We start from the raw sequence: 72,089 nt of genomic DNA, 5'->3' as shown, positions 1-72,089 counted from the left end.
AAACAAAAATAATATAATAACGTGGAATTTATTGGAGCCTGCTAGCTTTTATGCCTTCTGGAGCTTCAAAATTGAAGATGAGGCTCGTTTCAAAAACTTGATGTTCTCAAAACTAAAAAGAACAACACAAAAATACAGGGAGGCTCGAGTGACATGAAAGAACCTATTTCATTTTTCGCGTTTTGATTACATCTAGAACGTTAAAAAAAAAATGATGGAAGCACGATCTTTGGGATGTTGTACAAAAAGTCGGACATTCGTTGCGTGCTATACCAACTCAGAATGAAGAAAAAAAGAAAAAAAAAAGAAGAAAGGGTTGAGGAATTGGTGTTGCTGTCTGGAGTCACTAACATCTTAGGAAACGCAAGATAGAGACTGTTATGTTCACGCGTCTCTTGATTTCTGATTGGTTCTTCGGCGCTCTTATCGGCCAATGCCGGAATCTGATTGGTTGTGCGGCGTTCCTTAAAATGTCGCCACACCCTGCGTTCCTTAAAATGTCAGTGACTATATGGTCGATGTTTTAGAGCGCAGCTGTTAGGCGCCTGTTTCCGGGTTGAGCGGCGTCGGCGTCGGCGTCGGCGTAACCGCGCTCGTTGTATTATGGGACGTTTCCCCGCAAAAGTTAGTGGGGAAATTTCGCCCTCTAAATTCAGCTAGAAAATTTTCCCGCTATCTTTAGCGGGTTACCGACCTCTCCGTACCCTCTCCTCCTCCTTCTCAAGAGCTGCGCTCTAATTTTGCATTAGATATTTGTAAACGTATTTCATTTTTTTAAAGTATAAAAATATATATATATATATAAACAAGATATAGGGAGGGACCGCCTCTGCAGGAGCCACTGTGAGCCGCTATTTCTGGCGGAGTCGTAATTTATTTTTGTCTGCCGGGCGCGATGCGCGTTTTCACGGAGGCACGAATGTGATGACGTTTGCACATGTTTTGTTTACTCCGTACGTCGTTGCATTTTCGCTTCTTGTAAACTGCTTTTGGCTGAGCGTATCGTTTTTTTTTGTTTTTTTTTTTTATATTGCGATTTGGAAGGGCGTTTTGTTGACGACGGGCTGCTTTCCAGCCGGCCGTGCTATGCGCCGTAACTTAGCCAGAGTCATTTCTCTCTCGAAATAGACGCGGGGACGGGGGGTGCCCTCTTAGCCTTTTGACAGCCTCAGCGGCGGCAGCGGCGATCATTTGAAGCCCGCCCCATATCTCTCGGTTGCGCGTTTGAGCTGTATATTGATCATAACGTGAACCACAGGCGGGCCGTCGGTAAAGTTTTATGGGCTACAGGTCGAACGGGGGGTGATCCGAGCCTCGACCATAAATTGAAGTTATCCCCCTGTCGTCTCGTGTTAAATTTTCTTCTTTTTAATATCTTTTTGTTTTCTGGAATTCGCTATCTCACAAGATTGACGCGTATTGCACCGTGTGACAGAGTCATAATGATGCTGTATCCCTAAAACTGACTTGGACTCTCTGTCTTCCTATCGTATTTGCTAGCCCTTTCGCCGTTTGTGAGGAAAAAACAAACCGCCCTGCTAGCACTCTAAAGCCGCCATCACACTGGTCGCAAATCGTATGGAAGACACAGTGTTCGGTCCAGACACGATTGCATTGTTACACGCGCACACTCCTTCAGCATGTCGCCCCCTGTGCACCGTAGTCGGGCAACTGGGCTGTGGAGCCGCCAGGGTGCCCACAATATATATATATATATATATATATTCTTAAGACTAATCAAAACCGGGCAAAGGAACTTGATTCAATGAATCTATCTCTACGAAACCACTAAAAGACTAAATATTTGGCGGAGCCATGTTAGGAACTTTGGGCCTTCCAATGTCCGGTCGGGTGCGCTGACCATTACACCACTCCGCCACCTTCTGTTCATCGCGTTTCCTATCATTCTTATTAATGCGTAAGAAATTATATGTATCCAATCAGATGTATTATGGAAGCACACGCAGCCGTGTGGAACGCGGTACGACGCTTGCTGGCACGTCGTGCGTGCTCGTGGTGCTCCAGGATTCCTCTCATCACGCTTTGTCGAGTCAAGTGTACGAGTATTATTTTTGTGTAAAGGGCTTTAGAGACACTGTATCATCATTTGAGAGAATCAAGAGCTACGTTTTGAATAAATCGCGGAAACGTTCAGTATCGTACGTGGTCTCCAAAGAGGAAATAATCGAAAATGTGCGAATGAACGAACCGCGATCGAATGAATCGAAGTAACCGCCGAAATACAAAATAACTCACGCCCTGCGCCTCTTAAGCTACGTTTTAACATTGGTAGCAAACAATCTCACGAGATAGAGAATCACTTCTGTGAAGCATATGGGGAAAAAAGTTCCTGGCATGCCGCCGCCATCAAGAAATCTGTGATGGCGTCCAGTCCTCCCTCAGGGCAGCTTTCTGGTTGTCCCGTGCAACTTCGTGGCTCCATACCGTGACGTCGACGCCATATTCCGTTGTGCTCTGTAGTTGGACCTTGTGGAGTCTCAAGAGCAGCAGCGCCATAACGCACTTGAATAGAAAGAAAGAAAAAGAGCTGGCTAGAGCTTGTGATACTCCAATGTTGTTCTCGTTGGAGGCCAGAACAATAGATTTCTCGGCCGTCATAAACGAAAAGACGAAAATCGAGGATCGTAGTGTGCCTACATATGTCTCTTTGGCTAGGGGTGGGGTGCAACCAAGACATCGTTGGTTGCCCTGAGAGGGCAAGTGCGTGACACGATGGCGCACTTAGTGCGTGACTTGGGCTTTAATGACTTCTGCGGCAAAATGGAGTCTAAGCATTAGCCGAGGCTACGCGCACGAGCTGAGTCACATCGGATTGCGCGAACTGGAGAAATACATTAAGAAAAACGATTGGGCAGAAAACTTATTGAGCTGTCACCAATGATGCAAAAGCTCGTGTTTGTAAGAAGATGCTCAGAGGATCTTTGCACCTATAGCGACTATAGTGCCGTTCTCCGAAAAAAGAATTCGTCGCCGCAAAATGCTTTAAAGAAAATAGATGAACCGTGGTTTGAAATAAGGCCGCTGCCGTAGCAAAATGGCGCTAAGCGCCTAGGCGTTCCGTTTTTTGCTCTCTTGTCTCGGTCTTGGTGACCCTTCTTGTCCCTCTGTGAGGTCACTCTGGTGGGAGGCTATATGCATCTCTGGTCTACACTATATCTGCCATTTTGTAAAGCCGCAGTGCAACACTAGATGGATTCGCGCCGGAACCCACTGCAGCGTCTCGTTAGAAATTTATTCGCATCTTCCGCTGTGTTTGAGCCTTCTGCGCTCGTCACCAATTTTTAAGTACCACACGAAGAGGTAAAAAAAAAAGTCACGGAAAGGGAGAAAAAAAAACCGAGACAGATAAAATAATATTTTAAGAAAAAAGGTCTGGCACGACTCTGTCGGATTTCTTCATATCTTGGACCAACAAACACCCACTCCCGATGCGAAGTGCGGCAGCAGGGTGGCGAGGATGTATTTCCAGCGGGCCAAATGAGCGACCCTGCAGCCTCCTGTGGGGTCCCCGTTCCATCTCGACTTTGAAGAGGGTCGGAAACGTGCCCGCCGAGTTCTGACGGGATCTCAAAATAGTGCGTCGTGCACGTGGAGTGCCCTCACTTGAAGCTTTCGTTTTATGTTTTTACCTCCACATATTTCGTCCCCAAAGATCAAAGCACGGTCCCTATGGTCGACCCCAGCAAAAAGCGTCTTACTCTAAGAGTGTCGTTCGGTGTGTGTTCTCTATAAGCTCCTTGGGTGGTTGCCCTGCCCTACCTGAGCTAATCTGCTCTCTTCGCACCTGGCGGGTCGGCGGTACCCATGCACTGGTGGTGAGTAAAGCACGTGATCGGAGTGGAATAACGGTTTTCTTCGCTCGTTAAACCTTACGTGTTCCTCGCACATCGACGGCATCGCACCATGCTGGTGGTCATGGCGTCTTGTTCGGAAGAAACGAATAGGTAGGTGCGAAATTGATCCTGAAGAAGGTACACGCTCTGCAGCAAGACGATTACAATGGCGTCTGATATGACGTCAGTGGGACTCGTGTATTCGCGACTCCAGCGACCTATATGCCGGAAAACTGAGGGAGAGGAGGACACGAGTGCTCGCTCTAAGGTCAGAACGCCGAGCTGTGGTTGGAACGATTAGTGGGTAGACCTAAAGCTAGCTGCCTTTGTGTCCACTGCACTCGTCAAACGCTCGGGTTTCGGCAGGCAAGCATTAGGCTCAAAATGGTTTGCTCCGATTTTTGTTGACAAGGTTTGGAACCTGCGGCTTTCTGTTCTGATAAGCGAGCTTTCCAGAGACTTTACATTCATCGGGGAAGCGATAAAAGGACTGCTGCGGTTACCGATGAACGTTGATAGTCGCGCAAAGTCTGGTTCACGCGGTAGAGTAGGTTGCGTTCAGAGCGATCAGGAGAACACTCCAATGCGGAGCGTATACAAGTTCGTCTGCTTCTGGAAGAGGGGTTGTGATGACGTCACAACGCCAAGCTGTTATTGGCTGATTGAATAAACAAAAGAGTGGGCAGACCTCAAGGCATCTAGCGTTGACATTTACCCACTATACTTTCAATGAAAGCCAATCAGAGCTCGACGTCGTTGTGACGTCACCACCAACCCTGCGCAACAAGCAGACGACTTGCTCTCCGCATAGGACAGTGACAGCAGAGTCACCGGAACATCTGTTCCATCGCGCTTACCCGCGACAACATGTAATCACGGAACCCACGATGGAACCGCAGAAATCGTGAATGGAACTGTTCCATTCAGTTCAATGCTTTCCCCGCTAGCTGCCGTCCCTTCTGCTGGAGTCACGAGTACAGCAGCAGACGGAAAAGCCTGAGGTTAATGGGTGGATGGATGCAGACGGCTGATCCCTTCTAATCGGGCGGCGGTTCGCGCCACCTGTGAGCAGTTAACGAGCACCATCAGGTGTTGTTGGTTTTCTCGCCACGCCCAGTGGTTCTTATGTTGTCTGCGACTATGGCCAGTAGTGCCGGTTGCCCTAGCATGTCTTCCAGTTTCCTTTGTATGTGGCTATATATATGCGTCTGCACGAACGTCTTCCGGGCGTTGTCACTTCGGTGTTGGCGTCGGCTCGGAGTTCGACGTAGTACACTTTCGAAGATGGATTGGTTGTCAGATGTCAGCCGCCGGGAACGCGACGGATCGTCCAAGGTTGTGCCTCTTCTTCCGGCACGCGGTGCGGCTTTTCTTTACGCACGCGTGTCGATGGCTGTTTTTGACGTCGAGTCTTTAGCGTCCGCCATTTTAATTTCGCTCGCTTCTTTGCGGCGTAGCGGGTGACGCGTAGATTGAAGTTCTCCAAAGAGAGGGGGGATTTCGCTATTGTGGTTTCTTGTCTTCAAGGCTCAGTGCGCGGGTGGTATCGTGTGTTTCGACATGATATCAATCCACTTGTTGTTAGCTATTAACGGAATGTCACCTATCGGCCCCCAGCTGTCTCTCTCTCTCTCTTAAAACGTTGTTATTTACATGGAAGAAGACGCGCTCTTTCAGCACTAAAGTTGGGTGGATGGATGAATAGATGCGTAGTGGCTGTCCCCTTTGAAGCGGACGGTGACTTGCGCCACCTAGCCAAATGTCAAATGGTTGTGTGTGTGTGTGTATGTGTTTGTGCGTGTGCGTGCCTGTGTTTACATCAGATTAAATACTTTTTGAAGCAAATTTAATTATATTTAACATCTATACGTCCCTTAAATTTAATCACCATCCCTCTAATGTGCAAATATATATTTATGTATATATATATATATATATATATATATATATATATATATATATATATATATATATATATATATATATATATATATATATATATATATATATATATATATATATATGTGTGTGTGTGTGTGTGTGTGTGTGTGTGTGTGTGTGTGTGTGTGTGTGCCACATATCTTGCCCCAAACTTTACTAAAAAAAACGGAGCGCTCTGCAAAAGTGAAACCAACTGCATGTTGTTAAGAACGTTTTGGGGATGGACATGGTTTTTTCAGTGTGCTAGTTAAATAAGTAATTTAGACTAATTAGCTATTTTTTAATTATGCTTTTAAGAACAGAGGTGGGAATTGGAAAGTTGTAGAGCGCATTCAGAAACAACCAATTAAGGTATTCCCCATATGATACACTTTGGGCGCTTTTTTAAATCCTAAAAAAAACAGCAAAAAAAAAAAAGAAAAACACTTGACAGCGCGCCCGCTCGTCGCGCTTGCAGCGCCCTTAAACGTGCTCTGAAGGAACGAAGTCCACCTAATCGCTGGCGCACTGTCCGAGACCGGGCATTGCGGCATCAGGTGCTCGTGCTTATTTCCGGGGCCCACCCCAATACGAAGCCCTGTCTCGGACAGCGCACCAGATAAGAGGTGGGCTTCGTTCCTTCAGGGCACGACTGAGAGCGCTGCAAACGGGACGCGCGTGCGTTGCCACGTGGTCTTTTTTTATTTTATTTCGCGGGCTTTCTTTTTGGGCTAATAAAATGAAGCACGCAAAGTGTATCACGTGGAAGACATCTTAACTGGGTGTTTCGCAACGCGCCCTACAACTTTCTCATTCACACCTCGGTTGTTAAACAAATAACGAAAAAATGAGCTAATTAGTCGTAATTACCTAAACAACTAGGCCGACAAAAATTGTGCACTTTCCCACAACGCCTATTAACAACATACAGTTCGTTTCAGTCTCACAGAACGTTCCGTTTATTTGTAAAGTGTGGTGCAAGGCACACTATATATATATATATATATATATATATATATATATATATATATATATCTTTATTTATTTATTTTTACTGGGTTTTATTTTAGCATTATGTTGCGCCGTTCTGCGGCAGTGTGGCAACTAACCTAAGTGTGCAAAAATATACCGACAGACGGTTCTGCCAGGCAAAGGACATCAGAGCTGGCAGAGCCACAAGTGGAAGTTTACGATGCGAGTAGCGTTTTCGGGTGTTAGTTTTTTTACTCAAGTGCGAGAAAAAAAAAGAGCACAGTGGAAAGTGGTAGCATGCAACCAATGGCGGCTTTGCCCGGTTAATGCTAGAGGCCCAGTGTCTCCCGGGAACGACGACTTTTATGGCGCGAGGGAATACATTTTTGCGCGCCTGCGAACTAGTTTCTGACTCCATTTCTATCTGACCCGCGCGACGTTGGCGTTTTGCACAGCACGAATTCTTGTTTCGTGGTCAGCGAATTGCCGCATTTGTTTTTAACGAACTCCGCACTAATGTCGATTTCTTTTTAAATGTCCGACAGAGGACGCCGAAGAGGGATTTGGATTCTAGCGCTTACAGAATGGGTTTGGTGCCTTCAAACCCGGATGACGTACGGTCCGTCCTCATTGATGGCCGCTTGCATAGTCTGGAAAAGACACCAATGATCGGCAGACAACAGCACAGCGTTTCTTTTAAATCCGCGGTTTCACTGCTAATGCATCAACAAGAGACAGTCTGCAGACAGTGTGAAGTGTCTCTCTTCCTCCTATGACAACCCCTGTCACATCGGTCATACAAACAAATGGCTGCAGAGATGTTCGAATCATAGATATGGTAACAGGTAAGCGTACCTGAAACATTCCCGAGGCGGGTTCGCAGACAGCTCTTCTTATCATGTCCTCAAAGGAAACCATGTTTTTTTTTCTACGACGTAACAGCAATTTCATTGCGGTTTAAACATACTCACGGTCTCGAAACGGCGGAGAGAAGATCTCGTCCGTGGTCAAGATTGCGTCGGTACCACGGGACGGTAGCGCCTTCGTTCGGCGACCGTTTCTCGCTGACGGTCTTTGCTGAAAGGAGACCCAATGGAAAGAAGTCGGGCAAGAAACAAAAACAAAAACAAAAAAAAAACAAAAAACCAAGCGGCCACAAAATGGAGTACGACGACGAGTTCGCGAAGGTCCGCGCGTGTCCGATCGGTCGTCGGGAGCTGCCCCAACTAAAACGTTTGGCTCGTAAAAAAAAACATAAAAAAAAGGAAACGCTTTTTATTAAGATTAGTTTTACGAGCACTGTCTCGATATTTGTTTGATTTTCTTCTTTATTTTTTTTTTTTATTTTAGTGTCCGGGTATTGGTAACCTTCGTTCGCCATTGGATAGATGGTATCGTGCCGTTTTCGTTTTAGATCCTCTGCTCGGCGCACATTCATTTCCTTCTTGAAATGATTCCTTCTTGGTGTGTATGCATTCGGATTCTTTCTTTGGAGGGGGCAGGGAGGGGTGGACGGGTGGAGCCGTACCTTTTTGACCATCGGACTCGCGATGCTGGAATCTGCGGTTGGGAGTCCTATCGATCCGCTTCTGCAATTGGCTCGCTTGGCGTCCGCCGGCTTCGGATGGTGCGGCGGGTCTCGTATTCCGACCGCCTTTTACCCGATGGCCAGGTTGCTTCAGAGAGAACCATGAAACTCCGCCTTTTTGTGACACTACGGTTATTGCAAAAGCTTGACGCGGAACGTGTTGCTACTATAAGTGAAATTGTAGTGCTGCCTGCTTAACTCCCCCTACCCTAAAAAAAGAAAAGAAATAAATAAAAGCGTTTTTATCTTGACATTCATGGTTTCCACTATTCAAAGGACAACTCCGGTCAAAAATGAAACCAAAATAAATACTGGTATTGCTTTACTGGCACGAAATATGATCACAGCCGAAATATTGCGTCAAAGTGCAGCCGGGTACTCCACTAAAACCGATTTTAAAGAAGTGACCAGCTGCTTTTTAGTAGGTGGCAAGCTTCTTTTTTTTTTTCAGGAAACACTGGCGCAGCATTACCGTGACGTCACGTCGCGGCGTACGGCTGATGACCAGTGTTGCCATCATCTCTAGCATTTAGTTTCGGTTTTGCCGTAGACGCCCTAAGTCAAACGTTGAGCCGTGATATTTAAAAGAATATACACATTGTCGAGAAAAAATATTTATACCCCGTAATTCAGAAACACCACCTAAGCTAAAAACAATCGTAATCTATGTATATATATTGACCGGAGTCGGTGTTTTGGGGATGTGAAGAGTAACATATTATTTGTTCATTGCCCCGCTTAATTCAGCGGGGAAGCTAACGTCCCTGCACCTGACGTCACGCTTCATCACGAGATCACATGACGCCAGGACTTCACAGCGGGACGTCACAATATCACGTGACCTGCAGACGTCGTGGTGTGAAGTGGCGTCACGTGGTACCTTGACGTCGCTTGACGTCGATTTTCCCGCTCAATCTAGCGCAGAAATTGAAGACGTGGTGTCAAGTCGGGCTGTCACGTGACACGACGTCACATGACATCGATTTGAGATTGTGGTGTCGCGTCGTAATGCCAAAACGTCACCTGGCGTGGTCGCGTGATGTGACGTCAATTTCCTCGCTAAATGTAGCGGAGAAACTTTTGTCACAGTTTCGAGTCTTGGTTTCACGTGACATGCGATGTCGCGGGACGCCGGTTTTCCCGCTGAATTCAGCGGAGAAACAGACGTCCCATTTTTAAGCCGTGGTGTCACGTTATATTCAAACACCACTTTTTTCCGCTAAATTGAGCGGGGAAACGCGCGGACGGACGAACGGGTGGATAGACAAATTTATGGGCTAATGGAGTTCTGCTTTAAAAACATTCATAACAGAATGAATAAAAACAAAATAAAAACAACGACGGAGGGAGAGTTTTATCATCTAAACTCTGAGACGAGGAGAAATAAAATAACGGACAAGACGACACAAAATATTTTGGGTAGTTTGCGCGCTCGCATCTGGCACGCTACAGTTACGATGCTAAGGCAGGCCGCGTTTGACAAGATGCAGCGGTTGGAAGACTTTCGTAAGTCATTTGGTTAGTTGGAGAGGTGCGTTAATGTCTGCGAGGGTTCGTAGCAGCGTGGCGTTTAAGTTCTACTTTATGACAATTCGATTTGGATGAACCCAGGACGCTATATTTAGCGTAGTTGGAACAGAGGTCACATGACTCTCGACGTCTGGATATTTTTTTATCGTTAAGCGAGGCTGACACACGCTGGCGCTCGGAAAAATGCAGCTGTTCGGGCGCGAGCTGTGAGCGACTCGGTCATAAACATTGGATTAAAGAGCGTTCACTTTGAGAGCCCTAGCTTACTCCAGTGTAAGCAAGTTCTCTAAAAAAAGAAAAAAAGACTAATTTGTACGTTTTGCGTTGATGCATTTCGATAAAAAGATTCACTCGGTTATTGACGCTAAAGTGTAATTTATTTTTGCAGCAACGAAATGTTTTTTAGTGCTGCTGCTATTATTACAGAAAACAACTTTCTTTGTGCGCATTTTTTTTTTTGTTTATGATATTTGATATCTTTTGGGCTAGTTTATTATTGATGACATTGCTGGTATGAACAACATAATGTTGTCTAAGAAAATGTAAAAAAACAAATCCGGCAAACGGTTCAGAAACTCCGGCCATACTCCGTTTGGCATTACGAAGGACCGTGGCGGTGGCTACAAGCGATCTAAGCCAATGGGATGCCATGCCTGTGTCACGTGACCTTTCGCTGGGGCGAGGCGACGCGCGGGACGCGTCGTCACGTGATATTTTCGCAGTGTTGGATCGGTTGGGATGCCTCGTGGCGTCTTCCGCGCCTCACCGTAACGCGAAACAGAGCACGGTGGCGTCGTGTTTTACGCTGCGGTAGTAAAATTTGATCGTCGGTTTTATGGCCTGTCTCGCAGGAGCCCCCGTAAACCCGCGTGTCGATGCGCGCACGACCCGTATGTGTCGCGGGGGCTCGCGTCTAAATACGTTGTCTGGACGTTCACAGGGGCCCTTGTTTGTCTTTCTCCGTCATCGTTTGCACATATGTCTCCAGTCGTTGTCTTAGTCCTTTTTTTTCGCGGTGTTGCAGCCTGCTAGCGCCGAGACGTTTCGTTAAGAGGGCGCAGCCGAAACATCTCAGTGCTAACAGGCTGCAACAATGCAAAAAAAAAAAAAGAAAAAAGGGGGGGACTAAGGGCTACCTCATATTGTCCGTCAACGAGGTTGATGGATGCTGGGAATCTACCGACAAGTTCTTTTTTCTCGTCTTGACATGCGCAGTCACACGGGCTATACATCTCGAACTGGTGGATGTACTGCATTTGCTAAATTGCTTATCTTCAGCTGAGACACTTGGAGGGCTATGTTGCACGTTTTGGACTCCCAGGTGACTAGGGAGAGGGAAGTGACTTCAACAACGCTCTTTGGATGTTGATTGGTGGAGTCGCGATGACGCGTTGCGTGGTGCTGCTAAGATACGTTCATTCACAGCTACGTCACTTCCTTCTTCCTAGTCTCCTGGGAGTCCAGAACGTGCAACATAGCCCTCAAAATGGTGGATACTTGGGCTAGTTGGTGGTTGCTATACATAATTAAACAGCGCACAAGGAGAGGGATATATGTTCATGTGTGTAGTTTTCTTCCTTCTCCTTTTCATAGTAAATCGTCAGTTGCGAGTCAGCGCTTGCCTGTTCTGTCTTCCTTTTCTGTCCCTCTCCTTGTGCGCTGTTTAATTATGTATGTACAACATAGCCCCCCAGGCTCCCACTGAGGCTGACTAACTTCCGGCTGTATAAACATACACACAGCAATTCGCCTTGTTTTTGGTGACCGACATGTCTACTTCCAACTTCCTGATGGGCCTCGGCAGATTTGTGTCAAGAAGATGGGTGTGTCGAGTCATCTTTGCTGACTATGCGAAAACGTTTCAGCGAGCCTCAATGGATCTGGAGAAACCGTGGACGACATTATGCGGAGAAGAGGTGCGAAACTGCTTCGCCGATCATCAGATCCCGTGAAAGTTCATCATCGAGAGTGCCGCACGGCGGGGTGGGATCTGGGAGAGAGGATGGTGCGATCGGTGATGCCATTGCTCAAGAAAGTTTTGGGACACGGCTACTGTAACTTCGAAGAGCTGACGACAGTATTCACTGAAATAGAGGCTGTCATCAACTCTCGACCTCTAACCTACGTAGCGAAGCCACCGAAAAGGAACCACTCACTCTTTCACATTTTCTAGTGGGAAAGCGTCTAACATCCCATCCATCGAGCTCCAGCTCGAAGCATCTGCCTCCCTCGCAAGGTGAACTTAACCGTTGGTGGCGTTACCGTCAAAGGACGGCAGATCAATTTTGGCGTAGATGGACGAAGGAACATTTGACCAGCCTACGATAAGCCCACTCTACTGTACCGACTTCCTCCAGTGCCCTGAAGAAAGGAACCCTTGTGTTTGTATACCATCACCTCCTGTCACGACACCTTTGGAAAATAGGGGAAGTCGTCGAGGTATTGACAGGGCGAGACGGCCATATTGAAGCTTGCGTGGTGCGTCTTTCCAATGGAACGGTCATCAGGAAACCAGTTCAACGTTTGTACCCGATGGAATTCATCTACCAATGACCGGAAGGTTATTCCGGGGGAGTATGACGAAACTCCAAACTTCATCTCCTTTTGTGCCACACAGAAACATTGTGCTGTCTACTACTCGAAATGGCAGCACCATGTAAATAAACATCTTTACGTCTCGCTTTTGTTCCAACAACAATGGTGTCATCGCACCAGGCCACGTGGCCTGGTGCCTATTTTATGCCTCCAACGGTAATTGTACCCACGCCACCCCACGCGCTGTGTTTGGCAAAGTAGAAAACACGTGCTGAGTTGCAGGCATTGCTAGACTCTGGAAATTCTCATCACCACAGTGGTTGGACACGAGCCACTACCCGAGTGTCCACGGAAGCAATGACTGCAGTGTTGCGGAGTCGCCACTCTGGAGTTGGAATGATTCCGGAATCATTCCGCGCCTCCACGACCCCGGAATAGAGTAGGGATGGAATGGGCCCACTTTTTATGCGAGCTGTGTCGATTTTCATCCAGGGCCTTCGGGCTGAGGTCCCAATTCGCTATCGCGTTGTATATGACTCTTGAAACAGCATCACTGCACTGGAGGTGACTGACGGATTCATCGTCTCACTGTCCTGTGCTCCTTCGAGGATAAAAAAGCGCGCCCTCGATGAGTCAACCAAACGAAAGACAGACAAGGTCTCGTTTCCTGACGCCCCGAGACGCGACAAAGAGGCTGTTGTTATCATGCGCGATGAGCATGCAGCTCTTAACTAAGGTGTCAAACCGAACCCGAACCGAACACCGGACCAAAACCGTTATTTTTAACTGAACCGGAACAAACCTGTAAACGTAATAAAACATTCGCCATTGAACCCGAACCGGAACAAAACCGTAATCTTATGTGGCGGTTACGAGTTTATTGGAAACGTTTCGGCGTAATAAAATGTGAGCCGCACCTTCTTGCGGATGGCGGCGCGAAGTAAAATAAATATTCGCGATGGGTGGCTTCAGAGGCGCAGTTTTCACTAAACAGAGGGCTACGACTACGTGGAGATAGCTCAGTAATAATGAAACAAGTAAGTATACTTCTTCACGTATATGTGCAACACGAATTGGCGTCAGCGAGTCGGTGTGGAGGCGTACACCTCTATAGTTTGTTTCAGCTCACGTTGGTTTACCATCTCTTCGGAGGGTAGTAAGCTTTCAGTTTACCACCCTTCGGCTTACGGGGTATTCACACGAGGGAGAAATCCCGGGTATTTCTCCCCGGCAGGCGCGCATCACGAGATGAAAACGCGAGGCTTTTGCACATCGCAAAGCCAGACGTTTTGGTCGTGAAATGCACGTGCCGGGGAGAAATCCCCATGAGTGCTTTGAGGATGCTTTTGCATACTTTTGCTGTCGTCTCCGGGTTGTATAACGTTAACAGCTTTATGTTGCTTTTTTTTTTTTCAGTAGCACAATATGGTTGTCAATGGCAATTTTTTTTTTTTTTTTTGGAATGTTCAAGTTTAGCCATTTCGGAAGTGGTAGTGGGCCCAGTTTTTCCATCCCTAGAAGTTCAAAGCAATATGGAATTGTCCGGAACACTCAGTCCTCCCAATGGAATTGGAATGAAAGGGCGGGGGGGGGGGGGGGGGGGGGGATTCCGCAACCATGACTGATTATTACGAACCAAAGTCGAGTGACCACGCAGTTCTCGTGCCTTAGCTATAAACCGCGTCCGACAAAAAAAAAAAGACAACTTTGTTGTTAGTTGTTTATAGAGCAGGACAATGTCTGCCAGAACATGGCGACATTGTTACCCACCGTAGATGAGAAATCTAGCCAATGCAGTACAACCGCTAGCATGGGGTCTTTAACGTGCACCACGGAGTAGTCGTACACATCCGCACGCCGGTACAATGTGCATCCAGATCGAAACGGGCAGGGGCGGGGATGGAACCCAGGATCCTGGGTTCTGCAGCGCTAGCTTTCGCTCCACCTGCTCCAAGCTTATATCTTAACAAACGATGCCTCTGCGTACGGGTCCGGCCGCGTATCACCGATTGCACTGGACGAGCGCGCTGGTGTTGGTACAGGTGTTTTTACTCGCTCCGCTGCTTCATCTCGGAAGTGTATGTTGTGCGAATTCTGGTTTCGAATCGAATAGCGCTGCGTCATTGATAGCATTTACGGTACAAGGGAAAGCCAAGACGTCCGGTTCTTCCAACAGTGTAGCAGCTTGGGATGACGATGCGCTATGCGATTCGAACCACCATTCGCGCACCTTTACTCGAAAGTTATAACATGTGAAGCTGTCCTTTACATGTTAGAGCTCAGAGACATGCCAGAGTGCACCCGGTAAATGTGTGCAGTGTTTTATCTTCTTTTTTTCCCAGCGCAAAAACGGGCCATGCATAACTGAATTCTCAGTATTTGCCGAAACTTAGCACAAAGTGGTCACGAGGAGACAGGAAAATTTTAGAACTAGCGTTTATCTTATTCAAAAAGTGCGAGTGATTTCGGGGAAATTTCGATGGAAAAATGATGGCCGACGAAGCCCACGGATTCTTTCTCGGTTGCTTCCACGGAAGCAACCAAGAAAAAAAAAAAGAAAAAGAAAATAAAAACATTTTCCCCCGCAAAGCAAAACAAAAACAAAAACAACGCATAACTTTTAAACTAGACAACATCAATCTCTGAACATTTTCTCTCTGATCCGCACCCTTATCGCCACGTTTTAGCAGGCACTGAGCGTCCTGCGACGCAGAAATATATTTTGCAGCAATAAAAAAAAAAAAAAAAATACTGTACACATTGTTTTTATGACGTTTTTTCAGGCCAGACTGACTTATCGCGTAATAGATATTTGGTCAACAAGTCTGCAACTTACTGCATAAAGTGGGATGATCACAATAGTGGAGGGTGTTTTACATAATTTACTTTAAGAAAAGTATGGAAAAAAAAGGCAAGGCAGACAGCCATGATGCGAAGTCTCCGACACTGGTGCACTTAGGAAACTACATAAATGCACCGACGTCCCAAGACATCTATGTGTTTTGTGCATTCTTGAATTCAGCCAAAACCGGGCTGAGGGATGCGTGTTTATGACGGAGCACCCTTCACTTCCTTCAATCGTTGCTTCGGGTATGTTCGATGTATTTGATTGCGGATAAACCCTAGCGAGCAGATACGTCTAGGCAGACAACTAGGAGAGAGAAAGTTAGATGCGATCTGCTCAGACAAGGAGAGATTGATACGTCTTAGAGGTCTAGCAACACTGGTTCGCGCCGTAAGTGAGCGATTCAGTGAGTAACTACAACTGTGCAGTAAATTTCTGGAAATAAAGATTTCATTTCATGCCAATTATACTGCTAGCCTCAAATCCGTCGAACATCACGCAGAAGAGATCCCACAGAATGCATGCGGGCACGACGCTCATCGGATTCGAAACGAAAATTGGCCGAGATTTTTACTTCGATACACCCTCTGTGTTTTGGTTTTCTAGCGACACTGATTGACGTCACAAACAACGTCACGACGTGGCTTTCTGCCGATCAATTCGTCAGTCGACCTCGCTTCCGGTTCTTAGAATGCATCCTCTCCGCTGCGCAGCGAACCTTAAAACTTCAAGTCGAGTTTAGCGTCGAGTTCGTGATCGAGGAACAAGGGGGTAAGAAAATAAAAAAAGAACGCCGCGAACACGATCCCACCTAAAATACGAAACTAAATGTGATAAAATTGAGGCGGGGGAGTTGTCAAGAAAGAACGCCACGAACACGATCCTACCTACGTTTTTTTTTTTTCTTTTTCTTTTTGCTATTTAAGGAAAGGTCGGTAGGGAGGTTCACATATATTACACTTTGAGGCGTGCGCTTTGTACATTCTTGCTTCGTGTGCTTTATTGCCACTGACTTTTTTTTTTCTAATACCGACGATGAAAGGGATCCGAGACAGGGAAAGAATGTGGGAAGAGGGATGGTGGAAAGGGGAAAGTGGACGGGGTAGGAAAGGGATGGGTAATGTGGGAAGGGAAAGTAGTGGTAATAATCTTTTTCTTTTTTTTTTATCTGTCCACAAACAGCATTAAGATTTAAAAATGGTGCACGTGGACAGAGGAAAGAAGACAGTGGGAAAAAGAGGAGAGGGATGTGGTGGGAAGGGAAGAGGAGAGTGGTTGGGGAAGGGAAGGTGTTGGAATGGGGGTCGGGACGCCGTGAGCGCCATCACTCTTTATTGCTTCCGTTTTGTCGCGGCGCTTGTTTGTGGCTCGCGAGGGCGCCACGGTCGGCCCTGCTCTGCGAGAAGATTCTTCCTTCCTTTTTAACTGCTTTTACCCTCGTGCATGTTGCTTCTCTAATTCTTCCTGTTTTTTTTTTTTTGTTTGTTTTTTTCAGCGTGCGTACGGTGCTTTTGTGCGGTACTAGAATACGTGCTGTCTGTTTCTTTATGGCGCGCCGGGTGCAAGGAATTGCCGTGGTCGCGCTTGTGATTGTGAGTTTTCTGAAGAGAGGATTTGCTATTTGTGTTGGGTTGCCTCTAATTTGCATCTTGCTTGGCACGAATGTTTTTTTTTAGCTTTTTTTTTCTTTTGCACACTTAAGTTTGTGGGGATTTTGTTTGCTTCCGTTTTTCCTCTTTTTTTATTACGAATCGATTCTTCAGGGATTATTGCAAGCTCGCATTGAGATCTTATGATATTTTCTCTTACTTGCTTGAAAGATAGTTTATATATAAATCTCTTGTTTCCAATTACAATTTGTGTGTGTGTGTGTGTGTTTGGGCATTGAAGTTTTGTGGTTCCGAGTGTCGTTACTTTGTCGGGAACAAAACGCAATTTCGTGGGATCGTTACACTCGTGAAAGAAAGGGGTATTGGGAAATAAGCATGCAATTAAAGATTCGCGTGCGTGTGACCTCCACTTCTTTTTCTATATTTTGTACTTTTTTATTTTCAGCTTTTTGCTGTGTTATTTTTCTTTCCTTCTTCTTTAGTATATGGGGCGATTGCGCTGCTGGGGGTTTGAATAACAAAAATTGCGTTTTTGGTTGCCCAGTTTGTTTTGCTTGACGGTAGGTGTGGTATAGCAAGCTGACACATATTTGGGTTAAGAGGGGGCGCACCTCAAAGCCCCATAGAGAATACATGAGGTTTTTCACCAAATTAAAAAAATTCTCACATAATAACGGCTGCACGGATCTTCTTGAAAATTTCGGCTTTAAAGACATTGAGTCATTATCGAGACACTAAACGCAACAAATGTTTCATCCTAAATTTAATTATATTCTTTAAAAAATCATGAAAATGGTCGAAATCGGCTAATTCGGCACTCTTGCGTTCGGAGCGAATTTACAAAATTATCTAAATTCAAACATAAGAAGTATTGCGATTAATGTCTTCTAAATTTATTACGGAATCGAATAATATTCAAATTGTTCATGTAAGTCGATTTGTTTCCTAACTACAGCAAATATAAAGAACCAAGGTGTCGGTGCATGTTTTCGTCGTTTTTAAGGTACCCCTTTCTCCCGTGCGGTGGCGCTCGCTGTCCACGAAATGCGAAATCGTCCGTTCGGAGATCGGCCGGATCGGCACTGTGCGAGGTGTTCTTCCGCGGCCGTATTCCGCGCCCGCATCCTGTTTCATTCTGCACGCCGAGGCGTCAGTGTGCGTGTCTTGCTTTCCTGGTTCTCGCTGGGTAGGTCTCCGTGTTTTCGCAAGTGGCAAATTCACCTTGGAGCTTTGGGTCGAAGACAACCGTCCTGTGGCAAGCGGACCGCGAGGTGGTCCACAACCTCGCGGTCCGTCAACGCGTTGTGCTTGTTTCTACTTTTTTTTTTTCTTTTAGAAACGGGCTTCTTTTTTTTTTTTTTAGAAACGGGCTTTTTTTTTTTTACGCAAAGTTTTATTTTATCGTTATCCTTGACACAAACGTCCTTTGGCCTTGGGGTCGTGGAAATCGGGGATGAAGCGTGCACAGAGTAGATTATTGTTTGCCTCCTTTTTATTTTTCACGGACGTCCTGTGACCTCCGTACGGTTCGTGGTCACCGCAATCTAACGCGGGGAAAAACGGGTCGCCTGCTCTGTAGTCAGGGTACTCCTAGGGGAGGGTGATAACTCGCTGTTCTTCTGGAAATTCACATATCACCCAAAAAGGTGACATGGGTAATGATTACGGTATGTTTTTTCCGGTGTTTATTTTTGAGCGAAAATCGGTGCATGTTTTTCGGTGCTTATTTTTTAATCACCAGGGTTGAACGTCTTGTGATGACGCTAAAAAGCGCTGATAACCAAAGAAAAATGCGATTGGACAAGAACATTTCAAATTTCCAATTCTATTCACATATCCATTACGCTCTTCTCGTAGGAGCATCTATCCTGGCGAAAAATGCCTAAGCCATTGAGCTGTGAACGCATACTCAGTGTACAATCTTTCGGCCTAGAGAGGTATTGCGCACGCTCGAACGCGCTTCACAGCCCAGTAGACGAAGTTGGTGGCACCCAGAAGGCGAGTTTTTGAATGGTCTGTAGTAGGCAAAAGAAACAAATAACAATCAACGCATATCAGCTCTTCAAGCGAAGAGGCGCGTTTCTAAGGTCAATGGTTCCGGACGGCACTAATGTTGTTGGCGTTGTCGTAAGATGACGTCAGTTCATACGAACTGACGTCATCTTACGTGATCACGTGACACAAACACGTCATCTTACATGATCTCGTTACACGAAATGACGTCATCTTACGTGATCACGCTGCACGAAATGACGCCATCTTACGTGACCGCGTAACACGTCATCTTGTAAGTCAACCTCTCCCCACAGCAGCGCGCTCCGCGCTTTCCGGGCCCGTGCAGTGCTGTAGTCGAAAGCAAGCTCCCTATGGCAAGCGAAAGCTTCTGAAGTCTCACATTGAGAATATTCGCAAGCGACCGTCTGTGGAAGCTTCGCACTTTGAGGTTTTTGTTGAGATCGAGCCATGTTCCATCAACTATAGTTGAAGTTATCGTTCAATAAAGCCCTAAAAAATATGAATGTAGTTGGTGTAGATATCAAGATCTAATCAAAAATGCGGTTTGACGTCGTTTAATTAACGTGTATATACAAGTGTAGAAAAAAATGAGTTATTTGTGCATAGATGTTTAAAAAAGTGTTTATTATTCGACATGGGACTTTGGGAGAAGGATGTGTTCAGATTTTTCTTCATGAGCGCAAATATACCTGACGCAATAAATAATGACGATTTCATCGTCCCAGTGGTGAGCAGGTGATTTCTTGCTCGAAACAATGATGCCATTTCATAAACCAAGTTCTGTGACATATGCTTTTCCAATGTCTGGTCACTATTTTGTAAACCTTTCAGTCCAAACGAGTATACTTCTGTTTGTTTTTGTTAGCTTAGGAGGGGGGTCACAGAGCCTACCTTTTTGTCTTCCTCTAGGACAGACGTACAGAGTTATACCGCAACACGCATCTGTGGAGCACGCAGAGCTATCGCTCCCCTGTTGGCGGTACAGTAGCAGACGACACAACGCAGCTCCGTAGTCTATCGAGGGCACGGCTAGCCGCGGCCCGTAGCGCGACCGTTCAGACTAGGGAAATGGTTTTGAAGAACCGAGAAATGGTATCTTGTGTGCAATAATCACATGTCGTTAGTATACTAGTATTCTACTTGCTAAGCCAAATAAATATTTGCAGCTTGTGAGAATATGTTTGCGTGACGATTTACCGTTCACACTCCTGACGGATGTTAGCGAATCCTTCATGTTCGTGGCTCGCAGTTATCGGTACCCCCTCGGAGTGACTTCACCATATATATTTTTTCTTGCTTGCAGGACATCATAAAAATCACAAACACGCGACAAAAAAAAAAAAAATCTTACGAGTACGCGTGATTTTGAGCTTCGCAGCTCTAAAGATGCCCGGTAAATGTCGTCCAGCTTGAGAAGAAACTAATCCTTTTTGAGTTTGACTATCGTATGCTGGCAGCTCGTTTCCGGTCTGTTTTGTCTATACTGCGTTTCACCGTAATTTGGCAACCCTCAGTCAGAGCTGCTGTGAGGGAATCACAGTCGCGGAGCAAAGCACGTGACAGCTACTTTTAGGAGCAGTGCTATGGCGCCTGCAGCGCGTCTCCGACTGGTGTGTTTAGCGTCTTATGCTGGCCATACATCGAAAGTGGTCCCGAAGTGCAACAAATGACGTCACAGAAGACGGAGTGTCACGCTGTTGCATCTCGCGATCCTGGCAATTCATCGTAGAAATGCTGGCGAAAACCACGAGGGAACACGAGTGTCGCTGCCGTCATGGCGTCCCAACGAAAAGCAATTATACAATTTCGACGTTTTTGTAATTCGCTAATTTAAATTACTGTATACAATTTTTAAGAAAATAAAGACATCATAACCAAATAGGAACTTCCGTGCTAAAACATGCAGTGCGATGTGAAGACAACTGCTATCTTTTTTTTTTCTTGATGTCCACAAAAAAAAAAAAAAAAAGGCTATGCAGCATCGATTTTACCGTTTTTTTTTTTGTTGTTTTTTTCGCACATATTGTGATGTCCTCTAACACGAAAGTACCGACGTAAAAGCGCTGTAGAGACGATATAAAAACAAAAATTTAAGTGAATCAAGCTTTGTAGTGGAACGGAAAAAAATAAATAATTAAAGACTTTTTACGGTAAACACTTCACCTCTAAGTAGAACTTCAAAAAAGTAACGGTTACGCGCTTTCATGCCCATTTCAACAAAGTTGGGAGAACGATGTATTGCATCTTGTGAATAGACATGTGGAGCAGCATGTTTATGTTAGAGGCATTGTGTGTAATCGCTGCGCAGTACCTGCCAAAAGAAGATATTATTTGGGCACAGTCTCAACCGTTTCCGTCTGTGTGTGCTACGAATACAGCAACTCTTTTCGTAGAAGAAGTGATGAGGAAATGGCGTGCCCTTGATGATACGATTGTGATTATGAAATTAAATTTTTAATCAGCCAATAATTGCGACCTGTCCGGTCGCCTGGAACCCCGACAACAACTATCGTTCTCTGGAAAGTTCATTCTAATATTTACACGTTTTGTGGAGTTCATCGAGCGAATAAGAATGTTCCAACAATGAGCTAAACCTACACGAGTTCCCGAATCCAACACGGCGATTTTGAATTTTAGCGCCGTAGATAATTCTGCGAACAGTGTATACTTCTGTGCAAATATTCGTCTAACAGTTTTGCAACGTTGGAAAGCATCGGAATGATTCAGAATCACTGCGGAGTTGATACTCGGGAAGATAAGACGGGCACTTGGGAAAAATGGACCGTGGCATTTGAGACAGGGGCACAACCGGGGGACAAACGTGACACAATCGCATACCCTTCCAAGGTCATCGCTTGGGCGACCGCGCGCGCGCTCAAGAAACCTTTCTTTTCTTCAAGTAACACCTTTTGGCGGGCTAGTTGGTTCATGATTTTAGAAATAAATGAACTGCGCAAAGGACGAGGACAGAGGTAGAAACGAGTACGACACACAGAGCGCAGACTTCCAACTGTTTATTTGGCGCAGACACAACAGTATATATGACAGCAGCAATCAGTTTGCGGTTAAATAAGGTTTAAACATGACCGTCCAAAAAAGAGAATTCCTTGTCTGATAGTGAAACAGATTGCATGCTTATGCAGTCGTGACCTTTCTTTTTAATGAAGTAGGCTTCTACGAGTTTTCTTTCCGTTGCCTCATTTGCTCTTGCGAGAACACGTGTCTTTTGCAAATCAGGATGACAACCGCATTTCAAACAATGTACAGACAGATGTCCGCCTGTGTTGTTTTTTATCGACAGATAGTGTTCTCGTGCCCTCAGGTTGAAATAACGTCCAGTCTCGCCAATGTATACTCGCCCGCAAGAAAGCGGAATTTCATAGATAACACCGGATGCGCATTCCGTGTATCGCGTGCTGTGCTCCTTTTTGCATTTGTTGATGTTCACTCTTGGCTTCATCATAGGGCACACTTTACTGAGTTTGCAGGGCGCTGAAAAGACGACCGAGAGACCATACCTGGCCGCTACCTTTTTCAGGTTATGGGACAGGCCGTGGTGGTACGGGATGACATGCACGCGCATTTTTTCTTTTCGCCTCTGCTCATTACTACCAGTTTTCTGCTTCTGTAGCAAGCGCACACATACAGCAGAGACCAAGTGTTGGGGGTACCCTGCGGCAGTAAGGCGGTCACACTGATCGCGGAAACTGGACGCCCTTTCATGAACACATGATTTTTCTAATGCTGAAGTACAGCTAGACATAACGATGGCTCTTTTTACAAGCTTTGAGTGTGCACTGTCATAGGGCAAAAGGCCCTTCTTGGTCCTAGGGTGGTATGACCAGCAGATGTGGTTGTCACTAAACGTTATTTTTAGATCTAAAAACTGGATGGAACCGTTAGTGGTGAATTCATGGGTAAAATTAAGGCCATTGGATGCTGATACGAAGATGGATAGAATGCTAGAAACAGCCTTGTGAATACAATGAGAACCTTCAATATCTAAAAGCACAAGGTAGTCATCGACGTATCTAAAAACGCGCACTACATGCTGATCACAAAGGTGTTGCTGCAAGCGCCTGTCAAAAAAGGACAAATACATATCACATAGCACGGGGGCAACCGCGGACCCGATACAAATGCCGGTCTTTTGAACATAAAACCTCTCCTCGTGCGCAATTACTGTAGAGCTCCAGTAGAAACGCAACAGTTCAAGGAAACTCCCAGTGCTAATACCGCTTTCACTCTGAAAACTAATTTCACCGAACTCCTCGATGCTGTCCTTGACGGCTGTAAGCAAGCCCTCATGTGGCACCGAATAAAACAGGTCCTGAATGTCCACAGAGAAGGCAGTCTTTGCAGATGGAAAACCGCTCTCGAACTCACGAACCACCTCACTGGAACTTCGAACCAGGTAAGGGTCCATTCCCACAATCTTGTTAAGATGGCTCTTGAGGTACGAGCCGATTACTTTTTGCCAACAACCCTTCTCGGAAACAATCGCGCGAAGGGGGCAATCAGGTTTGTGGGTTTTTCCCGTGTTGCGTTTCTACTTGAGCTCTACAGTAATTGCGCACGAGGAGAGGTTTTATGTTCAAAAGACCGGCATTTGTATCGGGTCCGCGGTTGCCCCCGTGCTATGTGGTATGTATTTGTCCTTTTTTGACAGGCGCTTGCAGCAACACCTTTGTGATCAGCATGTAGTGCGCGTTTTTAGATACGTCGATGACTACCTTGTGCTTTTAGATATTGAAGGTTCTCATTGTATTCACAAGGCTGTTTCTAGCATTCTATCCATCTTCGTATCAGCATCCAATGGCCTTAATTTTACCCATGAATTCACCACTAACGGTTCCATCCAGTTTTTAGATCTAAAAATAACGTTTAGTGACAACCACATCTGCTGGTCATACCACCCTAGGACCAAGAAGGGCCTTTTGCCCTATGACAGTGCACACTCAAAGCTTGTAAAAAGAGCCATCGTTATGTCTAGCTGTACTTCAGCATTAGAAAAATCATGTGTTCATGAAATGGCGTCCAGTTTCCGCGATCAGTGTGACCGCCTTACTGCCGCAGGGTACCCCCAACACTTGGTCTCTGCTGTATGTGTGCGCTTGCTACAGAAGCAGAAAACTGGTAGTAATGAGCAGAGGCGAAAAGAAAAAATGCGCGTGCATGTCATCCCGTACCACCACGGCCTGTCCCATAACCTGAAAAAGGTAGCGGCCAGGTATGGTCTCTCGGTCGTCTTTTCAGCGCCCTGCAAACTCAGTAAAGTGTGCCCTATGATGAAGCCAAGAGTGAACATCAACAAATGCAAAAAGGAGCACAGCACGCGATACACGGAATGCGCACCCGGTGTTATCTATGAAATTCCGCTTTCTTGCGGGCGAGTATACATTGGCGAGACTGGACGTTGTTTCAACCTGAGGGCACGAGAACACTTTCTGTCGATAAAAAACAACACAGGCGGACATCTGTCTGTACATTGTTTGAAATGCGGTTGTCATCCTGATTTGCAAAAGACACGTGTTCTCGCAAGAGCAAATGAGGCAACGGAAAGAAAACTCGTAGAAGCCTACTTCATTAAAAAGAAAGGTCACGACTGCATAAGCATGCAATCTGTTTCACTATCAGACAAGGAATTCTCTTTTTTGGACGGTCATGTTTAAACCTTATTTAACCGCAAACTGATTGCTGCTGTCATATATACTGTTGTGTCTGCACCAAATAAACAGTTGGAAGTCTGCGCTCTGTGTGTCGTACTCGTTTCTACCTCTGTCCTCGTCCTTTGCGCAGTTCATTTATTTCTAAAATTTCTTTTCTTCTTTTTAGGGGTGGTGGGGAGAGGGGAGGGGAGTGGTGTAGGCGCTGATTGTCTTCCTCCTTTGTGGCTTTTGACAGACGCACAACGAGACTGGCAGAACAAGCGCATGATTCATTTCTTTCGATGGAGGCGTTCTGTCTGTGTATGCGAACATGATTTTTTTCCCCTTTTAGTAGTTAGTTGTTCTTGCCTTGACTCGGGTCCCAGTGGGTGCGTTGTCGTTGTATGTCCACTATTTCTTTTTTTTTTTTTTTTAGTTAATGGTAGTTTTTGCGCTGATGGGGTATCAAGGTAGACAAAAAGAAAAAAAAATGAAATAGCGCCTCGACAAAAAAAAAATTTGTTGCGATCAGGAACGTTTTCAAAGCGATTTTAGGAGCCTGCAGTTTTACCACAGGTGCAGGATTGAGAGCGTAATCCACGCACTTGAAGAGAAGGGGAAGCTCTCGTCTTATTGGAACTCTCTTTTATGGGTTTCCACGTCGCGATTGTCCTTCAAAATCAACTGTCATTTATTTCTCGCTCGTGGCTTCCAAGTACTGGAAGCCACGACTCGAGCCACAATAGTTTTGCGAAATCAAGGTTTCGCTGAAATGGATAACTCTCACGTACAGTTCGACGCGCAATACCTTTGCCGTATTGACTCGCGAGAGATGCCCCCAACACGGCTGAGTATGGCGGTGCTCCAGACCTAACATCTAAATTTTGTTGCCTTACCTGTTACTATTTCGCGCCCATTTTGAGCCATATCAAAATGAAAGCGCATGATGAAATAAAAACGACACTCGTTTTCCGCTCGATGGAAATTTCACGCCAGCTCGCTGTCTTTGCTGGTACCTTGAGCGTTTCCCAGCGATGCGAAGAGTTAAAAAAAAAAAAAAAAAAACACGTACGATGGCATTTTTTGCACACTCATTACTTCTATAACACTGAGCCACCTCGTATCCTTTTGTTTTTCTTTCATGGTACTAATTTCTTTCTGCGCATTACGGCTGTTCCGACGCTAAGTCTGTCTGTTCGTCGAATTTGAACTTAGGCTCAGATCAGGGACAAACCAGTTTAAATCAGAAAAATATAATTAACACTGTAGCAAAGTAAATCTATCATATCGATCGGAAATACGATTTGGCACATTCCATCTGAACACATATTGTGCACAGCGAATGCAATAGCGAGTCAGCGTGCAAAACGCCGCCACACTGAGCTACCATAACATCTCAGCGATTTTTGCATAGCACCGAGCACGGAAAAGAGAAAACAGTTATTCATTCAGATAAACGAAGCAAATTTATTTAAAGCCCGGACACTCCGTACGTCCAATCTAGCTAAGGTTATCAATAGACTCGACCATGTCATTTGTCGAAACAGATAAAAGACGTTGGCAAAAACGTCCTATGACTTGGTGTCACGTCACCTATGAACAAATTCAGTTTCTCCGCTAGATTTAGCGGAAGAATTAACGTCACGTGTAGAGGAGCATGGGGAGGAAAGTAGGAGGGGAGAGAAGGGGGAAAAAATGAAAGCCGCTTACAACTCCCTGTAACGCCGAATTAGAGCGCAGCTCTTGAGGAGGAGGAGGGAAGGGCACTGGGGGGGGGGGGGGGTTAAACTAACCAGGGGGGGTCACGTTACCTTGGGGGTCACGTGACCCCCAATGCCGATGATGTCATCACTGACGTCACTGATGACGTCATCAGTGACGATGACGATGCGGGTACCGATGACGTCATTAGTGACGTCACTGATGACTTCACCAGTGATGATGACGATGACGATGCGAATGTCGGTGCCGTCATCAGTGACGTCGCTGGTGACGTCATCAGTGATGATGACGATGACGATGCGGATGCCGGTGACGACATCAGTGACGTCACTGATGACGTCATCAGTGATGATGACGATGACAATGCGGATGTCGGTGACGTCATCAGTGATGATGACGATGTGGATGCCGGTGACGTCATCAGTGATGATGACGATGACGATGTGGATGCCGGTGACGTCATCAGTGATGATGACGATGACGATGTGGATGCCGGTGACGTCATCAGTGATGATGACGATGACGATGCGGATGCCGGTGACGTCATCAGTGATGACGATGACGATGTGGATGCCGGTGACGTCATCAGTGATGACGATGACGATGTGGATGCCGGTGACGTCATCAGTGATGATGACGATGACGATGTGGATGCCGGTGACGTCATCAGTGACGATGACGTCATCGGGGGGTCACGCGACATCGGCGGGGGTCACGTGACCTCGAGGAGGGGGCCACGTGACCTCAGGGGAGTCACGTGACTTCGGGGGGTCACGTGACCCCCCACGAGGTCACGTGACCTTGGTGGGGGGCTCGCGCGGTGCATTATGGGACATTTCCCATGATGCACCGCGCGGTTACGCCGACGCCGACGGCGACGCCGACGGCGACGGCGACGCCGCTCAAGCCGGAAACGGGCCCCTAAGAGCTGCGCTCTAAAATGATTAGACTGAATAAGTGAATCTAACGCACGTATTTTACCAACCGACGGTCGCCCGCCTTCAATACCCTTTCCAATTGTCATTGCGCACCTTGGACACACTTTGGGGAGCAATGCATATTTACATCGCCGCCCGAGGTCTCCATTGAACGTGTAGTGCTGACCCAAATAAAATGCTAACCTGACTCTCAATCGCTCACCGCAAAGGACGATTTCGAACAGGCGGTACTGTAGGTCACTTGAGATAAAAAAAAGAAAAACAAGCTATAGAAACGAGCGTCGTAAAAAAGGGGACCGGCATTTTTATTCCTACCTCCGAACAGAAACGAGCGCCACCCACTGCATCACACAGCGCAGAGGCCGGACTCGGACACCGCGCGTACATACCAAGCGCGCGCGAGGGAGGGAGAAACTTCCTCCGCCGGGAGAACACGGCACATTTCGGGATCTATTTCACGCAGCGGATAACGCGGGCCTTTTCACACCTCAATACTGGCGCCATCTAGAAGTTGCGCGTTCAACCACGTTTCGAGCCGCGCGCCATCTGGTGGCTGAAACGGACGAATAAATAGAGGTACCGCGCCCTCTTAAAGGGGTACTCCGCCGATTTTTGAGCTACCTCAACTAACTATATTTTCTGACTCCCCGGCCTTTACCCTTTCTGGTATGCTATTTAGTATCGTGAAATTCATAATAGTTATTGCGAAATCGGCAACTGAAAATCATGCAAAAACAAACATTCAAATATACCCGCCCTTTTCAGGGCCGTGACGTCATTGGAAGTTCAGCTTGCCAGTCGGGCGAGCAGTCTAAAAAATAGAATATGTCAATCATTTGTTCCGGGATGGAGCGCGGGGACTGGAGCGAGCTTCCAAAGCATTCATTTGACACCATGAAATTGCTTCGAATCAGTTGGGAACAAATTCTACAGTCCAAAGAGTGAACCCCTGCACTTCCAATGACGTCACTTTTTCATTGTTGCCAGTAGAGACTTTCAGTTTGAAAAACACGGTGAGGACCAAAATTGTAAATTCAATAACTTCGTGAAAAAATATTATTTTGACCTAATATTTGGGATACTATTTTGGCGATGTTGTTTGGCGAGTTTAGCAAAATTTCAAGCAAATCGGGGACCATGAAGAAATCGGCGGAGTTCCCCTTTAAGTGTCGCTCTCTGGCATGCTCGAACATAAGATTGGCACAAAAGAAAAACTCCGCCCACGCTAGAGAGGGCTGGTGTGCCAGTAGCTTGCCTATGGACGAGTACTGCACAGTTGCGGTTTGAAAGCATTACAGAGTTGACAACTATGAAATTTGGGGGAGGAGTGCCACCTTGTTTGCGGGTATGTCGCATGCCTTGGTCAATTTTTAATGCGACGAACCCCCCCCCCCCCCCCCCCCCCCTTTTGCTGGGCTGTGTCATAGGCTAGAGCCCTTACACCTTTTCAACAAGGGCGCGGTCATCTTGAATGTCGTCACTTCTGGTATGCGGTAAAACGTCGTTTTGATTTCTCCACTCCCTTGGAAAGTGTTTACGAAAAATGCGTAATTATCACACATTCTTGTTTTGCCTCACCTATATTTCCTCGCATATTCCAGGTTGAAATGCTTTATTATTTTTTCGTCCCGAATAACCAGACACGGAACCCTCGTGATTGAGAACGACAGGAAACAGAAAACGTATCTTGAGATGGCACGCCGTGCCGCGCGTTTTTCTGTACACTTGAACACACGAAGACGGAAGCCGCGAGCACACTATGCCCTTTTTCAGGATTAACATTTTCGTGTGTGTCGCAAGGAAAGTGTCGTAAGAATTCATTTCCGTTAAGCGTGTTGTAACTTTTAACGTGGCGCAACAAATATTAGCGGAAACAAAAAAAAAAAGAGTAGTTTAATGAAATATAAACTAGGCACTTTTGCCACTTAAAATCACGTTGTGTAAATGGCAAGTGGAACCCGAATAAGACCAAAAAAGAGAAAAGAACGTTTTTTGTAAGTGGAACCGAAATGCTGTCCTTAAAAGTAATAATAAAAAGAACGCTTTTTGATGAGATAGATTGCGGCGTCTAGGTTCGGTTTGGATTTTTCCTTCACTGTCGGGTCCAGAGCTCCAGCTTTACAAGCCCAAGTTTCGTTGGAGTTGTTGTTTTCGCTGCTTTGAATGTAAGGGCCAATGCCCTAAATTGTCTTGTTACTCCCAAATCCGTATTTTTGTCGTAAAAAATGGTGTACTGTCGAGACCGGTTATAACGAAGTCGGTTATAACGAAATAGCGGCTACAGCGAAGCGATCACCATTTCCCATTCTCCTTTGCACTTCGTTCAACCGAAGTCGGTTATAACGAAATAGAAGATATAGCGAAGTGATTTCTGATTCCCGTTGACTTCGTTATCGACAGTAGCTATAAGAATTTGTCTTTCTATCACCTTCAGAGTCAAGAAATTCGAAGTCACGGATTTTTTTTCTCTTTGTGACGTCTTTTCTAAGGTCACGAAAGTTGTGAATAAAGAATACACCCGCGGGATATTTTTTTTATATCTTATTTTGTTAATTCTGAAATGGAAGGCAATAAATGTACAAGAAAAAAAAAATACTGGTGATTTTATCTGATCTGTTGGAGTTCAGGTTGTACAAATTCTTATCGCGATATATCTCATTGTGTGAGTTCGTATGATTTCTAGCTGCACGCGTACAGATGTTAAAGTGTATTCGATATATCATGCCGCATCCTAGCCGTTCCTTGAGTTTGACGCAGTTTGACACTTTTTTTTTTCTTGTGCATTTGATGACACAAAAAGTCTTGGGGGGCATGACAGCAGATTCGGCAGGGAAATCATAGAATCATTCGCCATGACCACAGCAAAAAACAACGTGTCGAACCCTTCCCTCCTGCTGACGAAAACTGAGGTTGGATTTTTAAAATCCGAGATAACCCTACCTCCCTGACTTGCACTTCGCGTTTCTTATCTTTCCTCCTCTCCCCCTCCTCTCCCCTACTCCTACTGGGTATAGTCGGCTGCTCGCTGTTGAAAGTTTACTCGTCTGTTGCTAGTTGAAAGATGTGGTTGTGTTGTCCCTGTTTTAATTGTTTATTCTTTCTTCATCCATGACTTAAACCAACACGCTCTTCTACCAAGCTTGAGTTTGAAATAGCCGGTCCTGGACTATGGGAAGAAGTCTTTCCTTCGTCAAATAAACATTGAATTGAAAGATAATGTAAACAAACAATAAATAAAATAAACAACGAGGAAGATAAGTTCCTATCGAAACAGCAAAAGGTTTCTCAACTCTCGGGAAAATAAGGACAATGACAATGAGAAATTTGATATTTCATTAAAACAAGCAATAAATGGGGGCAAACCGTGTGAGAAAAAGCAAAACGAAAGAAATAAAGAGTGAGAAAAGAAACATAAGAAATGCCGACATTGACGACTTTCACACTCGTATTGTGCTTTGACGCTATTTGTGAAAAGCGTGGCATAGGTAACACTGAATTTAATTTTAATTAGTCGGAAAAAAAAAAGACGTATTGGGAACACAACCTCAAAAACTATTAATCAGAGTCTGAAACGTTCTGCCCGTAACTCATACTGATGGTGGTGTTCAACGACGGCTCACCGCGGCTAATAATGAAAACAAACGACCGGGCTTCGAAAGGATATCGCCAATAATGGAAGCATAATGACCGAACTTAGAACGACCCCAAAAGAAAGGTCGACGAGCTGCCGATATTTGAAGTCGGCTTTTTAGGAAAGAAACGACATATGCTTATGGGTGAGACACTGTTCAAGAAGACTGTCGAGGTACCTCGAAATTCTCTTATAATCACTGGAACTATGAGAGCGGCGGGGCGTTTGGGGTCAAGGATGCATTGACAGTGACGTCATTCGGAACATGAGCTGTGGGTAAAACAACGTAGCGTCTGCCTCGAATAAACCGTTTTGACGCTGCGAAAGGCAATCTCGCTCGCTGTCAGTGTGCTTGACCGCGCAAAGCACAGCCGTGGCCGCCAGTGTATTCTCCTTGGGGGGATTGGTGGCCGAGTGGTCTAGCGCACACCAGCTCGGAGCACGTGGAGCGAAAGCTCGCGCTGCAGAACCGAGGGATCCTGGGTTCGAGCCCCACCCCTGCCCGTTTCGATCTGGATAAGCATCGTACCGGCGTGCGGTCGTGTATTACTACTGCGTGATGCACGTTAAAGACCCCAGGCTAGCGGCTGTACCGCACTGGCTAAATCTCTCATCTACAGCTGGGAGACTCGTCGCCCCTGTGAGGCAGACCAAGTTCTAGGCTGTATAAACACACACACAACCCAATTTTGAATTCTCCTTATTAAAAACGAAGATCGGCGACGTAAGGACGACGTATGTCCTATTGCCGGGCCGTTACGTTAGGTGACGTCATTGTGACGTCATTGCATTGCGGCGTGTGATGTTACCTAATCCCTCGCGGGCGCCACCCGACTGCGGCGGTTACGTGAAGGGGGGGGGGGGGGGGGGAGGGGGTGTCGCCCTAATGACGTTCTTCGCGATGGAACCACCCGAAGCGGGACATTTTAATTGGATTCGCCGTTCTTGCTGCCGACGAACAATCCAAAGTCGAAACGTGCCCTGGCACGCGTGAACCGCACGGACTGCCGCAACCGAGACGTACTTGGGCAGTTTTGAGTGTTTGGGAAGCTGGAAGCGTATCTCGCTCAAGGGCCGTCGGAGTATGGAGAGTTCCAACTATTAAAGGGAACAAGGAGTGAGGTTCGTTGTCTTAAAACTTTTGAGAGTTAAAATGTCGAGAACGGGTGCTAACGAGGCCTTGACGTCGGCGTCACTCGAGCGTGCTTGGAGCGCAGAAGCAGCTATGGAAGAAAAAGTGTACACTCAAAGCTCGTTCACACACTCGCGACTGCTTATATATATATTGATTTTTATTCCCAGGTATTTGTTTCAAAAAGGGCGTGAAAGTTACGCTTATGTAGTTTGTGCGAGTGAGTTATACGGACAGGGGCACATTATGTAGGTGGCTAATCTTTGCGATAAGTCGGCTAATTAATTAAGATTCGTTAAGTAACTTTTTAATTTGTGAAAATAGACATATGGTTCTAAGTAGAAACTTAGTGAGCGTCATCGAAAACTACGAAATCAACTCTTTCTAAAAAGACTTGAAGCTCGCGAGAAACTCGGGGGCGCACCAATGTTGCCACTCGTGAAGCAGGCGCAAAGCTAGCAGCGGCGGAACGCGGATGATTAGATTATTATCGCGTCACCTCATACATGGCAGCAGCGTGCCAGTGTGTTTACTTGTCGTAAGATATCGCAAGAGGTCGTAATGAACTCGGTCGTGAGCAGTCTCAAATCTGTGAACGAGCCTTAGCTTCATTCTGACGGACGAATATGCTTTCACTGAAGGAAAGTTTGTTCAGTCAAAAGCCATAACGACTTTTGTTATGCGCCTAGTTTACACCAGAGGGCGGCTTTTTTTTTAAGGCTAGTTCACACATATGCGCTTGAGTGCGACCGAGTACGTTGTGACCGCTTAAGCTGGGGTCCCACTGTTCATACGCCATTCAAAAGACAATATCCGCGGTTCGAATCCCGCGTACCAAGTTTCCTCCTTAAACTCATTACCACGCGGCATTCGAAGTGGGGATCTCGAGCTGACTCGCGTTCGAATCTGTATGCAGACTGCCATTTGTACGATGTATAAGCAGTGTAACCCCGGCTTTGAGCCGCAGTCACTCCGCTCATACAAGATACAAAAGACACGGTCAAAAAAGACACAGTGTGTGCAGATTCTTTTTTTTTTTTTGTATTATTTATTAGAGCGTTTTAGTGAATCGTTCCGATGACTCCGATCACAACACCCGACACTCTGCCGGCTCCTATGCGAATGCATCGTATCGTTATCGGGGGTATCGGAGACATATCGAAACGATCTACTAATACTCTCGATTAGCTGCGTGACTGTGACTTCACGATGAGAGACCACACCACTGGCACCATGTTTCGGGTGGCCTTGAAAACTCCGTATAATCAGACTACACTTACTGCACTATTTGCAGGATCAAATCTTTAGCTCTATTCGTGAAAACTGTTCGCTTTAACTATTTCCCAGAAATGTTGAGTCCAAGGTTGAAATAATGATGAGTAAAAATGAGCAAATATACGCATGCAGGAATTGTTCCAGGGTCTTCCGGTAGATGGAGCCAGTTTGTTCTCGTCGTAAGCAGCTACGAGCGGTTTCAAGGCTCTGGGTCACACTCAAATACAAACGAAACCCATGAGCGGCAAATACGGGCGACGCGCGGCGGTTTCCATGGCAACTGCCGCGGACGCTGTGACTTGGCGGCATGGCATAGGTCGGCGTCACCACTCTTCTCTATCGTAGTAGAGTGGATCGTGCATCGAGGCTTGTCTTGTTGGGGTCGAGTGACACTGCGGGAAGCTATCACTTGATATCAGCTAAGGCATGAGAGAAAAACGAGAAAAAAAATGGGCGTTTCCCTCGTTGCTACGTTGTTGTCGGCTCTGAAACTTTTGGCTGCTTTTCAGGAAGCCTGTCAGATACCCAGTGCGCAAACATTAAAACTCAAAGACCTCCCAGTTTTTTTAAGTAAATGTTTTGTGGTCGAAAGTGACTCCGCTGGGCAAAATATATGGTGCAGCTCAATAAGACAAGAGTTACCTAGAGTTTCCGCGGAGTCGGTGGCGATTTCGATGAGTTTGGTTTAGCAAACCCAACTCATCAGATTGAGACGCATCGAGTTGGGTTTAGCAGCTTGACGGCTTTCCTACGCGGAATTCGCTTACTCTCAGAAAGCCGTTGTCAACATGGAACTTTTTCGACATTCACCAACTTTGGGGCGTCCCCAAGGAGTCTTATTGACGACAAGTTTTTATTTTTGTTTGTTTGTTTTGTTTACTCCTCTACAAGGGCAAGCTTGACAGCTCAGCCATGGGTGCTTCGGCACGTTTGATTTTTTATTGGGAGTTCGAACGCTTTAGAAATACCGATTCTGTCTCCAAACACCTCATATAATGATCGCAGCACATCATAAAATACTCGCCTTCGAGCACCTCGTAGAAGCTTTAATATTCCTTCTTTTGCGTGTTTCTCCCTTAGACTCGCGTGTATTGCCTGGTGTCAAGCAATGGCCGCCGGTAGTGGCACAGACGGGCTCCCGATGCGCCGTCCAACCTAATACAATAAAGATCACTGCACGCCACAGTGTCCGCGTCAGTTGCTACGGAAACCGCTGCGCGGCACCTCTTTTCGTCTCGTATGTGTTTGGCGCTTTACTAGCTTCATGACGCACACCGCCGCTCGATTAAAAGGGTTGATCTGCATACATCCATCCATTGATCTATCGATTCGAGTGCCTAGGTATCTGTATGTGTTCTGGCGGAGTAATTCGTTTTTGAATCAAGTGTGGCCAATGAGTGCTAAAGCAAACGTACAAAAAAAAAAAACTTTGCGCAGCAAAAAGGAGTTACGGCGCAAGCGACGACTGTGAGGTTGGACCAAGAGAATCCAGAGCGTTTGTGGTTTCCAGAACAATCGAGCGGCGAAGTGGCCGAGATATGTTATGAATTTTACTGACGCTTTCGTACGAACGGGCCCTTTATGCTTGCAACAGCTTGCGATCATTTGTCGTCCCATTAAAATAACGTTCTTTGTTAAGTCTTGGTTTTAATAAGTTTTTAGGCCTCCATTTGCTTTATTTTTTTTAAATTTTTTTGTTGTTGTTTTATCGGTTTTTGCGCATCTTTAAAGGAAAAAAGTCTTGAGCCATTCTATTTTGTGAAGTTGGATGACCAGGGAAGCTGTTTAGCAGACGACACAGACCCGCCCCGAGGAGCCGGCGGAAAGTGGACACGCGCGACGGGACCGCCACCCCGGGAGAGAGGAGGGAAAGGAAACTAGGCACGCAAGCACTTGGAACGACGACAAAGAGAGGGCGGTGCAAGCGTATAGACATGGCTGACGCGGGTTGCACAGCGGCAAATCTTTGAGAAACCTTTATTATCTATTTGAGAGTCTATTGATCTTGAAAATGGTTCCCTATCGATAACTAATCTACCGAAAATGGATATCAAAGTGATGAGATGTATAAGCTTTTGCATAGAATGAAGTGATTTTGCATCAAATTAGGGACCTGAGTTTTTGTTGACGCACACGAAAAATTCACAGAACCCTAGCCATGAACAGCTTGGCGGCGTGCTTCACGTGATATTCGTTCACGGGACGTCAACCCGCAGAAGGTTTTTCGTTCATAAAGTTAGAGCTTGACCGAGGGTGGTACGTCTTTTGCTTGACATCAACGAATTTGAGGGGAACGCTCGCTGCGGGTAGGCCTCCAGCATGGTCGACCAACCTATGTGCGTACAACCGCTCTTTTTGTTTTGAAGGACAATAATGCCACAGCCACACTGTTTGCTCACCGTACAAGTGAGTTAGGGCGACGACAGAACCATCAGTGACGAACGCGAAACGCAATTTGCCATTAGTTTGTCATTTCGCTCAAGCATCGAAAGCGATGAAAATGCAAAAAAAAAGAAAAGAAAAAATACGGATGGAAACTGAGGGAGAGCGGGAGATGAAAGCGTGCGGGGACGCGAGAGTGGCGAGCTCTGACTGGAGCGATTAGGGGGTAGGCGCAAAGCTGTACTACGTTTCGCCTTAGGTACGGGCGCAGCCGACGCTGCGAGCTGAGGGAACCAATCGGGGCTCGTCAAAAGCGCATCATCATGGTGTCATGCATCTCTGTTTGTTCTATCGTCACTGAAACAATCCTAAACAGGAAAGGTCTAGTCACTAGTGACTTGCGCTTTTTACGATACTCAGTTTGTCTCATAAGCGCGTAGCCTCGGCTACGTTTGGACTTAAGCCTAAACGGAACGTGGCTGCATGCCTTCGTCTCTACTCACTGTTCAAACGGGTTCAAACGCCGGTGTTTTGTGTCCTGCGTTTCACGTTCGCGTTCAAATGGATTCCAACAGCAAGTAGAGACGAAGCGACATCTAGCTTCGCGTCAATACTCACTAATCATTCCAACCAGAAATCGGTGTTCTGACGTCCTCATCTCCTCCTCTCTCTCAATTCGACGCCGTGCGAATAAGTCAGTATCGTATCGTGCGAGTGTGGCATTTCCCGATCATGTACGTCGCTCTGCCACACCCTTTGACCGTCGTAGCCGTCCAGGCTCACTTATTTCAGCTGCTGTCGTATTCAAACCCAGCGAGCCACAAATGGATCCTCATACACGTTTAGAATTCACGACGAGCTACGTTTTGATCAGGACGCGCTTGTCGCGGGCACAAATCGACTTTTCTCGGCGCACTTTGTATGCTTTTGGAACTTTATTTGTATATATGTTTTTTTTCCTTATTTCATATAATAAACAGGAGCGTGAAAGAGAGAAGGAGCGTCTTGACGGGCCCCTTTTGAAGTCTTCGCCTGAAGCATGCATATTGTTTCAATAAAAAAAAATTGGGACCGACCGCTTCTTTTTCCTTCAAGGAACAAAGGCGCGTGTATACCGATAAGAGGGGTGAGAGGGAAATGGGGAAAAGAGAGCGGAGAGACGGGACCACGATGCATTGCCCCCCGACGACTTGCTCCACTACATGCAAATGCGACGCGAACCAGCGCGCTGTTGTTCACGCTGCTACGCCGCAAGTTGGACCGAACCGAACGCTACCGATTAGCCGAGCCAATCAGCGGTATCGAATACGGTGCGTCACTGCCCATCAACTCCTCAGAATGCCTGACGTCAGTCGGTTGAGGACGCTTCTATTCAACGAGGTGTTGGGGGTAGAGTCCCTGTTTTGCGAGTAAAATATACGTGTGTGTGTGCGTGTGTGTGTTTGTTTGTTTGTTTGTGTGCGCGCGCGCACTCGTGGTGGTCCATCTCGGCTTGAAACGCGGCGTGGGACACTGTCCTACGTCGCCATGCGCCCCGAGGCAACTTTGGCTCGCTCGGGGGAGTTTCGACCTGTCGGTGTTCGATAGTTTCGTCTCTACGAGAAAGAAGGGAAGGAGGGGTCTAGAAGCGTGTGCTTTGGGAAAGGAGAAGGACATTGCGGGAAGTGGGAACACAGGGAGAGGAGGATATTCATTTGATCGCTCTCAGGGGTTCGTCTCTATGCACGCGAGTTTGGAGAGCCGGCTATTTGAACGCGCGAGGGCCCCGCCCGCTTGGCGGATTGAAAGCGTGTATCAACGGCAGTTGCCCGATTATGTCCTCGAGCCACGTCTACGCGAAATGAAATGAAGACGGGCAATAAACGGGAGTGGGGTTGGTCAAATGACCACTGAAAACCACTACACTACTTGTATTTTCAAAATCACGGCGTGCGTTGCTGTCCGAAACACTCCCAGCATAAGTTCGTGCTTTTCTAGTCAACGAGAACTTAAGAAACGTAGGGCGTGGTTGCATCTCATTATCGCTCCTCAGCCAGTTAGCCTGCGGCATTAGCCAATTCGAACGCAGGAAAACCAACCACGAAGCCACGAGTGGAAACACCATAGGTCGCGCTGTTTTTTAAGTTCTCGGAAAATATAATAATATTTGCAACACACACACACAAAAAAAAGAACAGTTTTTTTTATTATTTTTACACTGTACAGTTTGTATTTGAAAAGAGAATCCTGTCGTGTGGTTCTTTGACTCAGAGCTTCTGCCGGAGACGTCGGCTTATTCTTTAAAATTTTCGTTTTCATGACGCTTCGGAACTGGCCCATTAGCCAACGGCGAGCATCCCGGGTGACGTTGACAGTTCGATGGTCTACCACACACTTCTGCGCTGTCTCTTGGAGAAATCTGTCCTCCAAATAAAACAGTGCCCGGCAACAAGAAATGTTTTTTTTCCTGCGATAGTTACAGTTTTGTGTAATTTTTCCCACCGACATAGAGTTCTTTAGAACGAACACGAGCTTCGCTGACTGGGAACATTTAATACGCATTAGGGAAAAGGCGGCATTTATTTCTTAAGTGATGCGTGACTTTTTTCGCAACGTGAAGTGTTAGTCCGCGTTGACAGCTTTAACAAATAATACAAAAGTGAGTCTACAGACATTGCCTTCCGTCATGAAATTCTTTTTCGTCTTTATCTCTATTAAGGCGAAAGCCTTATATGTCTCAACGTTCAGGCGACCTTAAAAGTCCTTGAGCGAAAACACATGGACGACACAAAAGCTACCGAACGTCAACAGCGACACAAGAGGTACCAAAACCCACGGTTCTCCACCGCACCACGAGATGGCGTTACTTGTGCCAGAATCGGCGGAGGCTTTTCGCTCTTGTTCCTCGGCTGGCATCGAACCAGCGATCTTTTGTTCACTAGTCCGATGGCGGTACTCCTCCGGGGTACCACGTCGGTAATCATGTGTTTGTTTTTAATGCATCGGCAGTTGGGCTTTCGCCTTCAAGTCGTTTTAGGGGTAACATAATAGACCCTGTGTTTTTAAACCAGCGCATCTCCTACAACTTTTAAGGGAACGCTGATACCGGGAAAACTCATCAGCTTCAACGTCTGGCTCTCCGAATCTTGGCCCCGAGGTGGAATGTACGTGAGGAAAACCTTTGTGTTTTTCTTTTTATGTGTTTGTAAACGACAGATAACTGCAGGGTCTCCCGGAACCGGAAGTTGCAGAAAAAATTGCATCATCAATCAGGGGCGACGTTTCTTCGTTTTTCTACTGTTATTATTATTATTCTCGGGCTGTAATTGAAGTTCGGGTTTTGGGGACTGTAAAAGAATTGTTGTTCAGTGGAGATAACGTTGCTCCGGCGCGCTTTTTGACGAGTCTCTGGGCGGAAAACCAAACAAACACACGCACAAAGGTCCCAACAAACGATAAAGATTAAGAACATCGGGACGAGTGGTTACGTGGGTGGCTGTTTGGAGGCAGCGCAAGTGTATCGGGTTTGTTTCGAGAATTAGGGAGCGCACGTCTTCCCCCAATCATGTTTACGTTTGGAAAGCACTTGCTTCTTGACGATTATGTGTGCCTTTATTTAATGAAAAAAACGCACTGATACTAATTGGTGGAGATGGGTGTAGAAACATAATTGGGGAATGGAAAGAGGAAAAGAAGGTTTGTTGATGTTATTGATGATGACTAATGTTGTTTTGTGGGAGACGAGAAGTAAGATGTTTTTTGTTAGAGACTCGTTAGTTTTCCAACGTGTTTAGTGGAACGTATGTAAGTACGAATTGAATTGGGGTTTATGTGACGAGAACAAGGTTAGACGTCGAGTTATAAAAACTTTGATTCCTGATTGTCTGGCAGCGTATACGTTTTTTTTCTTTTTGTAATAAATCATTTAATTCATTTTTTCTTCATTCCGATGGTAAATTAGTTTCTAATAGACTTATTTCAAAACTCGAAGCACTCGATCGCGGTGTAATGCGACGCTGTGCATTGTGGGAATCAGTGGGAAACAAAATTCGTACGCGCTTCGCGTCTGGCCCGCAGGCTTCCCAGAATGCAACACGCGCTGTGGCTGATTTATGGAAGTAGTCTGTTAAAAAAATTAACTCTCGTTACAAAAAAAAAAAAAAAATCATACAGTTGAAACGATTTGTGCCCGAAGCCAAGACACGTTTTGAACAACATTATTTTAACTAAGACTTCCTTATCTGTATATAGAGCGCGTGACCTTGTATAGCGTCAGATTTCTACGCGATTTCTTGCGAGGTGACACTCAGCGTAGACCCATGGTCATGGTAGCCTCGACAGCGTCGCACGCACGCTACGTGCAAAACATTTTATATGAAAAGCTTACGTAGACAATAGACCTATCGCTATATTACCCAAGCATCAAGGAGAATGCAGGGATTGGTGTTCCACGCGCCACACGCGCACGGCTTCCCCGCATAAAAGATTCGAAGTAAATAACCAAAATAAAGCGTTGAAGAACGCGCGTGCAAGAGGCAGTTTTTTTTTAGGTATTTGGCATTAGAAAAGTAACTGCGTCTGAGGCCAGCACGTGCGGCGCGTGGAACACCAACCCCAGCATGTTTGTGTAATTTAGCTGCAGTGTACTAGAATACTTGGGTAGTGTTGGGACCGGAGGGGCTCGCCTGAAGCGCGTGGTATTGATCGCGACAGGTGTCGCGTCCGGCGCCTTATCCAGAAGGTGTGCGCGTGCGCGGCTGCACGCGCTAAATTATGAATCTTTGGTGCCGCTTTGGTGGAGTGCACATTGGATTTCTGATACAGCTACGACCTGCCAGCGGTCATACCGCTGCATCAATTACGCTACGTCACGATGGTTAGCAACATGATGCATCAATGTATTGGACGGTACAAGCTACATTACTTTTCCTTTACGTAAAAACAATTGCGACTTTAAAGAAGCGGGTTGCAAGTTGTTTCAGCGTAGAATTAGCTGCGACTTTCGGTTTGTCGGATAATGAGCATTTTAAGTGAAATGCCCATTTCCTTGGTCGGAAAAATTCCGAGCATTAGATATTTGAAAAGGTTGTCTAAAACTCGGAAGCAGTTTTTTTTTTTTCCCCCAATCTTATTTTATAATGGAACGAAACGGATCATACTAAAGTCCAAGATTGTTTTAGTATGTTTTTAATATCCCAGGTTAACTTCTCTGTCTTCTTTTCCACCCATCTGCTTTTTCTTGACCTTAATCAGCTCGCTTCACTTGTCACTCATTCTTGTGTTCATTTATGCGACGAACCACCCAAGCGACGGTCGCAAAGGGGTGAGAATCTTTTATTTCTTCATGGCTGCCAGGACCATCCGAGGACCACCCGACGTTCGCTTGTAAGAAATGGCTTATAAGCCGTGACAATTTTCATCACGCGCTTTAACATTGAACTTAAGTCCAAAAACGGAGACAACGTGGGCTGATCAAGTAATGCTTTATAAGGTTCAAAGAAAACAAGTAACTATTTTACATCATTTTGAGCAGAATACATGAGCACACGTAGATCAGGCAAGGAAAAAGTTGTAATAGTTTAATGCACGGCATTGAAATAATGGTTACAATGTGCAGCTCACCCATGGCTACAATATGCAGCGCATTGTCCTCTTGAGGGTAAACCATCTGAAACCTACACGCTCATAACAATATATTTAACCGACAGCTGCTTTCTGACAACCAGCTAAGTCTCGCCTAAGCTGGGTATTCGAAGAGAAAGACCCTTGGTTCCACAGGGGGCGTATCTGGTTCACGCAGACATACAAGGTGTTTTTGTTTTATTCTTTACAGAACTTTACATATTTTACAATAAAAGAATATGGCAGATATGTGGATGCCGTCTTTCGTTATATCTGTAGGGCTCGGTGGGCAATAAATGGGTGAATAACCGTTGCAATGTTTAATAATTAACCAAAATCTGTTAGTTAACTTGTTTACTAGCGGCTTAATTGGCCATGGTGGAATTGCAGTTTTAAAAGGAGTTATTATTAAAGGTAAACACAATTTCGAAACTTCGCGAAAAGGCAACGAGGTTCGCGAAAGTTATCGTAAAAGTTTGCCTTTCTTCGCTTGATTCAGAAACTGCGTTATGAAAATAATACGTAGAATAGTGACTTAGTCGTCTAGATGTACGGCGCCGGCGAGTCCACCGAAGACACGCTGTCGAGTTAGTGACGAAGGGACAGAAACAACTGTGTCATTCTTCTACGCATCAATATCAGCACAACCGCATTCGCGCTTCCAGCGCGCGGTTTTTTAATTAAGCATAGAACGGCAAAATTTTAGCGATGAATATCTCAGGACAGAACGAGTGGGTTGGTAAAGATAATTAAGCTTGAGGAAGAAAACGAGAATGGACGGACAAACACAACAAAAACGAGCGCCTTGTTGCTTTCGCTCAAAGCTCGTTGTTTGTTCGCGAACTTTTTAAATTAGGTTGGCCTTTAATGATGGCTCCCTTTAAAGCTGCAATTGCAACATGGCCCATTAAACTGTTCATTAACCCTTTGCCTACCGCAAAAATTAAAAAAAAAAGATTTAAAAATACCGATTTTTTTATGTGCCCCATACTCTTTTTCACCTTGTGTTGGACCGCAGGAAAGGCTACAGGCGCGAGCTCCTTGCTCTGGGGCACATCTCGGCGGCACAAGCTCTCGTGCACCAAGGGCAGCTGCCAACGCTATGAGCTCGCGCTTCTAGCCTTCGCTGCGGTACAACATAAGGTAAAACGGAGTGCATAAAATCGGGGTACCGACACGTGCACCGCTGAAAGTAAAAAAAGAAAAAAGGCGGGCTGCGCGATTTTTTCCGGATAACTCGATTACAGCGCCACCTCTAACTGTCAATACACGCGCCCTCATGAGCTCTCGTGGCCGAGCCGCTCCGGTCCCACCACTACCCAAGTATTCTAGTATACTGTAATTTAGCAAGAGGTCTAGAGAGAGTATTCACTAGACGCCATATCTGTGGGTGCTGTTTAGAGCGCAAGCTCAGAACGAACTCACATCAATAGGCTGCTAAGACCAGAACTCTCGATGGTGCGGATTGCACGTTGCAAAAGAACTGTGGAAGCTCGCCATCAGCACGCGCTCAGCATTCGCGCACACAGCTATGGCCGCCAGTGAATACTCCCTATTGCGTTCCGACTGGGGCTGATTAAAGCCCCTCTATCCTGGGAAATGTGGCGCCATTCATTGTTGTGGAAATGCTGGAGACACCTACCGCGCGCCACTTGTGGGAAGAACATGGCGTAAAATCTAGCTCATTGCCTGCCCTGTGCCGTCATAATCTTCCCAAGGGCTCAGCGTTGCACGTGCCTCTTGTGCACACGCACCTCGGCGGAACTTTTAAAACATGAAAGGGCTTTAGTGCCGATGCGTGCAAGCACGTGTAGATTGCGCATGAACATAGCTTAGCCAGGCTAGAATTTGCACGGACTTGTCCCCACGAGCAGATAGACATGGCCGCGGCCAGTAGCACCGCTTGCAATCTTCTGTGGCGATACTCGGGGAGGACTCTGCGTTGCGAGAAAAGAAGACGACGACGACACTGCTGCTGGTAACCCTTTTCGTGTCTCTGAATTTTCCTTACGTAGCCGATAAATTGCGTGTTTAAACAGTACATTCGGCGGTTAACAACTAACAGAACGACATAGGATCTTCGTGCGCAAAGGACCTCCTGAGGGGAGGCCAGGACATCAACAAATATGACCTCGGACATCGAGTCATCGAACGCTCTCATGTCCATTGACATGGATGATGCACAGCCAAGCACATCGACGATCATCAAAGATGGCTATGAGATCCCACCCATACACTGCTCCGCTGACACAATGAGCAGCTCCTCATCGACAATCGTGTCTACTAATGACGAGTTGCACTCCGACGACGGTGACTACGAGGTCGTTCATGGCAAGAAAAGAGGAAAGACAAGCCAGAGCTCAGCATCGCATTCTAAAGAGAAGACCAACCTACAAGTCGGATTCACAGTAATGTACATGCCAACTGACACCAGCAAGGTTGCATCGCTCAGCAAATTTAAACTGACTGACTACCTGAACAACGTCGCACCAGACATGGTTAGTGTAGTTCGTACCAACAAAGCTCGTAATATCGTTGCGGTTGACGTTAAAAGGCCTGCGCTCAAAGCCGAACTCCTGAAGCTAACCAAGCTATGCGCACTGCCGGTGCGTGCTTTTCTACCTAGCGACCGCACAAATTGCTATGGCGTCCTTCGAGACATCGACCCTGACTGCACAGAGACCGACATAAAAGCGCGACTACAGTCAACCGCCTCCATAACGGAAGTGAAACGCCTTGGCAAGACATGACCCGTTGTGCGAGTGTCGTTCGCAACAAAAGTAGCTCCTTAACATGTCAATGTCGGTCTCGTAAGAACGGAAGTAATTCCCTACCGAGCACGCCCCTTGCAGTGCTACAGGTGTCACGAATTCGGCCACATCGCAGCTGCCTGCGCAGAAGAAACCCAGTTATGTTCTCGGTGTGGACAATGCCACAAAGACAAGTGCGAAGCCAACCCCTGCTGCGTCAACTGTCATGGAAATCACGCCTCCAACGCACCTGAGTGCCCAGTGAGGGCAAGGGAGGCAGAAGTAGCGAGGTACAAGTTAGAGCATAACACCACATTTCGTGAGGCAAAAAGTGCTGTGCATGCAAAAAGACAGGCAAACAAAACAACGGATTCAAACAACATACAAGAATCTAGCGCCTCCGCCAACAATACTCTGCCTCTGACTGCTCAAGACTTTCCCCCTCTCGAAGACGTAGAGAGCACACATGCAAATCTGGTCACCGATAAATGTACCGCAACAACTACAGTACCAGTTTCTAGGAAACCTTCGTTTTGGGACAAACCACACATCAAAAACATCACTTCACATAAGACCTCCAACGTGCACATGACGGGACCCAACCAAGAAAGTGGAACAAAGACTGACTCTGTGTTTAAAGCCATAATCCCACTTATGTTCACTGCTCTTCGCAAGATACTGGCCACAACGTCACAGACATCAACACTTCATCAAGTGATCAAAGCCGTCCTTACATTAGAACCCATTATCGCAATGCTATGCTAGAGCGTTTCCAACAAAGCCTCACTTGTCAGCACAGATATTTTCTTCACTGTAACTCAAAAGCTAAATGGCATCGAACAGATGAGCCAGATCATATTGAAACTGAGTCTGTTGCAATGGAGTGGAAGGAACCCTGTCCATCACAAGCCCTCTACAAATTTATATGGTATACGCTTCGTAAAACGCTCTCATCAGATAATTTAAGGCACTAACAGCTCATACATCAGTATGAATCACAGATCTCAATGCTGCAGGACAGCAATTTTCCACCATTCGCCTGCCCACACCAACTCATCCACGATGGCAGACATTAATAAGAGGACCACCAAGCATCTTCAACCCCTCTCCTGCTCAGTTTTTCAATGGAACTGTAACGGATTGAGAACGCGACTCCCTGAGCTCCGCAAACACCTATTGGACAACGCCTATAATGCAGTAGCTCTCCAAGAACCAAGAATGTCAGCCGGCGACATGCGCATTGCGGATCATGTAGTGTACGCCAGCAAACCACATGTGGCAAGAGGGTTTCCGCGGGCAGCACTACTAGTGCGTCGAGAGTTGCCACAAAGTCAGGTGGACCTCAATGATTTATGCACTGAGAGTGCGGAGTTCGTGGCGGTGACGGTGGAATGGAGAAGACGTCCACTCACCATCGTCTCGGTATACGTGGCCCCTAACGCACCCTGGGACACCCATGTACTTGCGGACATTCGAGTCCGAGCCAAGGGAGACCTTATAGTAGCCGGAGACTTCAATGCGCACTCGCAGTCTTGGGGAGACAAGCAAGACTCCCCACGGGGACGGGAGCTACAGGCAACGGTCGAAGCACTTTACCTGAGGAACATCACAAATGGGAGCCAGACGTTTATCCGCCCTGGAGTGACGGGAAGCGTGATTGATCTCACCTTCACAACTTGGTCTCTGAGGCTCAGTGCAACCCCTCAGGCGGACAGCTGGGGGAGTGATCACCTTCCAATTGTCATTGGAAGACCGCCGAAAGTCCCCCTTAGGACTTGCCAGATAGTCGACTGGGACCACTACAGGACACTGCTTGGAGAAGCACTAGAGGGGGGATTTCCCTTCAATTCAGAAACACTGTCGCGCGTCCTCAAAGAAGCCACCCGTGAAGTCAGCGTGCCATTAACACGTCCTAACCCTGACCTCGAATGGCTTAAACTCCGAGCGAGAAGACGGCGAGCCCAGCGAAAGTCATGGGTCACCGGAAAACCGGAGGATATCCTGGCCTATAGGCGACTGGATGCCAGATTCAGGAAACACGGAAAGAAACTGGCGCGCCGACAATGGCGTCTCAAGTGCAGTACTCTAGACAGGCCATCCGGAGGAAGCCGGGCTTGGAGGATGTCGAGAACACTGGCGGGCCGCCCGATTCCCCGAAACCCAGTCCTAGGAATGGCCGTGGCCATGAACCTCCGACCAACGGACATGGTAGAACTCCTCGCGGATACTTTCACTAAAGTTCCGCTGGTACCGACAGTGGGACCACCCCCCGAGAATTGGGACAAGTTCCGTCATCCCACGGCACCTCTGATGCAACAACCGGACACCGACTTTACTCTGCACGAGCTGCAGTACGTCCTTGATTCCCTTCCCAGACACCGCGCGTCACCAGGACCAGATGGAATCACCAATCAGGCCCTGAGAAACGTCAACGAGTCGGCACTCCCAGCGATGCTAGCTCTCATCAACAAAGTCTGGAGGACAGCTGAGCTGCCAGACGCCTGGAGGGTAGCAACAACGATACCACTGCTGAAGCCCGGTGTTATGTCCGGCATAACATGGAAGAAGAAGAAGACGCGCCTCGTCTTCTTCTGCGACATCAGACAGTGCACGTGCCTGCGCATGCAGGGACATTCGGTCACGCCGCCATCACGATCGGAGAGTAAAGCTACTCGTTGTGCTTTCCGTAAGCGACTCCTGATTACTCAGCACGTAACATTGGCGACGAGGATGGGATCAGAACCGCAAAAGGGAAGACTTGCATCGTTTGAACGATGTCAGCGCTGCAAGGCAAGGTCGAAGAGTTCGACGGTACTGCGTGGTCGGCCTGGGCGGAGCGCTTGGACTTCTACTTCCAGGCGAACGATGTGCAAGACGCCGGAAAGAAGAGGGCGCTACTGCTGACTTTATGCGGCGCAGAGACCTGCAACACAGTTCGAGCGCTAGTTGCACCCCACAAGCCAGGAGAAGTTTCTTTCAACGAAATTATGTCCTTGCTAGGGGACCATTACGATCCAAGACCATCCGAACTCTTCTGTCGAAGCAAATTTCAGAGGCGTGATCAACATCCAGGGGAGTCAATTGCTTGCTACGTGGCAGCACTTAAGAAATTGGCAACTGACTGTAACTTTGGCGTGTTGACGACAGCTACATCGCCAACGACGACAGCGGGTTCGTCGAGTGCCGGCGGCACAGCGTCAGAGGGGTCGTCGAGCTCCGGAGACATATTGGCTTCCAATCCAACGATGCTGCCGCTGGACGTGATGCTTCGTGACCGCTTCGTCTGCGGAGTTCAAGATGAGCGTATTCAACAACGTCTTTTTGCAGAACAAAAACTCACATTCAAGCAAGCTTACGATATTGCCATCAGACTTGAGAGTGCAGTGCAACAACAACAGGAGCTGAAACTCCCCAAACCAGACCTCAACAAAATGTGTAGAACTACGAACCGGGCAGCCACCACTTCCAGTGGTCAGCCGGAGACGCCGTGTTACCGCTGCAATGAGCAACACAGCGCACAAACCTGTCGATTTCGCAAAACATCGTGCCGATTTTGCAGAAAGACGGGTCACATTGAGAAGGCTTGCCGAATGAAGGCTCGATCCGGAGCTGCACAACGCTCGACCAACCTGGTGAGCGATGACCAAAACGAGACTGATCAGTCGGTAAGTGATTTTGACATGCAGGAACTTAACGCTGTTCGTGCCAGCGTCGTGGTTCCCAAGTACCTCATAACGCTTAAAGTAGAAGGAAGAGCACTAGAATTTGAAGTTGACTCTGGTGCAGCAGTCACGGTCATCAGCCAAGAGACCTACAGGCGAACATGGCCAAACAAGCCACCTCCGTTACAGAAAGAGGATATGACGCTGCAGACGTGGACCGGTGAAGGACTCCGAGTTCTCGGTTCAGCGCAGGTACACGTAAAGCATAAGTCTAAGGACTATATCCTGCCACTCCTAGTCACAACTGGAACAGGATGCAACCTGATGGGACGCAACTGGTTTTCAGCACTGCAGATTCGACTCAGTGGTATTCACCACTGAGTCGAATCTGCAGGCACACCTCAATCTGGTATTCACCACATTGAGCAAGACCGTACTATCACAACGGTGCTCAGCGCGCACAGTGAGGTCTTCAAGTCTGAGATCACAGGGTACATCGGACCAACGGTACACTTGGAGATGAAAGAAACAGCAACACCCAAGTTCCTTAAAGCCCGACAAGTACCATTTGCACTACGGCCAGTAGTTGAATGCGAGTTGCTAGCATTGCAGAAGCAAGGCATTATAGAGCCGGTTCAACACTCCGCGTGGGCAACGCCTGTCGTGGTTGTCAGGAAGAAAGATGGATCCGTGAGGCTCTGCGGGGATTACCGCAGTACCGTGAACGACGCAGCAAAGCCGGCATCCTACCCGCTCCCGACACCGACGGAGGCTCTATCAAACCTTCAAGGAGGAACTATCTTTTCGACCCTTGATCTCGCGCAAGCGTATCAGCAGCTGCGAGTAACGGATACGACCGCCGAAATACTGACGATCAACACGATCAAGGGGCTCTACAGAGTGAAGCGACTACCTTTCGGAATCGCGGCCGCCCCGGCGATATTTCAACGAGTCATGGAAACCACACTCGCGGCCATTCCGGGAGTTAGCGTTTACCTTGACGATATAATCATCAGCGGAACAACTCCAAGTGAGCACGCGCGTCGGCTGGATGAGGTACTCTCACGACTGGAAAAGGCAGGGCTGAAGCTCAAGCAAAGCAAGTGCTTCTTCGGCGTGAAGGAGGTCAAATTCTTAGGTCACCGCATAAACGCCGAAGGAATTCATCCAACCCAGGACAAGATCCAAGCAGTAGTCGAAGCCCCAGAACCAGAGAACAAGACGCAGTTACAGTCCTTTTTAGGCCTCCTGGCGTTTTACGACAGGTTTTTAAAGGATCGCGCGACAATCGCGAAGGAACTGTACGAACTACTTGAACAGAACAAAGAGTGGAGGTGGGAAGAAACACACCGAAGGGCTTTCAAAAAGCTGAAAGATCTAGTGGCGAACTACACTGTGCTCGCACACTATGATGGAAAACGACCTCTAGTGTTGTCTTGCGACGCCTCACCATATGGAGTGGGAGCCGTACTTGCACAGCAAGATGCTGATGGGCGGGAGGCTCCGATCGCTTTTGCATCCAGAACGCTAGGCAGTGCCGAGCGGAACTATTCGCAACTGGATCGTGAAGGCCTCGCTATCGTGTACGGAGTTCACCACTTCCATCAATACATAGCTGGGAGGTACGTGACCATATTCACAGACCATCAGCCTTTGCTAGGTATCATCGGCTCCAACAAGCCTGTTCCACAAGTATTATCACCAAGGATGACTAGATGGTGCGTGAAACTGGCAGCCTACCACTACGACCTGAAATACAGGCCAGGAAATCGTCACCAGAACGCAGACGCTCTCAGTCGGCTTCCGTTACCACACACAGAAGACGAATTGAATCCACCTGGCGACATCTTGATGTTTGAAGGATTGTCACGGCCTCCTCTGTCAGCGCAACAGGTAGCAGAAGCGACAGCAAAGGACACTGTGCTGGTTGAAGTGTTAGAAGCAATTCAAAAGGGCACTCTTCATCGACTCAAATCACCAGAGTTCGCACCTTACACAAAAAAGGCGGCAGAACTGTCGACACACCGAAATTGTCTGACATGGGGGGCACGCATTGTGATCCCCACGCGGCTGAGGACGGACGCGTTGACGTTGATTCACGCGGGGCACCGCGGAATTATAGCAATGAAGACATGCGCACGGAGCTACCTCTGGTGGCCCGGTATCGACGCAGACATAGAGTCATTCGTCGCAGAATGCACTGCCTGCCAGACCCACCGCAAGACACCACCGAAGGAGCCCATGCCAGTCTGGCACAGACCCTCCCACCCTTGGGATACTATTCACGTGGACTTTGCGGGTCCTGTTGAAGGCCAAGTTTTTCTGGTGGTCGTGGACGCATACACTAAATGGGTGGAAGTCCGAGTGATGCGAAACATGACGTCGGCTGCCGTCATTAGAGAATTGAGGGCTATCTTCGCAACTTTCGGCGTTCCCCGGAAGGTGGTTTCGGACAACGGCACAGCGTTTGTGTCCGACGACATCAAGACCTTCTACCGGAATAACGGTGTAATATCGATCACAAGCGCGCCATACCATCCAGCAACTAACGGCCAGGCTGAACGCATGGTTCAAGAGCTGAAAATGGCACTAGCTAAAAGAGGAAGAGAAGATCTGAATTGTGTGGTTGCCAGATTTTTATTCAAACAACATACAACAATCCATGTGGCAACAGGAAAGACACCTGCTTGGATGCTTTTTGGGAGAGAACTTCCGTCTGCTCTCGAGCGACTAAAGACGTTCAGCCCCGAGATACCTGAAAGCACTGCCACCTTTACAAACCCACGCAAGCTGAATGTAGGCCAAGCAGTGTGGGTTAAAACATTTCCAGACGGTAAAAAGTGGATACCGGGAGTGATCGAACGTCAGCTGGGACATCGCTCTTGGATGATTCGGGTAGAGCAAGGTTCAATTCGCCGGCACACCAACCACATACGGCCGCGAAGAGTGGCATCGCATAATCAACCTCCACAGACAGCTGTGGCACCCGCATGGGACATTAACAACCGTGATGACCTGGCTCCGCAACCCTCGACAACCATCAGGGACAACAGCACAACTGCTATTCCCGAGGAATCGCTGCCTGTTGTGCCGCCGGCAGAGCCTGACACTTCAGGCACTCGAAGAAGTTCCCGAGACCGGCGACCACCTCAAAGATATGGACATGACGTCTAGTGGGGGGAGGTGTTATGTCCGGCATAACATGGAAAAAGAAGAAGACGCGCCTCGTCTTCTTCTGCGACATCAGACAGTGCACGTGCCTGCGCATGCAGGGACATTCGGTCACGCCGCCATCACGATCGCAGAGTAAAGCTACTCGTTGTGCTTTCCGTAAGCGACTCCTGATTACTCAGCACGTAACACCCGGCAAGCCCCAAGACCAGCTAAGCTCATACAGGCCTATCTCCTTGACATCATGCCTCGGGAAAGTGATGGAGCGTATGGTGCTACGCCGTCTTGTTTACCACCTAGAAGGGGCAAGGGCTTTACCGGACTGTTTTTCGGGATTCCGGCACCATCGAAGCACAGTAGATGCAATGGGAGATATCGTCAGCTCACTGGAAGAGGCAAAAGCGCAGGGTTGGTCTGCGGTGGCCGTCTTTCTGGACGTCCGCAAAGCCTTTGATGCCCTCCCCCACAAGGCCGTGATATCAGCTCTACGCCGTTTCGGGGTGAACGGACGTCCACTGAAATACATTTGTGCGTTTCTTAGTGAACGCACCATGTGTGTAAAGGCAGGCAACGCGGTGAGCAACCCCCGGAAAATCATCCGAGGAGTTCCCCAAGGGAGCGTTGTTAGCCCGCTACTCTTTGCTCTGGCCATCGCGTCACTCCCAGCGGCGGCAAGGGTTGGAGAAGAGCCGGCGTACCCTATCAGTATGGCCGTCTATGCAGACGACGTGGCACTCTGGTCCACTGCCCCCAGCTACAGAAGGCAACGTATGGTATGCGCTCTCCAGCGAGCCCCGACAAATGCAGTGTGTCGTCTCCACCAACTGGGCTTGGCAATATCAGCCGAAAAAACGATTGCGCTGTGCTACGCTCCAAAGAGGCCAAGCAAGTTCATGCCCACACTATGCATTGGGAACACTCCAGTGAAACTGGCGAAAACGGCCACATATCTTGGCGTCACGTTGGACTCGAGGCTATCCTGGGGCCCAGCAATGAGGGAAGTTCTTCAAAAGATGCGAACCCATACAAACATCCTCCGGATGCTCGGCGGAACTACTTGGGGAACCTCATCTCACATGATGCTGCAACTGTATAGGGGACTCATACTGGCCCGCCCATTGTACGCCCTACCTTTCGCCACGCTGAGTGCCAACCAGCTCAAAAACCTTGAACAAGCGCAACGCGTGGCACTCAGGATTTGCCTCGGAGTTCCCCGCACAGCCTCGTCTCGACATACGCTCACAGAATCCAGGATTAACTCTGTAGAGAACATCATGCAAGAACGGGCGCTGGGTCATCTGACTCGAATGAGCAACTGCGACTCGACCATCACGCTCCTAATGAGGATCGCCGAGCGCGCTGAATCAAGACTAGGAGCGCACCTCTGCACTCTTGGTGACATAGCTGGCACACCAGGACCACTCGCTCCACTCCCAGAGCTGCACAAAGATCCCCACCCCCTGCGGATCAGCCTGGACTGCGGTCCAAGAAGAACGTAGCAGTGGTCGTAGCAAGGCAGCTCACGGAAGACCACTTAGTTACCCAGTACGATGGGTGGACCCGAGTGTACACCGACGGATCGGTGGACCCCTCCGGAGGCACAGCAACAGCAGCGGCTTTCTTCGAGGCAGCAGCTGTGGGTACCAGTGAGCGCCTGGATCACCAGGCATCCTCCACCACGGCAGAGCTAGCAGCCATACGGCTCGCCCTCTGGGGTATTCGGACAGGCTGCACACAGGCTTTACGCTGGGTCATCCTGAGCGACTCAAGATCAGCCCTCGAGCTGCTATCTAGGCTCGAACGGGCAACGCCCCTGGCCCGTTCAATCGCGCAGGATGCGGTCGAGCTTCAGCAAGAAGGCAACAACATTGCCTTCCAATGGCTCCCGAGCCACTGTGGCATTAGAGGCAATGAAGTCGTTGATTTTCTAGCGGTGCGGGCTCACAAGGACCCTGAGTGCCCGCTTTCAACCGTTCCCCGCTTCTCAGACGCCAAGCTCCTTGTGAGAAGAGCCATCGCCCTACAGCACCCGGACCCCGTAGTGGTGGCGGGTGCCTTCCCAGCTCGGGTACCGCGCGGCTTCGACCGCCAAACTGCCGCAGTAAGTTATAGATTACGGACCGGAAGCGCCTTCACCCCGGCGTGGATAAGTCGCTTCAGACTCAGTGTTGACCCCATATGCCAGACCTGCGAGGAAACGGCCGACGCCGAACATCTCCTCCTGCACTGCAGTGATCACGAAGAGGAGCGCACCAACCTCCGTGATGCTTTTTCCCGCCTAGGGCTACCTAGTACCAACTTGGAAGAACTCCTGCGTCCAAGAGCCTCACGAGCTACTACGGACAAGGCACTCAAGCGTGTAGTCAGCTTCCTGAGGAGCGCGGAACTCCTCGAGATCCTTTAGGACTTCCAAGAGATCTGGGTTGCTTGCGGCTCCTGGGGCTCTTGGAGATCTTACATCCAGAGGTTTTCGGGAGTTCCAGGAGTCGCGAGTCAGCACTCTGAAGAAATCCTCTTCCCCCTTCCCCCTCTTTCCTCCTCTATATTTTTTTTCCCTTAATTCCCTTTCCCATCGACAGTGACAAGTGCGCCCGGAGCGTAACTAACAACAACGTCGATTTCCTAATAAACATCGCTTCAACAACAACATCTGCGTTGCGATGCTGTGCGCCGGCCAAAGCTGCGCAAGCGCGCTTCTCGTCTTCTTGGTGATACCACAAAAAATTGTACCATCTCGCGCGAGCAGTCACCAGAAAGAAGTGTCTACCAAATGGCCACGGAAAGTTATACTCTCCGTTTCACAATAAAGGGGTACTCCGGCGTTTCCTTCACAGTCCCCTATTTGCCCTATCATTTGCTAAACACACCAACAAACATCGCTGAAATAGTAACCGAAATATGAAGCCAAAATAACTTTTTCCCCGAAGTTATTACATTTACAATTTTGGTCCGCACCGTGTTTTTAAAAGTGAAAGTCTCCTCTGGCAACAATGAAAAAGTGACGGCAGCCGAGGATAGGGATTCCCTCTTTTAACTGCAGACTTTGTCTGCAGTCGAAGTCTACAGTCAAGGCTAGGTCGTAGAGCTGGCTGCGATTGGCTACGACAAATTGGTACACTTTTATTTTTGTTTGATTTACGTTTCGGGAGTCGTTACCTGGTACTTTTTCTCTTCCCTTTACTTGAAGAGAGTATAATAAATCTAAGCAAATCACGGTACATCCGCAATCGTTAATCTGCGTCAGAGATCAGAAATGCCGACCATCCTCCATTTTCGTTTTCTTCCCATTTCCGGTCAAGGCAGGGGCAAGCTAAGTCGGAACCGATCCTTTTTCTCATTTTGTTTCCTTTTATACATTTTTATTTTTGTTTCTTCAGCATCCGCCTTCTTTTTTGTTTGTTTTTGTTTACATGTGAGTTATTCTGAACGTCGCAATGAACTCTCTTCAGAAAGAAAGAAAAGATAAGCAGCAATGAAACAGCCGCAAAAGGGGAAAGACATGAGATTAGTGTCTCATATTTAGATATAATAAAAAAAAAAAAAAGAAACGGACAAGAAAACACTTAATCCCCCGTCTGACTAGAAGACTGCTGTCCCGACAGGATTAGGGTTGATGTGTCTCCCTGTCTTGGCGGATGAAACCACACAACGCTAAGGCGCTGCTGAGTCCCTCCAATTTATCCCAAGCTCTCAAAGTAGAAGCAAAACACTGGGGCAAAACTTTACTTTGTTTGTTGTGTACAATCGCATTGGCTGAATATGGCTTCTGTGTGCGAGCTTCTCTTTAGATGAGTTGTCCGTCGAGGGATGTCAGGCAGTACTGAAATCTTAACTACTGACCCCTTCAAAAATTACGCCCTCTTATGGTCGATCTAAAAAGGCTGCAAAGTTCCGTGCGCAAAAAATACAACAGGCTAGCTGGTTTATAGCTTATATAATACTCACTTCCAAGAGGCTGTACGCAACTGATAGAGTTGCCATTATTATTGTGTCTTTTGCGCAAAACACTTGCAGTAATTTCAGATCGACTGTCAGAGGCCGTTAGTTTTGATGAGGTCTTCTTTGCGACTAAATATGTTACTTCGATATAAAAAAGAATGATAAATAGACTGAAAGAAGAGTAAACTTTTATAACAATTAACGTAAAAAAAAAAAAAAAAACTTTCAGCCTTTCCACTCTGATGAAGAAGGAAGAACAGCGGAGCTGTACTATGGGCCGCCATCTATGAGGGACGGCGGCAACCAGACAACGGTTGTCTGGTGGCCGCTGTCGCTCGTAGATGGCGGTAGCTGTCCAGAGAGTTTTGTCGAGATTTATTGGTCCACAGACGCGAAACTGGGGAAACTAGCGTTAACAACTCCGCTGTAAAATGGAGGTACTGTGTGCGGCACCGCTGATGCGAACGCGACATCGACGTTCTTTTGAAATTTTTGCTTCTAAAGGACATTAAAGCGGGCATCAAAGTTAAGCGCTTATGTTTCAGCTCCAAAGGAATATTTTCCACCGGACTTGTCATTTGGACGACAGCTTTTTAATTCTAAGTGCAACAAAACAAAACAAAAAATGTGAGAGTTCATTGTGCTAGCAATGTCGTGCTCTGTATCTACACTGCAGTTGCAATAACATTTGAGCGTTATTTGTCATAAAAGTACGATCAGATTTACGTTAAAAGCACGGTGGTCGTCATCACGGCCCGAACGACGATACAATCATCCCAAGAGAGAGTTTTACTGGATCGTTCGGATACCTCCGACATATCCGATAACGGTACCCGAACACGATACGATACATCAGCAAAGGTGGCGGCGGTGTAGCGGGTATCGTTATCGGAATCATCGGAGCGATCTACTAAAACTCCCTTACGAACGTTACAAGCAGGACACCTGGCCGCCGACGTCTCGGCTCGTGATTCCAAGCACGTGAAACTGCAAGCACGTGCCATTTTAAGCACGTGCACTCACAAGCACGTGCAATTGCAATCACATGCAATAGCAAGCGCATGCAACTGCAAGCACATGCAATTGCAAGCAGATGCAGTTGCAAGCACGTGCAGCTACAAGCAGGTGCGATTCTAAGCACGTGCAATTGCGAGCACATGTAATTGCTAGCCTACCAATTTTACATGCAGACGCAAGCTACGCGTGATTTCATGGATAGGGCAGTCGTTTATGAATTCACTAATATATTCTTTTCGGAATAATAGCGAATACTTCATTCGCTATAACTGAGCTATTTAATAAAGCGCGTGAAGCACGACTACCAACGTTATTTTCGTACAATTACCGAATGAAGTACTTCGTAGCCATACTAAATTAAATTGTCCGAAAGCTAAGTAGGTAGGCTCAGCGTGTCCGAGCAAAAGAGAATACAATTCGAGCAACTTAATTTCTTTAACCGGAGTACTATTTTCTCCAAACCAAAGTGAGTATATGTTTTCTTTCTCTCTAGTTTGGTGACTCGAACACTGCGGCCGACTAGGAACGATCGGAGCTGAACGATCAACGTTGTTCATTTCAGAAAAAAAAAAAAGCTCCCTTTTGAAGGAACGGGGACTAAAAAAAAATGTCTCAATCGCGTTTTTTTTTTTTTCTTTCTGTGCGTGAGTGGTTTAGTGAAGGATTGCAAATGGCAGAAAAACGAGGAGAGTGGTGACGGCACACCTTTAGCGCTGTATGAGTGACTACATCTGAGAGTAGCGTTTGCTGCGGTAGAACTTAATAGGGAGCTTCGGTAGCCCACCCCGATACTTCCAATAACGATACCCGAAACCCCTTCAGCTCCTTTCCGCTTCCATCAAATCTTTGTCGGGTATCGTCATCGGGGGTATCGGAACGGTCTACTAAAACTCCTCAATAGAAAAGGGAGAACGCGAAACCTATATTGGGCAGAAAGTCGGGCGGAAAGAGGAAGAAGGGAAAAGGCGGAGAGAGATGTGAAATGAAAAGTCGTGCAAAAGGAAGTCAGCCTCATATAAAATAAAATTGGCCCCCCCTTCTCTCTTTCGCGCGCGCTTTCAGATCGAAGGCGCTTCGGTTCTATTTTGAGTGGTTGAACGATGCAGCGGTGGTGCCTCAGCGTGAAGCTCGTTTTCTTTCGAGGAAGGATAACGCTCGCGGCGAAGGAGCATCTTTCAGGATTTAGAGGAGCCGGGGATTCCCTCCCCTGAAAAGGGTGCTCTGCCGCGCGCACGGAAGCCATGCGGCGCAGCATCTGCTCCTCCGTTCAAGCGCCCTGGGCCACTTGATTCGTTCTCCGTTTTCTTTCGCGCTATTTTTGGTTTTCTCGTTCAATTGTGAGCGAGTTTTGTTCTTTTTTCGTTTTGAGTTCGAGAAGTCGGGATGCTTGGTCCGACTGCGACTCCTGAATTGTGGAGCAGAAAAGGCAGTGTCGAAAATGGCGCCTCTCGAAATCACGAGTTGCACCTGTTTTCCTGGCCTTACGACCGCACCGCTTTTAAACTGTAGCCGCCATCAAGGCAAATGTGGATGGTCGGTAGAGTGACCCCTGAAAGGATTAGCTGAGAGCTGTGTATCCTCCCGAGCTCAGGTTAACCCTTTAGAGTCACTATAGTCACTGAAAGAGTGAGAACGGCAGGGCGGGTCTTTTGAGCGTACGCGGCCTCCAGCACGCGCTCCGTGCCTTCGGCCGTGCTTGGGCTCGCTTCAGGTGCAAGCAGACGGCGAAGCCTCGTCAAAGGCAGAAAACTCGCGCTGGAGACGGGACAACTGAAGCTCCCTTCTGTCGTTCTCGCCTTATCAGTGGATATAAAAGGATTAGAACGGTTCTTCGATAATGCTCCATCGTCTCGTGAGCTTCGAACATCCACGCTCAGCCAAATTTGAACGGCGGAAGGCAAAGAGCTGATAATCAAGACCGGCCATCCCAAAGGGACGTACTTCCGTTCTTACTCTATCAGTGGCAACAGCCAAAGTGTAGCGTGTTTCGATGATAAGTCGCACGAGAGAGACGTGCTGCGCCCCTCGCGGGGTGGAGAGAAAGCTTGCGACGAATCGAATATAAGAACGGCGAATGAGAGGACGTGGTTTCTCTTTCGTGGACGACAGCCTATAACTTGGCATCCGCGGCAAGTCACGAACTTGTGGTGATTGTATGGACGACAACGACGAGCACGGAAAGTGTTAGGCCGCGCGTTAGACTTAGATCTTCGTATATCTCGTGGCGCGGAACATTTTTTTTCCCCTGCTGCCGTAGTCAGATCATGAATTATTCTTAGATATACTCGGTCGCACGATGATTGCATGTTCAATAAACAGGAGGGGCTGTTTTCTATGCATACAGATATTCAATTTGTGTTTTGTGCGCGTTCAGCGTATCAGTTCTATCTGGTTCCCTTGGTCGCGCGCGACGTGGGATCTAACTTGCCTGGCTGGTGCAGGAATATTTCTCATACGCATCGAACAGTCCAGAGATAATATTATAAGGCGCCTTTCGGCGATACCTTTTCAACTGCGGCGAGATGCGTTCTTCTATAGACCAACCTGGTGTTTACCAACGAGTTAGCGTTTGTCTACACCAGGTGAAGCCAGTACGCGTGCGCAGAAAGGATTCATGTGCATCGACACGCAAGCGTATTTCAAATGGCGACAGCGGCCCCACCGAAACGGCGCAACGTCGCATCTGTGTGTTGGTGTAGTATATACGAACTCATCTCTGTGACGTCACGGCGCGGTGGTGGCGCGTCGGACGCACTTCCGGTCCGGGGCTGTGGGCGGAAGTGCCCATGTGAGACGTGCATTCCTGAGTTGTTTTGAAAGGAATCAGACAAAAACCTGCCTTCTTGTCAGAATGCTGCGACTAGGGCTGTACCAAAAGGGTCGAGAAAGGTTTGAAGGTCAGTTTTCATGCGCTCGGTTCGTCCGAGAACGTGGATATGGGCCGTGAAAAGGGAAAACCAGACGTCGTCGGACCACGATTGCTTGGGCGGGAAACATTTTGGGTTGAATACACGGATACTTCTGGCCATTAGATTTATTTCTTTTTTGTTTCAAAATGAACGCCGGAAAACCGTCAAGTTGTACGGACCACCTGCGGACTACGTTCAGTGCGTCTTCAAGTTCAAACGGCCGCCTGATCGTTCGAACTGTCGTCTGCTCTTTCAAACGTTTCTGCTTGTCGTCTCCACTTTTAGAGGACACCGGCCCGTAGAGGGAACGTGTGCCCGGTACTTGCGATAAGAAGGAAGTGCAGGCCTTAAAAGACTTAAGTTTCGAAGTTGGTAAGCAGGCTCGATGTAAACAGTAGATACAAGGACATGTTGATCATTGTTACGAGTCTCCATCACCGACTCGTTATGCCTGATTCACTTGGTTAGATTCTGCTTGCGATTTTCAGTATCGACGTCGACCATCTCAGCTGCGGTTCACGCTTTTGCAGTCCGAGCGACGTCGCTACTGAAAATTGCGAGCAAAATCTAATCATGTGAATCAGCCTTTAGCGTACATTCTGCGGCGTCCACGCGGAATGAATCGCCGCATGTCAGATGATTCACGCGAAGTTTTGCGGTGTAACGAGCCTCGTTAATTTCGCTGACGCCGCTCAAGTAGTCAGACATCGTTAGGAGGACGTAGAATCAACAATTCCAACGCGAAAAAGAGCGCGGGGACTCACACCGACGCCAACAACATCGCATTTCAATGGTTTGTTTCTGGGTGACGGCGAGCTTCTTGCCCACACCCCCATCGCGCATGCGCGGCGCCGGTGGCGTCCGCTAGGGGCGCTCCGGGCGCTCCGGTTTGTTTGTAAACATGAGTTGGTGTATAGGTTTGTGGCATGTAATATCTTCGTATCTAACTGTGCCGCATATAATTGTTTGCGGTGACGGCCGCTATAGTGGCCAGCCTCTCGCGAAAAATGCCGCGTGTGTTTTGTGTGCGTACGTCATGTTCCGTTGAATTCAACGGGAAAATTTATCGGCTAAATGTAGCTGCGAGTCACTTGACGTTGACATTTTCACGCTATTTCTAGCGGATGGAAAGTTTGGGGCAAACGTAGGGAAGAAAGTTTCCGAATAAATTTGGCGGGGTATTTAGTGTCGCTTCATGATTCCGCGTGACGTCATGGTGCCCCGTGACGTCACAGGGTCACGTGGTGTTATGGCGTCACGTGGCGTCACAACGTGACATAAAGACCGTCTGCTAAATTTAAGCACGGCAGTGTAACTGTGTCTAGCAGAGTGCAGAAAATGTAAGCAGTCGTCGTATTTCATTCCAAAGACGCGGCAAAAAATCGGGATTCTTTTCTTCCTGAACTCGCTCAGCGCTCACCGAGTAACCAATATTAGATATATTTGTATTCGTATCGACAACCTGTTTTTTTTTTTTTTATGAAATGGCTGTAAGCTGTACTAGGTTTCGTTGTTGTTTCTGTTTTTGTTTTCGGTAAATACCGATAAACCCTGAAAGTTAACCCCTGGGGCGGTGTTATGAGAATCTGGGGAAAGAAACGATTTGGAGTTTTTCTCGTATAAAAAATACCTACCCAAGCTCTACGTTGTTAATTGGTAACGTTTGTTAATCTGGGACGGAGACACCCACCGGACTGTCCGCGAGACAGTTCTTTCTCAAGACCCTCATCCTTGTTTTCTTCTCTCAATATCGGTACCGGGGCTTTTTTCTTTAAATTTAAAAGTATTTTGGTTATTTGTGTGTTCACTGAAGCTTGGGGAATCCCACGCCTATGTTTTCTTCGACAAAACCCCCGAAAAAAACGGCATATCTTTTTTTTTTTTTTTTTGTATGATGCCGAAAAACACAGAATATGTTTGAAAAAACAAATCCCAACAAAACATTCCCAAAGATCTAAGAAAAACAAACCCCCGAAAAGACGGAATCCTAGTTGTAACCATACTTTCTCTGGTTTCGCCCCCGAACTTTCGCGGACTCCCGAATTTCGACCTTGGCTTCCGACTTCCCCATCTCGAACTTGACTTCTGTCGGCTTCTTTGCTCGGCTTTATCGACCGATCGCAATGCTATTTATGAACTCTGGCATCGGCTTCTTATGGCTAGCGACTCTAATCGATACTCTTTAACGGCTTCTCTTCGCAGCCACCCGAACACACTTTCTTTGTTCAGCTCTCGCCTGGCTTGCTGATCCGTCTGCCACCGGATCCTTCCCTGGCTTCTGTATCGACCCGTTTCCGTTCGGGCTATTAGCGGCTGTGTCTTGTCTTGGCTACGCACTTCATAATATCCGACCCCTGAGGCTAGTTTCGGTTTCGGCCTGCGAGGGGTGGTGTGGAGCGTCCGCGAAGTTATTTGCGAAAAGAAAATTGCACTTTTGGTGAAGAAGGGGTGAAAGGAAGGCGTTTTTTTTTTTTTACTTTTACAAAGTATGGATGTAGTTTGAGGGAGGGGAGGCTATTTCGGCGTCTTATCAAGGTGAGGAGGGAGGCTAGCAGAATTGGCTTGGTTCTCCGGGGTGCAACGACGTTTCCAGTATTTGCGTTAGTGAGTCTGATCTAAGAACACTTGCTTTTATTTTTTTTTTTGAAATGCATTTTGAGTTGTGTTCTTTTTTTTAAATATGGGTATATATTTCTACGTTGATGATTTCGATTTTGACTTTCGGTGGGACTAAACTTGAAACCAAGTACCAACCACTCAATCAATTTATGTTTTATGTTTTTGCCTTCGGTTTACCTTTATCGCTTATTTATTTATGTACCTCGAGGACCCCTTTTCGTATATTACACGAAAAAAATGGTTTAAATAAAATTAGGATATTTTTAAAATGATATAACAAAAACTGAACAAAGCATGACATACAAACACAATTGATTCAGTAGCACGTTTACAGTCCTTAATGCAATTCTAAGTCTCATGACTGTGAGTGATAAAGGCATTGAACATTTAATAGAATTCAGCCGTGTTTGATTTCTTCACAATATTGTTTGAGTCAAAGTGGCGATGTAGGCAAGTTAGTTCATTATACAACTGGAAACAGCGCACATAAAGCAAATACAAATAAGGTGTCGACAGGACAAGCGCTGGACTTCAATTGAATGTTAATAATAAAAATAGAAACATCGACCTAACAATCCACATCATTATCGCGTCGACACGTACTTCAGAAATGACACCTCATTCCGGTCAGGGTTGGGCAGTATCGCGATACAAATGTATCGCGATAGTATTTCAGAAATACATTTCGTATCTGTATTTCTGTAACGCGATACAATTTTTTCATCAATATTTGTATTCCTGTATCGAAATACATTTTGAATGTTTCTTTGTATTGCGATACAATCAGGGTGAAATGTATTTCGTTACATTTCATAAGAAATAACCCCCCCCCCCCCCTAAAAAAAAAATACAAATCGGAAAGCCTTTTTTTTTTTTTTTTTTTTTACTTCTGAGGGCACCAGGGTCAAGGAGATCCTGGGGCATTGTTACCATGCTGACCAAGGTTTCTTCCGATTCTCCGAACTATTTTGCTCTGCGTCCTCTTCTCTTTTCTGAGAAGTGTAGCGTAGTCGGGGGCTCGAACTAGGTGGCGTGCCAGGAGTGGAGTCAGAGCATCTTGTGCCGCAAGTCCCTAGGTAGGGGTTTCTTTAGTCATTGTTTGGCGGCATCCAATCATGCCCGCTGCTAACCGTCTCTCTTGCCTTAGCATACACAGTACACCCAAACGGCAAAGCTGAGCCACAGTCCGTTGCAGCACGAGCCTGGTGGTGGTTGACTTGAAATAGTAGGATGACTCACGCAGTGAAGTTCAACACATATTCGAATGCGTCTGCGGCTGCGCCCGTAAAATTCAACGGTTCACTGGTACGTCACCAGCCGACATGAAAGTGACCCGCTGTTCTGGTGATCCGACACCGAGGAAGGTCGGACGTGGTCTTGCTGTGCGGACAAAGACTTCGTGCACCTGCGACTCGTCTCGAGCGCGCTGTTTCTCGGAGAGCTCGCACCTGTGCCGGCAATATCAGGTCGCAGTCCACGAGGTCTCTATTTGGAGTATGCAAGACGAGGATTGCAATCCATATGTCGGCGGCGGAGGGTCGGCAGGAAGGACCTTTACAACAGGGATTCCACCGTATCGTTTTTTCAACCGTACCAGAAGATAAGACATGTGTTCCAAAATGCTTCAGGTGATCCACTATTTTCGAAAAATCCAAATGACGCTGCCTGCACGATCTTCAGCGAGGTAACCTACAACGAAATTACGTATTGTCCTTTCATACAGACGCGTGCTAAGGTTTCATGTTCAAAGCCACACCTACAGACAAAGAATACCAGTTCATTCCACCGTGACGTCATGTGAAAAATGTTGACAGGGGCGTCCTTATCGGACATGGGCAGTGGTGACGTTTTGATGGGATTTAGGATGACATAGAATTTATTTAGAGGTCGAAGCCTTTTCGCATGCCTCCTCAGACAGACATTATGTCAAGGAAGGGACCGCGCTCAGTCCTTGATGGAACCTTTTTTTGAGCCCAATGAAGACTCCTCGTCGTCCGAAATCACTACCTTCAAGGCAAAGTGCCAAGCCTACGGGAAAGTAATTTCAGGATCAAAAACTTCCACTTCCAACTTCAGGCTTTATCTCCTTTGGCGTCTCAAAAAAAATTTTTTAAAAAAGTATTGCAATATCAGTATTTCTGTATTTGTATGTTTGCCCACTCTGAAATGTATTCCTGTATTTGTATTTCCAAATACTTTTTGCCTCTATTTAAAATGTATTTTCGATACGTATCGCAATACACTTTTACATATGTATTTCAGTATCAGTATTTTAGCTGCTATTTTAACGTATCCCAGTATTTGTATTTCCAAATACATTTTTGAGTATTTCTGCCCAACCCTGATTCCGTTGTAAACGAACCGAATTTTGACTGACGCATGTGGCGCCTTCCTTTCCTATTGCAAAAGCTTCCAGCAGTCCCCGGGCAGTTTTCTCAACTCCTTTGCCCAAAATCGTGATACACTCAAAATTGGGCTTGCACATGCAAGTCACGGAGCACGAAGGCGGGAACCCTCCCGCAGTTGATATCAGCGAATGCGTGTGCTCGCGCGCTCGATCATTAGAGAGTTTTAGTAATACGTATAGGAGCAAACGCAGACCCCATACGTTAACGTTAACGTTGCGTCCTCCACACTGCGCATGCGCCATAAGTATGTACTGCGGCGAGCCTTGCGTACGTACCCTCGCTATCGACTTTTGCGAACGTACGTAGCGGTCCCCTGCGTGCCATCTCGTTGCTCTCGTCGCGCACGGGAGAGCGCGAGACTAGTCCAGTTTGAAAAATGGCGGCGGTGAGGCAACCCAGCGGAAGTGCTACGCGCATTGTACGGGTTCGCTTTACCATTGAGGATGACATCAACCTCCTCAAAGAAGTCAACGCGACGAACCCTTTCGAGCACCCACAAAGATGGGTGTCGATAGCCAAGAACGTTGGCGACGCCGTCGAACCCAAAAAGGTGTGTACCGTGCGGTCGGTACAAAAAAAAAAAAAAAAAGACAAAACACTTACACAGCAGGCACACGGAAACACGCACTTCCCTAACAAAGCGAGGAGAATCGGGATTTTGGATTGGCTTGACCGAATACCCGCCTTGGATTGTTTGAAGCAGTTTACAGGAGCACATCTAGATGGCGCTACAAGTCTTTACGTATGCGTTCTTCTTCCGCTGTACTAAAAGTGCGTATTCGACGCGCTCCGTAACGTTCCGTCGACACAACGTTAACGCTAACGTAGAGGGTTTGCGTTTGCCCCTATACGTATTACTAAAACTCTCTATTGACATGACGGCCCGTCTGTCCGACGTATGCTCGACCACAACTCGATTGGATCCGATAGTCGACACACCTCTCCCAAGTCTCACTCAACGTACTTTGTCCTGTGGTTGACTGTGCATTCGTTTAATTTCTCTCCCCTGCCAGCAACTCTTGGGCATAATTGCGACATTTTGCGAGGCATCGAGAAGACGACCGGAACATCAGTCCGCCCTGCCATCTTGTTCATGTTATGAGAAAACCGTTGTAAATAAAGGATTACTTGTGGTCTCTTGTTCGGTCGCTCCCTGCGTTGTTTGTGTCCTGCCTCATTCGTGCGAAGTAGTTTTTTTTGCAATTGACAGCAAAGCTGACACTGGGTAACCCGCAGTGCCAAGGCGTTCTACCTGCCGCCCGAAAGCTCTCTCTTGGAGCGTATGTTGGCAACAGTTTTCTAAGGCTGTTGAAAACATGATGACGCGATGCCCCTCTTGATAAACTTGGAGTTAACTGAATCATACGGTAATGGGCCCTTCTTTATAATAATAATATTATTAATAATAATAGTAGTAGTAGTAGTATAGAGTAGGAGGAGGAGGAGGAGGAGGAGGACGAGGAGGAGTTTGTTTATCATCAAAATGAAGAAGGGGAGGCCAGAGAAAAAAGCTGAAAGGAACAACTTGACGAGCCTCTGGCCCCTTAGAATGGCAAAACAGACGACAGCAAGTGAAGCAAAGACGAAATGAAAACAGGGGAAAAAAAGTCAATCATTGAACACATTTTCAGAATTAACTGTACAAACTTCGATGACAATTTGACAATTTGTCAAATTGTCAAAAGATGACAATTTGTAAAGGTGTTGAGTAAACACGGTGGGTTGTATTTGAGCATTTGTTTACCATAATTTGTTGTCGTCCTGCAACATTCAGAGCGACGACTAGGATATGCCTGAATGTTTTGGCCAGTATTGAAAGGTCGCATAAAAATTAGAATTTATATTTTCTTTGTTTTTGAAAATTAACGCTCAAACTTTAATTGCATATCTTTTGTGCAGTAATAATTAGAAATCGTGTACACAGATCAGCAGTGCGAGAGTCATGCGGAACATTAAAGATAATTTCAAATGTTCTTTTTTCGAGGATATCTTCTCTAAATGTGTTGGCGTGGTCGCACCCTGTACGAGTTGGCAATTACTCAAGCATGTGAGGGGACTTCGCATTCCGCAATTGCTAGTGGTAGTGTGGAATATTTGATAAACAAACATAACGTAGAAATTAATTTAATTTAACGCATATTGTCTACTCGGGCGGAAACGCAGTCGAGGGTGTTAAGAAGGGCCGTTTTCATTTTCTGCTTCACATGATAAACTTTATTGAGAAAGAGTAGTTGGAGAAAACGCACGACGTAAGAAAAATGTTTCGAGGCTTGCGCGAAATGCCAAGTGATCTGAATTCTTTCTTTTCGAGGCTCTGTACTCAGCTAGTGAGCTCATTTTTGAATGGTGACCCCACCACTGGTGCATATTTTAATTGGGATCCAACTAAAGTTCTATTGGCTAACCTCTTTTTTTCTGGCGAACCCGATTTGAGGTTACATTGTAAGTGGGAACAGAAACTATAGGCTTCGTTTCAGAGAGATAGAAAAAGTATTTCCATCGCCAAAATCTTTCGGAAAACAGATGTGACAGCAATGTAAAAAAAAAAAAAAAAAAAAAAACGGAGAAAAAACTGGATTCAAGCCGAAATACAAGAAGAAAACACGAACACTATGCCCAACGAAACTCTGTTTTTTTCTTTTTCCTGAAAATGTTAACGAGCTTGTTCCCGTGTAATTGTGCGTTTGAAAGAGATTAAATGCAGTTTCGGCATGGGCAAAAAATTATAATACTGCAAAAAGTAAAAAAAAAAAAAATGTTTCGTGTAAAATTCACTTTTTTTGTTTGTTTTTGTTATATGTTGGTGTTGAGTCGCAAAACGAAGGCCAAAATAATGGATACCCTTCAAAAACGAACGCACAAAAGAAGCCGTTTTTTTTTTCTCTTTGCGATATAATTTTACTCTTTTTTTTTTATTTCCAGCGGTTTTATAAAGGCTCGGATTTACGCTAGATGTATTCGGTGATTAAAGTCTCGAAAGAACGCGCCGATCTTCGGCGTTTTTATACATTCTCTTTCTTTCCTCATTGCCTCTTATTTATTTTCGTTCATTGTTTCGCTTAAATTCGTCCGTCTTGTCTTAATAATTTGCTTTACTTCTCTTTCGAGGTTTGTCTTATTCTTTTTTATCTGTGTTCTTCATTAAAAGGACTACTTCAACGCTCGCTAGCGCCCGTCGAACGATCTCGTCTCCCTTCCCCACATCTTCCCCGTCGTGGCCTTTCCGATCCCGAGATTTTCGCGTCTCTTCCCTAATGACCCTTTGTTCTTTTTCCCATTTCCGGCTGGGTCCACCTTTGTTATCTTTGTTCTTCGTTCATTTCAGTTTGTAGATTATATTTTGTATGGCTTTGTTACGGTATGGATACCTTTCCCTCAATCTCCGCTTAAGTGTGTGTGTGTCCTTTTTTTTTCTTTATGTCCGTAATGTTTTCATGTTCGCAATACACATCTAACGTGTAAGTTTCCTTTATGTTGCGTGCTTCAGGTTGAATATCATAATTTATCGCGTGATTTAAAATGAACCATACGTGATGCACGTTGTTTTGGAAGTTGTAGGGTATGAAGTGAAATGCCAAGAACGCAATGAAATAAATAAACGATATTGTAAAGCAGGGTTTTTCAGTTCTTTTGGCGAAGGGGCCGGATCGGAGATTAGTTGCTGTCTCGAGAGTCGGGCAAAAAATAAGGAAATATAAATAAGACATAAATCGAATAAATAACCCTAGATAAGCATATAAGTACATAATTGAAAGTTAGTAAAAACAAAATCTTAGGTGGATGAAAAATGTACTTTATTTTGAAATTTCGACTTTTGCTAATTTATTTATTTATTCATTCATTCATTCATTCATTCATTCATTCATTTATTCGTTCGATCAATCATTCATTCATTCGATCATTCATTCATTCATTCATTCATTCGATCAATCATCATTCATTCGATCATTCATTCATTCATACTGTTGGCCCACAGGCCGTTACAGGATTGGGATATTGGTAAAACAACCAATTTTTAACGCGCAATTCCACGAACAATACATTTCATGATTGTTTCAGCACAAGAATGCATTCAAAATATAGGCAAACAAGGAAAACAGAAAACACGCACAATAAATAAATAAATAATATATACTATTTTGTTGGGCGAGACTTCTTAGGAGGGCTTCAAAACCCTCAACGGTGTCACCATCAAAAAATCTTGGGGCAGGCTGTTCCACTCATCTATAGTCCGTGGAAAGAAGGGATATTTAAGAAGATCGATTTGTGCCATTACTCAATAATTGGGACTCAGAAAACTCACGAGGCATAAATCAATACGCATAGGAACTCTGGCATGTTCACGCAAGGCAGAAGACTCGCGAGAATGATAGAACTGACGCTGGTAATATGCTCCAGATACAACACAGGACACTAAGAACAATATACCGTATCCACGAGAACGCGAAGGAATATCAACGTACGTAGTTACACACATGTGAAACAGGGGACTAAGAATGGTTTTAGTGGTGATGAGAATGTTCAGTGAATATAATAATATGACGACAGCGCACGCTTTAAACACAGGCAGATTTCTTTCGTTTCTTATATCCATTGACGCGGTCGGTGCGCGTTCGGTATTAGCAGCGATATGTTTTAGTGGCGCCCCCCTACGGTTCCCCCTTGTGACGTCATTACCTTGCAAACAACAAGTTCGATGGTGTTTGTTATTAGCATGGTGGAAGCTTGAAATCATTGCGCTCTCAAAGGAACACTGCCAACACCGTCAAAATTAAAGTTCCTTCATTCCTCTTATTTCCGTCGATGATAAATCCTCTTCTGACGTCATAGTCAGCGTTCGGCCAATCGTGGAAGGCCGACCACAGCGACGCTTTCGGACGCGCACGTCGCCAATTAGTACCGCAGCCAGCCACGGGCAGTTCGGAAGCCTCTGCGGGTCCGATTTGGCCCACGAGCTGGGGTTTGGAGACCCCTAGTCTAAATCAATATATTTAGTCCCAAGCAAGTTCTCCGTTTTTCTTTCTGAAATTGCACTTCCGTCTTCCCATCTGTCACGCGCAAACGTTGTCGCTTAGTAACGTATCTTTACGCGGTTGTATCACGGAAAGGGTTACCTTTAAATACTGGCTGTATAGTATCGTAGTCTTTGAATGTTTTGTTAGCTACGCTCGCTTCTGCGGAGTTCAGTTTCATACCGCGTTTGCGAACATATAAATATTTTTGAGACCTTCTACTTATTCTTACTCCATCGCAATTCCCTCCCCCTTTTTTATGCGTACATTATAGTTGAAGTAGGAAATAAAAATAAAATTCCAGGAGTCCCTCCCCTCTCCCTATCCGCCCGGCGAAAAGAAGACTTTCTCGGAAAACGAAGTTTCCCCGGGTTCTTTACGGCCCTTTTGTTACCAAACTATACGTTCACGCCAAATTCTTTTTTTCTTTTAGTCGTTGGCTGTTGTATCCGTCCTGTCTTCAGTGAGCCCGGCTGGGAAACCGTGCGCTATCCTCTCACGAGGAAACCCGCGTTCCCTCTCCCGATAAAAAAAAGCTTTTGTTGTTTTCGTGAATAAATACTTCCTAAACGAGGAGGCCTGCGCCTTTGTTCCCTAAACGTCATCACGAGTATATCTCTGGAGCGCCGCCTAGCGCCATCTGCCGCTTTGCTGCGTGCTCTCTTCATGTTTCAAGGTGTTTTCCGCTTGGGGCGCGTCGGGAATATACTAAGGATGACTTCGTGCGTGGGCCATGTCTTTTAGGTGGCGCTACATAAACGCGAACGCCGGTCGTTTCTCGCAGTCGATCTCGTTCCTCTCGGCGTCTTCGTTTGTTTCTTTTTCGGCTTTTTTTCTTTGGCATTGTCTCCTCACGTGGATGTTTTCTTTCTGACCTTCTTTCTATTGCACGGAACGCAGAAGTGGAGGTGACGCGGGCGACGATTCCCAAAACGCTTTTTGGGGAGTCCTTTCTCCCTGCCCCCCTTTCCCTTCTCTACGCCATTTCGTTCTTTCCGTCGGTGCTTCAGAACTTATTGCGGTACCCTGCCTCCAAATGTTTGCCTTTTTTTTTCTTCCTTCCTTCTCGCCCTTTTATTACTAACTTTTGTATTCCTCTCTTTCTCGTCATTTTCCCTTTTTTTTTTCTCTTTCATCCCTCGAATTTAGGGATGTCGCGCTGCATGTCTTCATCTCTCTCGTCTTTTTTCTTTTATATTTTTCTTGTACCTTTTTTCTTTCTTTAATTGCTTTAATTTAGGGATCTCTCTCCATCTCTCGCGCAATTTTGTATTTTTCGTTAGATTTTCTTTCATTTCTTCCGCTCCCCACTTTTCCCCTCCCTTCTGGTAAAACTTTCCCTTCTTTCTTTTTTGTTGGTTTTCTTATTTTTTGTTTCTTCATTTTATTCGACGTTTCTTTTCTTCGTTCCACTCGTTTTGGCAGCCCCTTACACGGTTGTTTGGCTCGCCATTGGCGCAAAACCCTCTGCGGGTTCAACGTGTTTTTCTCTGGAGACAAAAGTCGCGACGCCATCGATCCCAAACGTTTTCCCGCCCGCCTCTTTAGTTTTTATCTTTATTTGTTTTTACAAAATGCTTTTTATTCATGCCGTATCTCCGGATGGCATATTTGCGCTCTGTTGGCGCTGTCACGCCCGCTCCTGCGCTCTAACTCTTTCTTATTGCCGACTGCTCCGTGTAGCTTGGGATCGGTACTCCACATCCTCTACCTCTTTCTATTTGTTGTTTTTCTTCTTGGCATTTTTTGTTTTTCACGCCTTACTTTTGCGTGGAAAGACGAAGTTTGTTAGGGAAGTTGAAAGGATGCCGAAGAGGTCCTTCCAAAAACAAATACTGAGATAGAGGTGAGTTCCAGCGTATTATTGTCCCGTGAATTTTAATATCACGAGCATTTGACCCTAACGCATTAATAATCCGGGTGTAGCACGATTGCCCCGCGTCCTTCGCCCCTTGTTTCGAAAACCCCGCGTTCAATTACACCGTCCCGTATTCCCCCCTTGCCAAAAACCCCCACTCTCACTGCCACCGTCCCATCCTCTTCTTCGCGCTTTAACCAGCATTGTTTAATGTCTTTATCTGATCATTTGAGGGTCTACAAAGGCTCTTTTAAGGGAAAGAAAGGGTTACTAAGGGTTACTATGCACGCTTTGGTTCAATGGTTAATCATAAAAATTGCAACTTTGTATGCTTGGCCAGTGTCTGATATTTTCTGTTTGTTCTTACTTTTAACGTCGATCGTTAGTTGAGTCTCGGGTACGGCATGATTGCTACACAAGAGTTTAAAACAGAATGTTCCGCCCTCACGCTGAGGACCCGGCCACCTGACATTGGGGATTCGCAACATGGGCTTCTGAAACTGGGGCTTTTGAAAGAGGGGCATTTGGCACGGGGCTTATGACATCGGGTGCTTTCGTGCACCACCCCAATTGGCGACGTGCGTGACCGAAAGCGTCGCTGTGGTCGGCCTTCCACGATTGGCCCAAAAGCTGACTATGACGTCGGAAAGGGTATACCATCGACGGAAATAAGAGGAATGAAGGAACTTTAATTTCGACGGTGTCGGCAGTGTTGCTTTGAGAGCGCAATGATTTCAGGCTTCCACAGTGCTATTTACAAACACCATCGACCTTGTTGTTCGCAAGGTAATGACGTCACAAGGGGGAACCATAGGAGGGCGTCACCAAAACATCTCGCCGCTAATAATCCATATGCAAAATTCTTGACAGCTATCATCATCATGCCATTAAAAGCCGCCATACTGTTTTTGTTTCTACACTTTTCAGTTGTGTTTGAGGAACATCTGCATTTAACTCGGTTTTCATGACATTAGGAGAGTGTATTTGTGCACTCAACGATTTGCTGTTTAGTTTCGGTTCAAAGAAGAAAAGAAAGATGCCCGCGAAATTCTCGAAAAGGAATTGGCAGCGACGAGGCCGCGAGATTCGTCACTCAAACAGTAAACTGGGTCATCCAGGTCGGTGAACGGTTTTTCTTAAAGACGTTCCGTGCAGGGTTTGTACTACACCATGTACCGTATTATATTTTAGTTCTGCGACTCCCACTTTGCCAGGACCATTGACTCTCGGGCGTAACTCTCGGTGGGGGACCCCCCTATAGGGAGGAAACATGGCCTCCGAGAGTATTGGCGCGCTCTGCTCCAGAAAGGCTTTTCCAAACGCTCGGCTGCCCGGCAGAAAAAGAGAGCCGAGTTAGTTCTCTCGATCTCCGTATGCGGCGCTTAGAACCAAATCAGAAACGGAATCACCTCATAGCACGCTTTCAGGTGTGAGTTTGCGGCACAAATCTCGCATCTTCATTCTTCTCATAATTTGAATAAAGAAAGGTAAGTCGATCTCTGTTGATTCGGAATTACTATTCATAACCCCGGTCTTTGCGGAAAC

General features: G+C 46.7%; 1 protein-coding gene across 1 annotated transcript; it reads left to right on the top strand.

Moving 5' to 3' along the window:
• The first annotated feature begins 46,121 nt into the window (after window positions 1-46,121).
• On the top strand, window positions 46,122-53,186 carry LOC120850334. Its single transcript, XM_040222795.1, has 2 exons — window positions 46,122-46,300; window positions 52,220-53,186. Exons 1-2 carry the CDS (start codon window positions 46,122-46,124, stop codon window positions 53,184-53,186), a joined length of 1,146 nt encoding a protein of 381 aa, XP_040078729.1.
• Window positions 53,187-72,089: the final 18,903 nt, after the last annotated feature.

This window comes from Ixodes scapularis, unplaced genomic scaffold, assembly GCF_016920785.2.
Source record: "Ixodes scapularis isolate PalLabHiFi unplaced genomic scaffold, ASM1692078v2 PGA_scaffold12__126_contigs__length_90152505, whole genome shotgun sequence".
Taxonomy (NCBI): Eukaryota; Metazoa; Arthropoda; class Arachnida; order Ixodida; family Ixodidae; genus Ixodes; species Ixodes scapularis.
The sequence above is the reverse complement of the archived record's forward strand: the minus strand, read 5'-3'. Positions and strand labels throughout refer to the sequence as shown.

Coding starts and splice junctions, on each gene's coding strand:
- LOC120850334 (XM_040222795.1), top strand. CDS start 46,122: ATGGCCGTGGCCATGAACCTCCGACCAACGGACATGGTAGAACTCCTC. Junction 46,301..52,219: donor TTTACTCTGCACGAGCTGCA/GTACGTCCTTGA, acceptor CTCCACTCCCAG/AGCTGCACAAAGATCCCCAC.